Raw genomic sequence first — 71,640 nt, 5'->3', positions numbered from 1 at the left:
TGTTGACACTTCCAGCAAGTTTTGGTTCAGGGCTCCTGAGCCTGCCAGCAGCATCCAGAGCTGATGCTTCTACCTGCGTGCTGTGACGGACACCCTTTCAGGTCCACAGCTGATGCCACCACATCACAGGCTGTTGCTGCTGGGCAGAAGCAGTTCCACCTACCTGCCCGGCACCACGTGATAGCTGTCCATCCACGGACTGGATCGAATCTGCTGGCGGGCCATATTTTGCCCATGCCTCTTGGAGGCAAGGTGAGAGGAAGATGTTGACAACGGCTGCCCTTTCTGTTTTCTCAGGTACTACAGAGAAGTGAGAAGATGCCAAACAAAAATGTACTTATTTGCACAACTGTGCTTCTAGCACTCAGCTATTTATTCAGCTACTGCTCTCCATGTCTTCAGACTGGATTCCTGAATACCCTCAAAATCTGCCAAGACTGATCATTGACATGGAGACTTCCAATACTGGTACCTTCAGTGTCACCGTTCCAGTACCAATAACTTCCATTTGTGTACTAGCAGACATGGTACCAAAATTTTACCTAACATACATCAACCTTATGGTCTCCTCCTTACTGGGCTTGTCTTCTTTAATCAAATACTAATGGCCTGACCAGCTGGAAGAGTACTTATTCTTAGATTCTGACAGAGGTGAGGTGCCAGCCCTTAGAACTGTCACTAGCTCATTCCTTGAGGATGTGAGTACGCACTATATTGTACTGATAGAGTTAATGGGTCCACATTTAAGACTCCAGTTACATGCTCCTTCTTCCTTAAAAACATTTTTTCTAATAGCATTTAGTTATGCAAGGAGAGTAAAGATACAAGCTCTGATGACAGGACTGTCACACATTCTTAAAGACAGTAACTGTGAGATCTTACCTAAAGTTCTGGCTGAAGATAATCTCTGACATTCATCTCAGCCAGGTAATGTGTTTGACTCCTTTCCACGCCACATTTCAACAAAGGGGAGGTGAACCTTCACACCCTAGATGTTCTTAGAATACCCTCCTTCTGCCTGAATAGGACCAAACCATTCAGGTTATCCCCTATTATTTGAAATTTATGGCATAGAATGAAATATCAAGCTTATAAACATAGAGGTTTATCATGGCTACATTAATATGTGATTTGAAGTACTCAGCAGTCTGAACTGGGTATATCTGTTCAAGCAGTTTCTGTACCTCATCTGATAAATGTTTTAATACCAGAGAGATGCAGGACAGTGCTTGTGTTCATACACTGATATGCCATAATAAATTCAAGAGGCTCATCTTTATTGAGATAAAACCCTAGCATCCACCTTCTGTGATCTAGGTCACTGACTGTGAGTCCCCAGCAGTGGAATATATATGGACAAGTACTCAGAGAGAAGAAGCAGTTATTTATCCTGGGGAGGAAGAACCAACACCATACCTACAGGCTGGGGAACTCCTTTCTCATCAGTACAGAGGCAGAAAAGGATCTTGGAGTCATCATTGATGCTGAAATGAACATGGGCCAGCAGTGTGGGGATGCAGTCAGGAAGGCCAACCACACCTTGTTATGCATCCAGAGATGCATCTCGAGCAGGTCCAAGGAGGTGATCCTCCCCCTCTATGCGGCACTGGTTTGGCCGCAGCTGGAGTACTGCGTCCAGTTTTGGGCACCGCACTTCAGGAGGGATGTGGACAGCATCAAGAGGGTCCAGAGGAGGGCCACTCGCATGATCAGGGGACAGCAGGCCAGGCCCTATGAGGAGAGGCTATGGGACCTGAACCTGTTCAGCCTCCATAAGAGAAGGTTGAGCGGGGATCTTGTGGCCTGTTACAAACTAATCAGAGGGGACCAGCAGGCATTGGGGGAGTCCCTGTTCCCCTGAGCACTACCAGGAGTGACTAGGAATAACGGTCACAAGCTGGCAGAGGGTAGATTCAGGCTAGATATCAGGAGATGCTACTTCATGGTCAGGGTGGCTAGGATCTGGAACGAGCTTCCAAGAGAAGTGGTGCTGGCTCCTACCCTGGGGGTCTAAGAGGAGGCTAGATAAACACCTTGCTGGGGTTGTTTGACTCCAGTACTCTTTCCTGCCATGACTCGATGATCTGCTCAGGTCCCTTCCGACCCTACAAACTATGAAACTATCTTGCAGTAACCGGTTCTTCAAAATATGCATAACGTGTCCTCCTTCCCCACTACAGCAGAGTCCTTTAACATCTGAACCTTTAACACGAGAACAAAGAGCAATGGTCTCAAGTTGCAGCAAGGGAAGTTTAGGTTAGATATTAGGAAGAACTTTCTCACTAGGAGGGTAGTTAGGCACTGGAACAGGTTACCCAGAGAGGCCGTGGACTCTCCATCCTTGGAGGTTAAGACCCAGCTGGACAAAGCCTTGGCTGGGATAATATAGTTGGGGACAGTCCTACTTTGGACTAGTTGACTTCATGAGGTCCCTTCCTACTTTGATTTTCTCTGATTGTATGGATTCTGTAGGGGCAAAGGAATTAAGGGACAGTTTAGTTTTGTCCCATCCTATACTGTCTCAGGTGGAGGCACAAGGACGTTCAAGGCACAGGCATGGTCCCAGGTGCATATGACTGGCCTATTGAATCAACTTGTGGACAGGGTGTTTATAAACTGACAGCTGAATTGTGACAGTTGAATATTCATGGGGGACACATCTCAAAGAAGGCCAGTTAGTGTAAAGTAACTGCTTCTTTGCATCTGAGAGAAACAAAACTGAGATCCATTTGTGCTGTAATCCCTTATCTGTTCACACTTTGAAATGACTGCCCAAGATACAGAGCAAATGAAACCAACCAGATGCAGCAAAATCTCTCAAGCTTAAGAAAGCAAAAATATAATGTTGCAAATGTAAATGCTGGCATTGCAGCTTAATACACATATAAGCCAAGCAATCTATATTGTGGGATCATCATTTTTTAGGAAAGGCTGGAGCCCAGAGACTAGCAAATGTTCTCATCTGCAGTGTATCAGCAGTTCTCAGTCTTCAGCTGCTGTATAGATAATAATTCTAATTGAAGAATCATTACATGAATCCATATGTGAATGATAGATGGGTTATAGCCTTTTGTTCACAATGCTCTGAGTTGCTGTTTTCGCTTTTTAAAGGGGTCTCTAGATTTCCTCTTAACGCAATATTTTAATGGCCCTAGCTTGAGGGGCTTTGGAATTTGAAGTAAAAACAGATAACATAGCAGGCTATTGTTTGTTGTTTTTTTTTAAACAATGCTCATTAAAGACTTGAATTGATAACAAATTGGGTGTGGAATGCACGCTGTCCAAATTCGCTGACAACACCAAGTTCTGGGGTGAGGTGGGCACACTGGAGGGGATGGGAGGGAGAAAATCCAGCTAGATCTAGACAAATTACATAGGTGGGTAGATGAGAATCAGATGAAATTCAATGCAGAGAAGTGCAGGGTGCTGCATCTAGGGAGAAAGAACCTGCAACTCACCTATAGGCTGGGGAACTCCCTTCTCAACAACAGTGGCAGAAAGGGATCTTGGAGTCATTGTTGACTCCAGGATGAACATGATCTGCCAATGCGAGGATGCAGTCAGTAAGGCTAACTGCACCTTGTCGTGCATCAACAGATCCATCGCTAGCAGGTCCAGGGAGGTGATCCTTCTGCTCTATAAGGCGTTGATCAGGCTACAGTCGGAGTACTGCATCCTGTTCTGGGTGCTGCACTTCAAGAGGGATGTGGCTAACCTTGAGAGGGTTCAGAGGAGGGCTACTCGCGTGGTCAAAGGGCAGTAGGACAGGCCCTACAAAGAGAGGCTAAAGGACCTGAATCTATTCAGTCTCCACAAGACAAGGCTGAGATGGGATCTGGTGGCCATTTACAAACTCAACAGGGGGGACCAGCGGGAATTGGGGGAGGCTGTATTCCCCCAGGCACCACCCGAGGTTACTAGGAATAATGGCCACAAATTGTTAGAGAGAAGGTTCAGGCTGGAGATATTACTTTACAGCTAGGGCTGCCAGGCTGTGGAACAGGCTCCCAAGTGAGGTGCTACTCTCTTCTACCTTGTGGGTCTTCAAGAGGAGGCTGGACAGATATTTGGCTGAGGTGACATGACCCTGCACTCGTTCCTGCCCAGGGTAGGGGGCTGGACCTGATGATCTGTTTAGGTCCCTTCTGACCCTAAGCACTATGATACTATGAAAAAGATTGTCCTCTGGGATGGCCTTTTGTTCGGATGTTGGTAAATGTCGCACCAGTCTTTGAAAAACTGTTCTTTGTAAAAAATACTGCTTTTCATAGCTGTAGAAAATTTTCCTTGCAGATGATACTGAGAACATATAAGAGGTACTTAAAGAATTTAAAAATCACTCTATCTCACCCTCAACTTCCTAGCCAATGGTTGTCATGTCAACATAGTAATATACATACAACCATAGAAAGTTAGAGTTGGAAAGGACCTCAGGAGGTCATCTAATCCAACCTCCTGCTCAGAGCAGGACCACCCCAACTAGATCATCCTAGCCAAAAATTTGTCTAGCCAGGTCTTAAAAACCTCCAAAAATGGAGCTTCCACCACCTCTCTGGGTAACCCATTCAAGTGTTTTACTACCCTCCTAGATAGAAAATTCTTCCTAATTTCCAACTTAAAGTTCCCTTGCTGCAACTTGAGATGGTTGCTCCTTGTTCTGTCATCTGCCACCACTGAGAACAGTTTAGCTGCATCCTCTTTTGAACCACCTTCAGGTAGTTGAAGATTCCTGTTAAATCCTCTCTCAGTCTTATCTTCTCCAGACTAAATAAGCCCAGTTCCCTCAGCCTCTTACAAGACATGTGCCCCAGACCCTGAACCATTTTTGTTGCCTTCCACTGGACTTCCAATTTGCCCACAACCTTTTTGTAGTGGGGGGCTCAAAACAGGACATAGTACTCCAGATGTGGCCTCACCAGTGCTGAATAGAGGGGAATAATGACTTCCCTTGATCTGCTGGCAATACACTTTCCACTGCATCCCAGTATGCCATTAGCCTTATTGGCAACAAGGGCACTATTGGCTCATATTCAGCTTATTGTCCACTGTAACCCCCAAGTCCTTTTCTATAGTGCTGCTGCCCAGCCAATCCACCCCCAGCCTGTATTGGTGCATGGGATTGGTCCGTCCCAAGTGCAGGACTTTGCACTTGTCCTTGTTGAACCTCATGAGATTCCTTTTGGCCCAATCCTCCAATTTATCTAGGTCAGAGATTTTTAAACTGTGGTCCGCAGACTACCACTGGTCCACGAGCTCTATTCAGGTGGTCCGCAGAAAGGTGACCTATTACACCTGACTTCCCAGAACTTTGTTAAAAAAAACAGGCACATCCATTGCATTAAAAAGGTAAGACTGCTGATATTGAAATATGAGTTGTGTGCTTTGATTTGTAGAACAAAACAAAGTTTATGAAGTGTCCCACTGAGACCCTTAGCAATGTTCAAGTGGTCCGTGAAGAAAAAAGTTTGAGAACCACTGATTTAGGTCCCTCTGAATTCTAGCTCTACCCTCTAGTGGATCTACTAGTCTCTACAACATGGTATCATCTGCAAACTTGCTCCGGGGCACTCTATGCCATATTGTATATGTATCATATTGTATATAGATAGTGATACATTTCCAATATATCTGCATCTATATTGTAAGTGCATCAATTCTGATGGTATACTGGGCCAAGTTTTCAATGTTTGTTTTTTTGGACCTAAGATTGAAGTCAACGATCTAGTTATAGCTTTGTAGTTACGTTTTAGATCCATTTTTACTAGTACCTTATCACTGTGCTGTGATGTGGTTAAGTTTAATTAAGTTCCTGAGCACGGTATTAAGGCTGATCCGGTATAGAAATTGTACCTTTGTCTGAGAGGGCTAGTAATAACATATAGGTTTCCCTCACTTTATGCGGGTTCTGTATGAGCAAATTTCCTCTTATGCAATGACCCTTTTTATAACAAAAAGTTGTTATATGTGAGGTAAGTTCATTCTTATGATATTGGTGCGGTGGAAGCTCTCAGTCAGCAGCTTTGTGTGGTGCATTGTGGGAGTGATACACACCAAAACATAGTCTCTTGTGTGGATCTGTGCTCCTCACTTGCTGTCTGCAACATGTGTTTCTGTAGCTGCCATCCTCATTATGAGAGTACCCTGTGCTCATGTGTACTGTCTGCTGTTGGTGAGTACCAAAATTGTTTTGTAAAAGTGGTAGAAATGGGTCTGCGAGGCAGTACAGTCAAGGTCTTGGAACGTATCCCTATTTGTTACATTGTAAAGTGAGTCCCGTTTATGCAAATTCAAGTTATGTGCCATTTTCCAGGAGTACATGTACAGCTTAAAGTGAGGAAAACCTGTATGAAATTTGACTTTTAGAGTTTAGGCCCAAACCTAGGAAGTCATGAGCAGAAAAGTTATGTGGGGGGTTTTTTATACTTACTATTTGTGATGTAAATATAATGGCCCTGATCTATTTCCTAGAAGGCTGGTGTCTACATCATAATTGACAGTGATTGGTATCTTTACTAGTATTCTTCCCTGAAGATCCAAAAATGTACCCTCTATACTTAATGGTGGTTTTCCTCAAAGAGGACAATGTCACATTGTTGGAGCCTGGGGGCAGAAGTTTGCAGTGTTGCTACTGACTGTCTTACCAAGTGTTGTCCCTCAGGCCCATTTTACGTTAATCTAGGGTTTGTAGGGGGATGGGGGGTGGGTCTCAGCCCCAAAAGAAAACAAATAATGCCTTAGAAGTGGCAGATATGAAGTGATAGACCCATACAGTATGAAAAAGTTTCTACTATACTTGCCAGACTGTATGAGTGAAAGAAACTCATGGCTGAAAGAAAGAAAGCATGGGTTTTCGTTGTGGCCAGCTGCTTAAATCATTTCTCCATTAGACTCCAATCATTTCTTCTGGTTGCTATTCTAAAAGTGCCCACTCTCTTTTTGCCATGAATAAACATTACACATTCTTAGGGCCCCATTTTTCCCTCTTAACCCTCTAAGCTGCAGTAAATCAGTCACCAGATTAAAGTCACAGGCAGAGCTGTCCCTAGGAGTGTGCATATCAGCCTGTGGAGGGGGTGGCGAGGTGTGGGGTGAGCAGCCAGAACTGGTGGCACTTGGCAGCACATGGTGACTGTGGCAGAACCTGTCCACTCCCGCCTGGGAGAGCCATGGTTGCAGGATTACACTAATGTAGAAGAGCCTAATTTGAATTTTTCACTTGAGTGCCTATAACTTACGGTAATTTCACCTTGATTCACTTGCAAAATCTGCTGAGAAGATGAGAAGCCCATGACTGAGCAAGTGAAATAGTTAATACTGGGCTAACAATCAAGTAGTTACAGCTAAAACAAGCAAACTTACATTAGGGAGCAGGTGAGCCCACAAGCAGTGCATGGAACTCCTGACGGGAAAAAAGGGGCTCATCAAGGGTGGCAGGGGTTCTCAGTTTGGCCTGAAAGAGAAGGAATGCAGATTCCTCTGTGGCAGGGTCCTCTTCCTGGGCTCTCTTCCTGGAATCTCTTGGTCATACGTTGATGGCCTTCACGGAGGCAGGATGTTGGCCACCATGGCCCTCTTGCTTTACCAGTGGCAGGTCAGAGTGTCTTTTGTTGCATCAGGGTCGACTGTGTAGTTTTGCTAAGAGGCTAGATAACAGATTTGTATAGGATGGTTTGGATAGGGATGATCCTGCCTCAGGCAGGGGTTGGACTAGATGACCTCTGGAGAGCCCTTCTAGCCCTATTTCTCAATGGATGCCTGGAGACAAGCATGAATATTGCTCCAATGCTCTGTAATTACAGTGCGTTGGAGCAGACTCAATTAATCTAGTCTGCTACAGTGTGCTAACAAGCAGGCTCCAGCAGCCTCCATATTTCATGTGTTCAGCATGCCCACACTTTAAAACGGTGGCAGGGGCACTTTAACTAAAGCTTGTTGAATGAGCTTTCGTTAAATGCCCCTGCCACCATTTTAAAGTGTGGGATGCTGAATACACAAGATGCTGTGTGCGCTTTAGTTAGAGCAGCTCTCGCAGCTGTTCTAATTGCAGACCCACCCCGCACCCCCGGAGCATGTGTAAAGACGCCCAACGATTCTAAGGGAAAGAGAGCTTTCCTGCATACATTTAGGTAGATCTGCTTTCTGAGTTTTTGTTATATGCTGTATTAACTCTTGCTTAAGTACAAATCTCTAATGCTTTCACAGTTCCCCTTTCCTTCTAGATCCTCCTGCGCTGTGAAGTTACAATGTCTTATCAGGCTTTTGGCTTCATGTCTCTAAAATGTCAGAAGAAGCATTACAATTAGTGAGTTGAGAGCAGGACAGGTCATTAAAGGCACATTTATAGAAGTGTAAGTAAGAAAAGTTCATGTGGCTATAAAGCACACATGCCAGAATTGAAGTACTTCTTGTGCAGTTCTAGAAGCAGTCAGTCATTTGGCAGAATGTGAATGGCTACCTGTAAAAAGGACTTGACCTTCCACACAGTAATAAACCCCAGTTTCTTATAGTGTCAGTCTGAAGACATGCTTGCTTTTACCAAAATGAGTGTCTACCTTTTAATATTAGGATATGTTTCAAGTTATTTCCAATAACAATGGATTTTCCTTAATGGCTGTTGTTTTTTTTTCCTCCATGCATTTTTGAGCCAACTTTGCTGTGCTACTGCACAGGAAAAAAAACTGCTTACCAGGATATTACCATCCCCGTTGATGCAGAACTTCATAGGCATGAAATTGACTGACGCACACAAAGGCAGCAGGTGCATGTACACATGCTGCTCGCTTTTTTCTTTTTTTTAGAGTTTATAATCAGTAAATGGATTTGAATACAAAAATGGTTTTTAATAATGATATAACTGATGTTGTTATAGCCTGGGCTCATATTCCACACAGATGGTGCAAACTGTCAGATGCAGCTTTTTGTTTTCATTTTTAAAAATTTCAGCTGAGTGCCAAGTCTATGAGCTGTGTCAGTGCTGCACCTCAGATTTCAGAAAAAGACTGCACCATGTTCGTTGCCTACTCAGATTGCCCTACCCAGCCCTGGTCAGTGCCTCACCTCTCTGAGAGAGTGATGTAGGAGTCCCAGCCTTGTTACCAAGGAACACAAGCCTGATCCCAGTCCTTTTGAAGTTAATAGGAATCTTTGGATTGGCTTCTGTAGTAATATGATAAGACTGCCTATACTTTTCACTCATTCCTTAACATTCAGATGTACTTTGAAAACTAATTGTAAAAATGACCATAACGACTGTATGTCAGCGACTCTTAGGTTAGACTTCACTTTTCCCAGCAAATTATTTTTTTTTTACTTTAGCTTGCAATTGTCTGGACAAACTGATCTATATTGCTTTTTCCTCATCAGCAGAAATAAGGATTTGTTAACCGGGGGTGCTCGCCGGGCCTTTAGTTCTCCCTAAATCTCTCACAGTTTAGCCAATGGGGCGCACCCAGAGAGTAGTGGTGGGCGGGTTGTACTCAACCTGGCAAGATGTGAGCAGTGGGGTACCCCAGGGCTCGGTCCTCGGGCCCGCACTGTTTAACATCTTCATCAGCAACTTGGATGAGGGGTGGAAAGCACGCTGTCCAAGTTTGCTGATGACACTAAGATGTGGGGCGAAGTGGACACACTTGAAGGGAGAGAGAGGCTGCAACTAGATTTAGACAGACTACAAAAGCGGGCAGATGAGAATAGGATGGGGTTCAATGTAGACAAATTGCAGGATGCTGCACCTTGGGAGAAGGAATCCACAGCATACATACAGGCTGGGGAGTTCCCCTCTTGAAAGCACCGAGGTGGAACGGGATCTTGGAGTTATTATTGACTCCAAGATGAACATGAGCCGCCAATGCCAGCCCGCAGCCAGCAAGGCCAGCCATACCTTGTCATGCATCCAAAGGTGCATCTCAAGCTGGTCCAGACAGGTGATACTCCCCCTCTATGCAACTTTGCAGTTGGAGTACTGCATCCAGTACTGGGCGCTGCACTTCAGAAGGGATGTGGCCAGCCTGGAGAGGGTTCAGAGGAGGGCCACCCGCTTGGTGAGAGGGCAGCAGGACAGACCTTATGAGGAGAGACTGAGGGACCTGAACCTGTTCAGCCTCAGCAAGAGGAGGCTGAGGGGGGACCTGGTGGCCGCTTACAAACTCATCAGGGGAGATGAACAGCAAACAGGTAGAGCCCTTTTCTCCCCAGCACCACCTGGGGTGACAAGGAACAATGGTAATAAGATGATGGAGATTAGGTTTAGGTTAGAGATCAGAAGGCAATATGTTACAGTTAGGGTGGCCAAAATGTGGAACCAACTTCCCAGGGAAGTGGTCCTTGCCCCTACCTTGGGCAAATTCAAGAAGAGGTTGGATGATCACCTGTCTGGGGTCTTGTGAACCCAGCATTCATTCCTGCCTGTGGCAAGGGGTCAGGCTAGATGATCTGTTCAGGTCCCTCCTGACCCTAGCTACTATGAAACTATGAAAGTCCCTAAACTGAAAATCGGTTTTTAATTAGTCAGTTTTTAATTGTGTCGATTAAAAATGAATCATTTCAATTTAGGGACTTCTGTCACTGTGAGGAACAGTCAGTTCATACCTCCCATCATCGAAGGCAGGCTCCATCGAAGGCATAAAAAAATGGCAGGGGGCCCAATCCTTTTTTCCCTGGGGCCTGCCTGCCTCTTCCACAGTTGGGGGCAAGCTGCCAGTGGCCCCCGAGCTGCAGGGGGCTCTGATCCAGCAGCACCTGCCCACTAGCAGCCCACCCCGGGTAGTCCTGGGGAATGCCACCACCAATGTTCCCTCGAAGGTGTGCCTGTATGCGTGTGCGGCTGGGCACAAGTAAAAGTCTTGCTGCACACAAACTTTTTAAGGCCACACGCCCTCCAGCAGAGGAGCTGGGCTACGGTGTGGGACGCTTACCAAAGGTAAGATCCCCCCCGAATGGGAATGGGGGCTGGGGCAGGCTCCGCCAGCTCCAGGGAACTGCTCTGCTCCCCCACATCACCTCAGGAAGCGAGGAGGCGCGTGGTGTCAGGGCTGGGGAGTGGAGCACTTCCCTGGAGCTGGCGGAGCCCATGGAGCAGTTCCCCAGAGCCAGTGGAGCCCGCACCAGCCCCCAGCCCGGCCTTCATCCCTGCTGTGCCTCACCCCAGGGACGAGCTGCTGCCTGTCCCGAGTGAGGATCTGGGGAACTGCTCCGTGGGCTCTGCCGGGTCTGGGGAACTGCTCTACTCCCCAGCCCTGATGCCACATGCCTCCTCACTCCCCGAGGCAATGTGGGGGAGCGGAGCAATTCCCCGGAATTGGCAGAGCCCATCCCAGGCCCAGCCCCCAAGGCCCCAGGCCCTGGTGCCAGGCCCCAGCCTCCGGCCCCTGCTGCCTCCCCTGTGTGAGGAGAGAGGAGCTTACCTTCAGTAAGTGTCCCACACCACACCTAAGGGGGGAGGCAGGACTGAAGTGGCATGCTCACGGACCACTGCTCCGTGGATGAAACATTGGCCACCACTGCAAAGGGAAAGACTGGGCCCCTCCACCTGCAGCTCAGGGGCTGCACCACCCAACAGCAGCTCGTGCGGGCAGGCTCCACTGAGAAAAAATAAGAAAAAAGCAGTGAGGGTCCTGATTTTTTTTTTCCTCCAGGAGCCTGCCCACATCTCTAGCTTGCAGTGGGTGATGCCCCAGCTTGCTGGCAGCACCTGCTGGATCCAGTGGTGCACGGGGCACTGGAAGCTCAGGCATGCTCAGGGAAGCTTGGGCTTGGTGGACTTACAGCACTCCGTGAACTAAATCTATTGCCTTCCCGCTGCCTGAGACCACTTGGGAGTGGGCTGTCTTGTCCCTGGGGCAGTGCAGAAAGGTGGTAGGAGGGCAGCTGGGTGTGTTGGCAGCTGGAGAAGGTGGCAGGGACAGTGCACAGGGCACTGGAAGCCTGCCAAGCCCGAGCTTCCCCAATCATGCCTGGGCTTCCAGCGCCCCATGCACCATCCCCACTGCCATCTCTGGATGTATCGCTGTACTTTGTAACATAGCAAATGAAAATACATCAAATGTGTTTTACTTTGCTACATAAAAATGTCAGTTAAATTGAAATGCGCTGCCACAGGTGTACACTTATGAAATTTAATTGCAATATGCTGCTGCAGGTGTACACTGTGATGCAATTAAATTGTTAAAAAGGGCAATTAAATCGTGCCAGGTTGATCCTGCCTGACTAACCTGGTCTCTTTCTATAACCAGGTAACAAAGAGCTTAGATGGGAAGGAGGAAGTCGATGTCATCTTCTTGGACTTTCAGAAGGCCTTTGACACAGTGTCCCACCCAATTCTGGTGGGCAAGCTGAGGGACTGGGGCATTGACGAATGCACAGTCACATGGGTGGCAAACTGGCTCCAGGGGTGCACCCAGAGGGTGGTGGACAGGTTGATGTTGACCTGGGAGGGTGTGGGCAGCAGAGTCCCCCAGGGCTCGGTCCTTGGGCCGGTGCTGTTCAACATCTTCATTAGCGACCTGGATGAGGGTGTGGAGAGCACCCTGTTCAAGTTCGCTGATGACACCAAGCTGTGGGGTAAAGTGAATACACCGGCAGGCAGGGACCGCATCCAGGCAGACCTGGATAGGTTAAGAAGTGGGCAGATCTGAACAGGATGCGGTTCAACAAGGACAAGTGCAGGGTGCTGCACCTGGGGAGAGGGAACCAGCATTATGGTTATAGGTTAGGGGCCGACCCTCTCAGCAGCACAGAGGCAGAGAGGGAACTTGGAGTCAGGATTGACTCCAGGATGAATATGAGTCTCCAATGCGATGAAGCAATAGGCAGAGCCAACTGCACTCTGTCATGCATCAACAGGGGCATCACTAACAGGTCCAGAGAGGTCTTGCTCCCCCTCTATGCGGTGCTGGTCAGGCCACAGCTGGAGTACTGTGTCCAGTTCTGGGTGCCGCACTTCAAGAGGGACATGGAGAACCTGGAGAGGGTCCAGAGGAGGGCCACTTGTATGGTTGGGGGCCTCCACGGCCAGCCCTATGAGGAGAGGCTGAGGGACCTGAATTTCTTCAGTCTCTGCAAAAGGAGACTGAGAGGGGATCTTGTGGCTGCCTACAACTTCATTGGGGCCACCAGCAGGGCCTCGGGGAAAGTCTGTTCACCAGGGCCCCTCTTGGAGTCACCAGGAACAAGGGCCACAAGCTGAGGGAGGATAGGTTTAGGGTAGATATTAGGAAGAAGTACTTCACTGTAAGGGTGGCCAGAGGCTGGAACAGACTTCCCAGAGAGGTGGTGCTCTCACCTGCCCTGGAAATCTTCAAGAGGAGACTGGATAGGCACCTGGCTGGGGTCTTATGACCCCTGCCACCCCCAGTGCTCCTTCCTACCCATGGCGGGGGATCGGACTAGATGATCTCTCTAGGTCCCTTCCGACTTATTGATTCTATGATTCTATGAAACCGCTAAAAGGGAAAATTTTGTCATGTATACAAGGGCCCTTCATCATGTGTACAAAGGCTCTGGTATTCTGTCTTGGGCAACACTCCTCCCCTCATCCAAAAAGATTGTACAGGCATAGAAGAGGGCAGAATTGAGCCTTGCAGCAGGAGCTTAGCACTCCTGTTGATGATGTCTGAGCCCAGAAACTAGTCAATTAACCCTCCTGCAGATGTGAAGGCCCTTTAGTGCTAGCAGGAATAAAAGGTAATAAAATGTATTTTTGTCATGGAACCAAGGAGTTGTGACTCACACTGCACTGAGGAAGCTGTTTGGCTGAGTAAAAAGGTGCCATTTTTCCCTTGTCAGTGTAACCACAATGCAAAGTCTATGGCAGTTTTTCTTCCATTGCCCCACTTGACTTCATCTTGATTGCTCTCTGCCCTGCACCTTGCACAGTCACTTACCCCTGTGCAACATGGCTGCCTAATTCCTCTCTTCTGATCTGACAGGCTGCACTCATTTATCACAGGTGTAAGAGGCCACACAAGGGGCAAGACAGCAGGGAATTAGGCCAGTTGTTTTCATCTTCCCCCAAAGAACCATAGGTCAAATATCCTTCTCACAGTCCTCTATGTTGTGCCATTAACAGCTGTTAGAGAGTGTAAAACACATCAGATTCCTTACCCCAAGAGACAAAGTGCCTTATCTTTATCATACTCCAGGACTTTGCTGGGAACATGCCACTATTAAGTTTCCAATTTTTTTTTTTTTAATGCTCATGACCTTGATGATGTGACCACAACACCTGCTTTATCTGATAAGATCATTAATTTTTCTCCTCTGCAGCCTTTGTGTTGAGCATAAGCAAATTTTCATTTCTACCTGGAGAATATTATCTGGACATCAGCTTGCTGGAACGCTGACCCATATTTCCTGATTTTTTTTTTTAAAAGCATTAAACAGCCAATAAGAACTAAGGACTTGAATAAAAGTGGAATGAACTGTATTATTATGAGCGTGCCGCCTCTCATTAACTGAAACGGAGCAAGACACTATTGGAATCAGTTGTCATGCAGCTTTTCAGCTGTCACTCTGCTGCAGCAGCATCTGTCTGTCAGTCAAAATGACAGCAAAGCCCAGATCTATACGCTTCTCTGAGCAGCAGAGATAACAGTTGCACATGCACAATAAACGTGCTCCCAGAAAAAAACACATAGGGAAGTACAGCTTATTTCTTGAAGGTAAATTTTCATATCCTCCTTGCTCCCTACTTTTTGTTAGTGTACTAGCTTTCTGGCATTTGCTACAGTTTATTTTGGAACTAGTTTTTGTATCATGCTGCTTGCCATCATTTTTTTTCTCTACATACTACAGCTCTACTTTCCTAAGTGTCTGCTGGAGGAATCTGTCATTTTGTGTTTATATCAAAAGTGGCCTTTCAGAAGAAATGCATACTATCATTGTTCATGAGGCAGCCACACCACAGTTAGCAGAGATGGTTGCCTCAGTGCAGCAAAGCTCCCAGGATTGCACCTGTTTTCAGTACTGTATTGATTTGACTTGCTCTGTGAAAGTTTCAATGATACACTCATTGAAGTGTAGCACTATGGTGGGATTTTCTTTTGTCAAAAGTCCTAACATAAATAACCCTCTGAAATCCTTGCCTGTGGTTTGCTTGCTTTACTGTTTTCCCTTAATCTATGGTAATGGCTATGAACACTTAAAAATATGTAGTGGCATATCAGATTATTTGTGGAGGATGTAGCTCAAAGGTTAGGAAATGGAATGGTATCTTCAGTGGGGATGAAGAAGACTTCAGTGTCTTGGACTAAGTACAGACAGTCAAAAGCCCAAGGCTGAATTGATTCAGTCTTTGCAGATTAGTCTAAAATGCAGAGATTAAACTGAGAAATAACTGGACATTCACTTTTGATTCAGGAAATGCAGCTACATGCCTGAACTGGCTCAGGCCAGAAGCCAGAGGGCAATAGAGCATGATTTTTCTAGCGCACAGTCAGCATGGGCTGTGTGCTCATTTCCTCTTCCTGCTGCTCCCTAAGTCTCTGGGATTTGCAGTCCAGAATGACAGCAGCAGGACTCTGCAGGGTTGCTCATCAATTTCTCTTTCTGCTTCCAGCTTCCTCTGGGATTTGTAGTCCACAGGGACAGCCAGCAGTAAGTTTTTAGCAGGGCAGGGCAGCTCTGTACTTTGGGCAGGAGGGTGAAGTTTAACCCCCCTCCCTGGTGCCAGACCCCAGCTGGGTTTTGCCTGGGGTGGGAGCAGTCCCTACCCCTGCCCTAACCCTTCTCTACTGGAGCAGACAGCACAGCTCAGCCCAGGCTGGAAAGCATGCTGGGATGCTAGGGGACTCTGGTTTAATTTAAACAAGGAAGGGGTCTAGGACAGAAGTATCATAAGTCAGTCTGAGCCAAATAAATAAATTCTGATACTACATTCAACCAGGTTTATTGTAAACCAACTTCAGCCATTTTGAAACTGGTTTACATGCACTGAACATTTGTAACTGATTTAAACCAATTTCTGACAGATTAAACTGATTTAAACTGGTGCAACTTCTGTCCCTAGCTCTGGTGTTCAAATTCAGATCAAGTTGCTAATAGTTTTCTCAGAGGCCTTCCTAAAAGATCAACATGAAGCACCATGTTTAGCAACAAAAGGTTTGAGATGAAAAGATGCAAGCCCAGTGGTGACACGTAGGGGGTGCACAGGTGTGCATGTGCTGTACCCCCTGGGAGCACCAGTGCACCCCCTAACTGGCCATGCTTGCTGCTTAGGTGATGGGTAGGGGAGGCAGGCGGGAGCGCCTGTGCCCCCCTGCAAGCACTGGCCGATTGCTGCAGCCACTCCCAGAAGTGACCTGCCACTCTCAGAAATGGCTGCAGCAATTAACCGCAGGAGAACTTCCCCCGGGCATCGAGATCTGCTGCGGGGGAACTCCCCCGGGGCAGTGAGATCAGCTGTGAGGAACCACCCCCTCTTCCCCCCCCAGCAGCAAGACTGGTCTCAGGGGGGGCCACATGCCCCTCCTGATTAAGGTGGCACCAGTCACCCATGTGCAAAACTGATCTCAAACAAACAAAAAATGGGGATGTTCTGCTAGTGTCATCTTGAAGCCTCTTAATCTATCTGGCTTTACAGCATTTCAGGAAAGTGAATATTTTTTCCCCTGAAGCATTCTGAAGACCACAAAGCAATATTTTTTTCAGTATGTATATTTGCAAATATCTAATCTTATGTGAGAGAAATGTATTTCTGTCTCCACAGCCTCCTCTCAGACAAACTGCAGATTGGTCTAGTGTGGTAGTTCCTAAATTTTGGACTATTGTTAGTACAGAGAACACTGTCTAGTGGTCTACAGGCCACTGACTAAAAACATTAAAATACCTTTGTGGGGTAGTTAGCTCTTTTCTTCCCAATCTACATGTAAGGATCTGAGGAACAGTGGGCTGTATCTTCAGATGATGTAAATTGGGAGTCTGGTACAAAGTGTAGATACCATTTCAGTCTAATGGGGTAGGTATGAGCATAGGAATTAGGATATTTGCATACTAATCCTAGTGCTGATGACACTTCTTTGCTGTCTGACCCGGGGCAAATTACTTGGCTTCTCCATTTCCTAGTTTTTCCATCTCTAGAATTAGGGAGGTATCTCATGATTGTTGGGAAGCATAATTACACCACATTTGTGGTAGAATTTGTAAGTACAAAGAGAAAGAATATAGTGGGGCAGAAAGGGGAGAATAATTCAGGAGTTCCTGGCTCCCAGGGCTCCTAAACACATGCAGGGAGGCTGCTCTTATGTGCTGTAAATCCAGCATGTTGGAGCAAACTCGATTAATCAAGTCTGCTGGAGTGCAGAAATTAACACACTCCAGCAGCCTCTGGTGTCACGTGCATCAACATACCCACACAGAAAAATGGCCATGGGGTGGTTTGAACTAAAGCTTGTCAAATGAGCTTCAGTTCAAAGTGCTTTGCTTCCATTTTTTCAGTGTGGGGAGTCTGATACACATAATGCTTGGCACTTTAAATTAGTGCAGCTCACTAATAAACGTGTTCCCCCACCCCCATACACCTCCCATGCACATATATAAATGCCCCCAGTCTTGTGCATCAAGCTAACTAGCCCCTTAGGCCAATTTCACCAGAGGAATAAGATACAAGGGACATGAAGAATGCATAAACTTCATCCCTTCCAGATCTGGATAAAGACATATAGTGCAGTGTAGGTAACATCGAACTACCACTACCTCTGCCTACTACCTGCTTTCTGGATAGGCAGTACCTGAGGATATCAGTTTCCAGAACTACCAGTTAAACACCTTTTCATGAGAACCCCAGTTCAGCAAAGTTGTCTGATCAATCACTTCACAGACACCCCTTTAAATTCTTTAGTGACTTTTACATGTTCATGGGATAGAGGGGTTGGTGCTTTAATTAGAACAGCTCTGAGAGCTGCTCTATATTAATGTGCCTCCATGTTTCATGTAACAGCGTCCCTGCACTTAAAAATGGTGGCAGCAGCGCTTGAACTAAAGCTCATTTGATAAGCTTTAGACAAAGTGCGCTCACTGCCATTTTTAAGTGTGGAGATGTTGATATGCAAGAGGCTGCAGGAGCACAGCAATTGCCACACTCCAGGAGACTTGATTAACTGAGTCTGCTCCAATGCTTTGGGATTCCAGTGCATTGGAGCAGTCTCCGTGCTTCTGTATAAGCACCCTTTGGTCCCAGCAAAAGTAATACCGCTCCCATTAAGTCAAGCAAACAACTCATCCATACGGAATGAGGTGTTGTCAAATTATTAAAGTTCTTAATACTCCTTTTTTAAAAAATCTGTAACTGTAGGTGAATAAAAAGCAACCTATATAAAATAATACTTTGACAGTGAAATTTTCTATTATTATCACTTGACCAGAAACCAAATCATTCATTTTCTCTCTGGCTGTATCTAACAGTAGATCTTTGTTTTCTAGGTACAGAGTACAGAATGGCAATACACTTTCAGTCTATCTGCCCAAATGGAGATTTAATCTGTTTTCTAATGTTGTGATGGCGATTTCTTTTTAAATTTAGAGCACCAGTGAATTCAACTTCCAAATTCACTGCAAGGACTTAGGCAACATTACAGAAAGCAAAAAACTTGAAACAACAACAAAAGACATTGCCGAGTATATGTTTCCGTAGAAATAAAATAGACAGTTCCAAGTAATTTCTGCTTGATTAGTTTTCCTAGCAAACCAGTACCATAGAACCAGAATATTTAAACCATATTCGTTCCCTACTCACCCAGAAATTTTCTCTAGGATTTCAGTCTTGAATTGTTAATGTCCTGCCAAAAGGAACCCTTAAACTCTCTTCGTGCAGGCTCTGACATTTTCTAAGGCATATGAAAATAACAAAAAACAGCACTAAAAGACATCAAACATGAAGAAAACTCCAATTAAGGCCAACCTTGTTCCCAAGCCTTCTAAATAATATACATGTGTACTAGGGAGAACAAGACATAAAAAGTGTGCTCTGCATTTCAGGCAAACCTGCATTCACAAATGGAGGGGAACATAAGTAGAATATTGATCACTTCCAGTGGCAGGCCAGGAACAAGCAAGTCCCAAGAGAACTGTTCCTCGTTGCTTGTGCCCTTTATTTAACCGACTTCAATGAAAAGAAGACAAGAAAGGATGAGATAAAGCATGGCTGGTTGTGAACTCCTTTGAACAAATCCAATTATGTATTAATGGGACTTACAGAAATAAGGCCTGATCTTGAGAACTGTGGAGAATCCACAAGTTAACTTCCATTCAAGCTAATGGGAGCTGCAGCTATCCAGCACCTTCCTTAATGAGGACTATAGTTTCTTACAGCTATCAATCAAACTCTCTCTGCATAAACTCTTTATCCTTCAATACCTGTCTGAGAAGGGGATCAGACTGAGCATTCAGAGTGTAATTATTTCAAGTCAAGAGGGGTTGTTCAGTACGGGTGAACATATATACACACAATATACAAGAGTAAGACTTTTTTTTGGAGTTATTATGGAATCACCTCTATATGGTATGCAAACACAGATCAGGGCAAAAATATTTTTTGTAATAAAATTAAAATATGTTATAGTAGGTTTTTGACTTTTAGCATACGATTTCATTTTTTGTGGTTCCAAAATGGCAACTCTCCCCTCCCAAAAGGAGTGCTTACAGGGGACAAGGGGAGGGACTTCCAGTGGCAAAGATCAGGGATCCTGGTAGCATTTCTAGTCCCAAGATGGCCACCAGAGTGTGGGGCACCCCTTGCAGCCCACAACAGCTCACCAAAACTCATTAAGCGGCCCTCCAGCCAAAACAATTGCCCACCCCTGACATAGGGCAACAGGTCCAAGAAAATCCTAACTTTGTTCTAAATGACTCCCAAGGGCCCTAGTCCTGTAATGTATAGACCTTAAAAACCTAAAAAGTTATCAAAAGTGCTAGGCACCTGCATTCCTAGGTTTTTCCCGAAGTGTTTTATTATAAATAAAGAATAGGCTCATAGGCTAAGAAGTGTATCTATGGGCAAATAGAAAAGGCAATGTATATTCTGATTGCTTGATTTAACTTTGTGAAGGATACATTAAGTATCCTTGAGTTTGGGCTTCCCCTTATAGATACTAGATCTTAATTTCCTGCATAATAACGTGTGGTAGAGTGTGCATGGTGTCATGCAAATGGTAACAAAAGCAAAGAAGAGGAATAAGATTCTTGTCTCATTGAGCACGTTTACATAAGATGCTACTGGCTTGTTGCTATGGCAATGTAGCATTGGCAGGCATGAACCGTGATGCCGATGCTACTGTGCAGTAGCAATAAGCTACTGTGCAGTTGCTCATTGCTATTGCACTGTAGGATTGGAAACGACCCATGCACCGCCTGTATTGCGCAGTAATGGTGGTTACTGCACAGTCGTTTAGTACTTGCTCTAGTACTTGTTTTCCTCATTGTACTCCCCATCGTACTCCATGTTTTCCAAGTCCTTTGTGTGTTGTTATAATTCAATTCAAATTATGCCACAAATACAAGTGCAAACCAAAAATTCTAACTTTATAAATATCATACCTTGTTGTTATTAACACAAGCATCAGAGTAACAGTTGTTTTGCCATTTATAGACATTACATTTTTCTAGGTTTAATCCAGACTACAGCTACTGTGGAGCTGGATATGTGGAGTCTGTGGTCCAAATTAAAATTGGCTCCAGTCTGAATTAACTAATCCTCATTCAATGAGGATTAATGTTAATGCAGACTAGGGCAGTCCAAATTAGGCAATTTAAACTGTATTAATTAACATGTATATATAGTTGGTTTTAGAAAAAACAGTCCTTAGGAACTCAGATAAGCAGATAAGCGTTGCAAATATCAATCCACCTCTCCCCCTAAGGGAAACTCAGTTGAGTTTTTGCAAAACAATAGAGACTATCAGGCACAAAGTAACACCTTTAAAAAGTCAAATGTGCCAAAAACACCTCACCTTGCTAAGCATCAGGTCAATTACAGTTTCTGGAACAGCACTTCAGATGACTGCAAAAATGTAGCAGCAGGCTTATTATCACTTCCTAATTACTTCTGTTAAGGGGCAAGTATATAGTGCCTCCTGCCATGATAGTCAATGATCATCTTTTAATACTTAATTCAAATTGAAATTTGATTTAAACTATGTGATGCAAATCAGTTAACATGCTTTAAAATACTGGGCATGTCTACAAATGGTCCTTGTGATAATCAGCCAAATCAATGCAAAGACAGGGTTTTTTGGCTACTATTTAGTTGGTTTAATAAAAGATATTGCCTTTGACCCAAGAGCTTTGTGTAGCTCTTTTTCTGGGATCAACACAGCTACATAATAGATTTCTGAAACATAGATGATACTGTATTTTAGTTGTTTGGAAAAGTAAACTTCATTGCTAACAAGGAGTAAGGATTTTTTCACCTCCCTGGCTGCCTCTGACATCGGATACCTCCAAGAATCTAAGTCCTTGCCTACGCTGGAAAAAAGCATGCATTTAGTCACACCAATTAGTTAAAACTAATGTCAACTACTTTTTACTTTAAGTCATCACTAGAGAAATGACTTTCCTACCACCTTTGTCATGGGTAAATCAGGTGATCAACAATTAGTGCTCAATGGGCATTAATGAATTACAAAGTAAAAAGTGTCTGAGAGATTACAGTTTTAAGACGTTAAAGGGCCAACTGCAATATTTTGTGTTGTTTTTCCAAATATGAAATTTTTCTAGTAAAATTGTGTTGCAGTTAATGGTGAAATCCACTCTTATTGGGATTCTTTCACTCCTTATTGTTTTCCCTGTATTCTCAAAGCAAAACCATTTTGTGGGGAGCAAACTGCTGTTTTAGCTCAGGGCTCAGAGCAGTCAAAAAATAAGTGGTGGTCTCTCTGCACCTTTACCTACTCCATGGATGTTTATTACATAATCTTCTCACGTTTGCTCATGTTTTGATCACCAGTGGAATAATTGGTAGTGGTGTTTATGCCCTTGTCTTATAAATATTCTTGCCAGTGCTTATTATTATTCCTATGAATAGTCCTGATGAAGTCTATGGAATGGCTGGGGTGAGTTAGGTCAAGGATGTGCATATTAAGACGAGAGGTTTAGATCATTAGACTTCAGCATTAGCAACCCATATTAGTAAGACAGTTTGCTGTTTCTACCAACCTGTAAAAGAAATCTCTAGAGCTAAATTGTAACTTGCTCTGTGCCCTTACAGAGTTGCCCTTTTCATGTACACATATGTAAGGACAGCCAAGCTCTTGTCTGATCCTGGCACGGGGTGCACAAGGCCAGCATCAGAGTTAGACACTGTAATAGGGGCTGGAGTTTTGGCCTCACTTGTTTCCCCTGACCTGTGTAGCAAGTCTGGCTCAAAGGGATGCCAACATCTAATCTTTTTAAAAGGGGTCAGTTTCTGCTCTGACACACACTTCCCCAGTGCTGCAGAGGCATTCTAGCTAAGGTGGCCAGAATCCACTCAGAATACTGGCAATTGCAGCTGGAGCACGGCGTATGCATGTGCAAACAGTGGCACTACATGTTACAGTCCAGACTAGGGCTCACAACTGGTACAATTCCTTTTCCAGGTATGTGAGGGAACCTGTGACAATGTGGGTTTCTAATAAATAAGCCCTTCCATAGCTTTTTCCATAAATTAGCTAATTATACTAGGGTCAGAGGTTTTCAACCTTTTTTAATCTAAAGTACCCCTGGCAGCTGGACACTGAGCAGGGGTGAGGGCAGTAGTGCGCAGTCAGATGCAAAGCTGGGGGGGGGGTGCAGATGGATGCTGAACAGGGAGGCAGGGATAGCATGTGGATGGGCAGGCAGGGAGCAGTGCAGCCTCCCAGGACCAGGGCTGGGGCAGGGAAGCTCACTGGGCTGAGGTGAGGGCAGTGGCGCCCCTCTGTGGGCAGAGAAGCTCACCGGTCTAGTGCTCTGTCCCCACCCGCCCATGTGTACCCCCTAGGACCAGTCCAAGTACCCCCAGGGCTACGCGTACCCCCGGTTGACAACCCCTGCACTAAGTGACTCTCACACTAAACTAATTCTTCCGTCCTATGAAGGCTTTGGATCTGAGTTGCTAACAGGGAGGCCACAGAGAGAAACCAGCAGGAATTTCACCTTATTTATTTACTAAAACAACATTTTTAGGACAAAGACCTGTTAGAAGTAAAAATATGACAGAATATATTGTATGTTGCCATTGATCTTTAATTTGCAGTGACCTGAAGGTTTTCTACATAGTCAATGGTTTCTGGCCAAAACGGGTGACTACAGGGAAATGTATAAATAGGGGCCATTGCTGCTCTTTTTTTCCCTATGAAAAGACTGAAATTGCTTTGTGTAAATGTGTGGAAAATGCTGATATTTTGTTTCTATAAATATCTCGCCTCCTGCATGCCATATTTCATTTGTGCTGTTTCCTAGGAGTATTTGGCTTCTTATCACTTTTACACAGGGTGCAGAATACAAATGAGCTCCTGTTACAGTTTACCCAGCAACCAATATTTGGAACATTTGTGACTGTTGTGCATTTTGTGAGGGAGAATAACTACTGAATGAAACAGATTGTACTGAAGCATTGCAAAACACTCCAGATTATAACACATATACTTGGTGTATAAATATTAGAGAACATGCACAGACACTATCTTTCTCTGTTTACGTGTCTGTGTGGGAGGATATAAGTGTGTGGTGTAAAAAATGTCCCACTGAAACAATTCAACATTTTTATGAGAATTTAAACAGATGGAAGGCAAGAAAGTTATGGATCCTCTTTTCAAAACCTCTCTCCACAACTTAGTCCTCTGTCTGTGATTAATTTGGTATTACTTTTTATACTATATACTTTTTTTTCTATACTTATACATCACCATACAGGAATGAAACAGACCCTCCCTCCCATGTTAACAAGAGTTAAGGTTGAAAATGTATGTTATTAACTTGTGAATACAAATGCTACATGATTGTGGTAAGTGTTCCAAAATCAAGCATTATAAATTCAGGAAATTCAGAGTTAAGGTTATACTTAAAGAATATCGAAAATACCTTTTGGTGTTTACTCAAATACCAGTATTTACCCAAAGCAGTGTACAGAATGGTGTTGATTATTAAATACCAAACATTATAATTTTTATTATCATTTTGAAGGATGCATTGTGTTTTATACTTGGCTAGAACATATCTCTTTAATGAGCAGCAAAATTCAGTAATACTAAGAAATGCAAAAACTTCATCTGCATAAAGAACTGAAGGTGGCAAGGATCAGTCAAGGATTCCCTTTTTCTTGCAATGGGTCACTTACAATATTGGGAAAAAACCTAACTTAGGTGCTATGGAAACTCTGTTGGTTTAGCAAGTGAAAGAGCAGCCAGACTCTGCAACACCTGACTAATTGCAGTAATGAGGTGAGATAGTGGACAGCATTTCATGGCTGGATGGCAAGTAGATAGGCCAGTAGAATTAGTCAAAAAAAATCAAATTTCAACATTTTTTTTAATGAAAAAGAAACAGGACAACAACTTTAAACCACTATTGGAGATTCTTTTAGGATTCTGTTGGCTGGGGTTTACAGTTCAGTCCACCAAAGGTTTTGTTAAAAAGAGGGCTTCTAGAGAAATCAGATTTGTTGGCTCATTTCAGACTGTTCCTAACTGAGGGCTTTGTAGTGACCTCAGTGAGAGCTAGATAAGAGCCTTCACACTTTGGTCAATCAAGTAATTTATTTATGCCTCAATATTTATGCCTGAATGTTTATTACAGAAAACTCATGTTGGTTTACCTAGTATACACCTAGCTAAGCAAAACCAATACCATAATACAGATGTGCATAGATCTGTTGAATATTTTCTTAAGTTAGCTTAGTTCATTGCTGTTACTAACCAAATTAAGGCAGGTCAATTTAAGGTTGCTGTAAACCAAGTTTTTACACACAGTTTTTACATGTTGCTGTATGGTGATGTTGCTACAGCACTATTCTTCAGTACTTCCTTTTGGTCCTGTGCCAGGCCAGGGGAGTGGGCTCCCCCCACCCCTTCAGCTGGCTGGAGGAGTGATAGTGCTCTGTCTAGGGAGCAGGGGGGAAGCAAACCCTGTTCTGCTGGAGCAGACAGCACAACCCAGGGCTGCAAAACAATCTGGGATGCTGGGGGACTTTGAGTTAATGTGAACCAGGAGGGGATCTGGGACAGAAATTTCATAAACCAGTTTGACCTAAATGAGTTAAATCTGATACTACATCCAGCCAGGTTTATCTTAATCTAACTTTGGAAGCAATTTAAGTACACTGAACTTCTGTTCTGTTACAGGTTTAAAGCAGTTTCTGATTACTGAAACTTGATTATGTGTAACTTCTGTCCCTAGCTTTGAGGAGGAGCAATTCTTAATAACCAAGACTTTTGAACTGAGAAGAAAGACTGAAGAGCTGAACACAGGACACAAACATTTACAAACGTGAGTTGTAATAGGGTAAAGACCAAGGCTAGAGAAGGACTGTTTAGGAGGGTAGCTGAGTAATGAAAGGAAACTAAGGGAAAATTGAGATGGATATCAGAAAATCTAGCAATGATAGTTCCCAGTATCATTTTGCTAAAATAAACACGATGCTCCTGGTTTAATAGTGGCCTCAGAACTCTTCCACCTAAGTCCCACTTACAATAAATAATTGTGTAATTACATTCCTGAACTTTAGAATACACCACTGTGCATTTAAAATTAAATAAAGTTTGCAGTATGTTGATGCCAACTAGTTTAAATAATATTTGACTATATAAAGAGCATTTTTGATCATTAACCAACTAATCCTCATAACACCCTTGTGCAGTAGGTATTAATAGCTCCAGCTTACAGGTAGGGCAACTGAAAATAATTGAATAATTTATCTTAGGCTGCACAGCATAGTGGTTAAGTTATTTGGCTGTTACTAAGGAAATCTAATTTCAAATCCTGGCTCTGCTGTGGACCCCCTGGAATCCTGAATAAGTTAAGGGTTATGTGGACCAGAGCACCTCTGCTGCAGTGGCTATATCAGTAAGTCCCCTAGTCTAGGTACAGTGAATGCTGGTCCAAGGGCACTTCCTTCCAGCACAACAACATGACTTTCCGAGTGGTGCTTGCAAAACCAGTGAAAGAATGTGTCTGCTAGTGTAAAAGCATCCCCTCAAGGCTTTTCCTGACATAGCTGTGCCAGCAAAGCTCTGTGCGGTAAACCTGGCCTTACTTGTAGCTTGAACCAAAGCCAATGCAAAGACATCAGTGACTTAATCTCTCTGTACCACTATTACTTGTCTCTAAAATGGACAGAATAATACCTCCTTTCTTCTGCCCTTTTTTTGGTCTTGTCAATTTAACCTGGACTCTGCTTGAAGCAGACATTATCTTATGTTTATACAGTGCTTACTACAGTGAGCCCCAGGCTTGGTTGGGGTTTGAGCATGCTACTGAGATTCAAATAATTGACTATAAAAAGAATCAATAAATTCCAATATAGCATTCAGCCAAAGAGAAAACAAAGAAACACTGAAATAAGTACTAGGAGAAGAACTAAATCTGAAAACAAATATCCCTTCTTGAAAACTAAGATGCCAGTTTTAGCATCCATGAAGTCCTATAGCTTCTCTGTTCGTAGATTCATAGATGTTAAGGCTACAGGGAGCCACTATGATCTAATCTAATTAACTGTATACATGGCCAAAGAACTCCACTGAGTACCTCCTGCATAAAACACACATCTTCTGGCTGAGCTGAAGCATATATTTGAACAGATATCCAGTCTAGATTTAAAGACTTCCAGTGATGGAGAATCTACCATGTCCCTTGGAACATTGTTCTTGTAAATTAAGCTTACTGTTGAAAATGTGCACCTTTTCTGTAGCCTGAATTTATGTAGCTATAGTTTACAGACTTTGGAACATGAACGGCGCGTGGCTCCAGTGGCAGCTGGTGAGGCCCAGCTGCGTCGGCGGCAGTGAGCGGGGAGCTCCTGCAGATGCCACCAACACTCTTGGCAGTAGGGGGGGTGGAGGTGGGGAGCACCGGCCATGGGTTGGCAACCACCTGCAGGCGCCACTGGCTGTGACAGCAGCTGGGGTGATCAGGGACTGCCTGCAGACGCTGTCGGCAGTGCTGGCAATGGGGTGGCAAGCAGCTGACAGTGTTGGCAGCGCCTTTTTGCAGGGGGTGCACGGCAACAGTTGGTAGGCTGGTGTCCAACAGCACAGACCATAGCCAGCATGTGGCATGCTAGCTAGTGCTGAGAGGTGTCTGTGTAAGGCAGAGGGGAGTGGGGAATCGAGTGGTGAGAGGGAAGTGGGGGGAGCAGGGGGAAGCCAGGAAGCGGAGGGGCCAGCTCTGCTGTGGAGCAGAGAGCCCAGCCCAGAGAGCATGTAGGGATGCCTGGGGAGTCTGGTTTAACTTAAACCAGAAAAGGGTCTGGGACAGACATTGCATAAACTGGTTTGACCCAAATCAGTTAAGTCTGATACTACATTTAACCAGGTTTATCTCAAACCAGTTTCAGCCATTTTCAAACTGGTTTATGTCCACTGAACATCTGTTACACGTTTAAACCAGTTTCTGATAACTTAAACTGGTTTATGTGCAATGTCTGTCCCTAGCCTAGGAGGGTAGTAAAACACTGGAACAGGTTACCCAGAGAGGCTGTGGACTCTCCATCCTTGGAGGTTTTTAAGACCAGGCTAGATAAAACCTTGGCTGGGATGATCTAGTTGGGGATGGTCCTGCTTTGAGCAGGGGGTTGGACTAGATGACTTCCTGAGGGCCCTTCCAACCCTAATTTTCTATGATTCAATGAAAAGGAGCTCATCATTCGTTTCAGTGGTGAAATTGATGAGTAATTTAGTCTCATTGATTTTTAAAGGATATAAGCCTCTTAGGAGTGCTTCACCTTTCAGTGGTTACTGCTATCATTAAGTACATAGAATTGGATTCTGCCTTCATGTACAAACATAAATTAAGAGTAATTTTCTCAACCTTGAATTAAGTGGCTGAAGAAAAAATTATATTTCTTAAGTAGATATAACCCTGTGTTGGTTGTATTCACAAGTCTCAGGGAAATTTCACAAGACTCAGGGAAATATAGACAGTCAAAAAGTCTAGAAACCATTTTTCTTGAAGATAGATATTGGAGCTATACTTTGTGCATTTACATCACTTCTGTGAAATTTTTAAATACAGAAGTATCTACGGTACTCATCAGTTAAGAACAAAAAAAGAGTTTGGACAGCACCTTTCATAAACTTACTTTGTTTTTCCATTTTAAAGGTGTCTCTGATATTATATTATTGTGGTTTGTAAAAAAGAACTGAGTCATTGGGCAGTAACATAGGAAAGAACAATTAAGTTTAACAGTCAGGAGAAGATTTCCCAGAAATAAGACCATTATTACCATACATTAAAATGGCCCTGATTTACGGTGTCAATAACTTCATTTTCGTGCAGATAAAAGTTGTTATTCTCTTTTGTTCTCCCGTTCTCACTGTCTCTCTCTTTTTTTCTTTAAGCAGAAGGAAGCTAAGTACAGAACCTAGATTCATAATATCCTGTAATCTTCAGAGGATCTAAATGTATATGGATGTTCCTACTTTCTGCTCTCTCAGTCCCACCGGCTTCTGTGTTTCGAGGGCAAGATACTACCCCAAAACAGACTGCCACTTGGTTGAGGTTGCAGTGTCAGGGATTCAGTTGGCAGCCAGCTCCTCCCAACTCTTAATGTTGGTATGTGCCTTCTTGAGGTATGCCTTCAAAGTGTCCTTGTCATGTTTCCCCTGGTCACCGTGAGATCTTAGGCTGTTACTAAGTCGGGAGAAGAGCACTTGTTTTAGAAGATGAGAGTCAGGCAACCTTGCACGATGTCAGGTTCAGTGAACTTGGTGCTTGAGGATCACTGCCGCAATGCTAGTAACATTGACTTCAGCAAGGACACTGGCATTTGTGCTGTGATCTTCCCATTTGATGTAGAGGATCTTCCAGAGTCACCATTGGTGATTCCTGTCCAAGCTCTTGAGATGATGATGGTAGTTATTCACGTTTCACATCCCTCCCTCTCTCCCTGTAGGGTCCTCAATCCTCCCCCCCTCCCCTCCCCAACTTACTTGAGGGAGCTGCTTTCCAGGCTGCCTGGGAGCCAAGTGCCTGTGTGAGTGTGCATGTACACATGGCATCCCCTGTCTGACTGCCCTTCTCCCGCTCCCCCCCGCCCCTTGTAGGCTGGAACTCTGACAGCCTGCAGAGAGCTCTCTACAGAAGTGGAAATCCACATGTTTCTCTGTTCAAATGAAAAATCCATGTTTCTCAGTTAAAGGGAAAATCCATTTTTTTTTTCTGTTTTTCCGCAGGAAACAGAAAACCCAGATCCCTCGTCATGACTTAGGAAGATAGACCTGTGAGTGTACATAAAGTATCACCTCAGCACTTACACAAAGAGTTCAGAAGGGTAAGATACCAAATGCACATTACAATGTTCTTTTCAAATCATTAGAACTTTACTTCAATTTTTTTCCCAAGAAAAAGGAGACACTAGTGCTGATGCAAAGTTACCACATAGCCAAGATCGGTTTTTATAGTAGGCAACTGTTGATTCTCTGGATCACAGTGTACACATAAGAGATCTAGACAAATGCACGGTGAATCCATTTGTAGCTAATAGCCCTAATTCAAGAACAACACATCTTATTACAATTTTCACAGATCCATGTGTTGTCTGAGTTAGATTCCAAGTTTAAAGTGTACTGCTTTCTTCTTTTTCACTTTTCTTTCATTCTCTGGATCAAAGCTGCTTCATGTTGAGCTGCACCTAGTGCCAGATGTTCCCTCCAGAATGGATGGGATTCTGTGCACTTCTCCTAGCTTTCTATGTTGATACTGAACAACTTCATATTATTTTTGCTTCATATTATTTTTGCACACATAGTGGTACTACCATAGAGGGTGACCCTGCTTTCTAGATACATCTTAAAACTCACTATACAAAATATTCTTTGGGATACAGTCTTCTCCCATTATCCTGACATGGCCGATCCATCTCAACCTCCTCTTCTTGAGAGTGGTTTTTAAGTGTGTCTGTCCTGCATGCTCCAGTACCTCTATGTTCAGTGTTCTGTCTTCCCACTTTATTTTCAGAATCTTACACAGACATCTCGTGTGGAAGCTGGTCAGTCTCTTGATGTGCCTAGCATATGTAGTCCATGTTTCTCAACCATAAAGCAGGGATGACAGCACACAAGCCTCGTAGATTTGCATCTTCACCTAGTGCTGTTATTTCATGCACGTTTCCATAATAGCCCAACATTCTTAGCTGCTTTTCTGATTCTGTTAGTCAATTCAGTCTGAAGGTCAAGATTCCTGCTGATCGTAGAACCTAAGTAACAAAAATTGTCATCAACACCAAGAGATTTATCCTCCAGAGTGATGCCAGGTATTGGTTCTTTCATCCTTTGGTACATGATTGCAGTCTTCTTGAGACTAATTGCTATCTTGGACCTCTTGCATGGTTCATAAAATCTACCCAAGAGACTTTGCAGACAGAATTCATTGTGGGCAAACAAAGCTGCATCATCTGATAACAGGAAATCCCTCAGAACCAGCTCTTTCATCTTGGTTTCAGTCTAAATCTTGCAATGTTGAGCAAGCCTCCATCTAGTCTGGTTCAAAGATAAATGCCATCATTGCTGTCCTTGAATGCATGAAGCAGCAGAAATGAAAAATAGATGCTAAAAAGCATGGGGGCTAAGACACACCCCTGTTTAACCCTGTTGTTGGTGTCAAAGGCATTTGATTCTTTGTTTTTGTTGTGTCTTACTGTGTTTTCCTTGCACTTTTCCTGTAAGGCCAAAGCCCTTACGTTCACCACTGCAGGGTTTAGCTTGCTTTGTGGCAGTTTTGCAGCACTGGAGACTTCATGTTCTCTGCCACGAGGAGCTAAAGGCACTCTTGTTGTCTCTCCCTCCACAGGACTGGACTGGGTCAAGTCATAGGCAGAGCAAGTATAAGTTATGCATATATATACTGAGTGCAACTGTTAAGATCCACCCTGGATATGATTCCAGAGAATTGTAATAATAAATAACTGTTAGTTCAACATGGTGTCCAGAGAGTTGTTGCTGAACTCACAACATCATCTAGTGATGAGGATGGGATACTTTGCTGAAAAGACACCCCTAGATTGTGGGACACCATTCTGAGACCAGGCTGTGTTTTGTGATCAAAGGGAAGTTTTTTTCTTCTTTTTCTTCTTTTTTTCTCTCTATTATGGCTAATGTTAGTTAAGATGGCTGCATTGGGTCACATGGAAGAATTTGATGCGAGCCAGCCGGCTTCTTGGGACTCTTATGAGGAAAGGCTATCCTATTACCTGGAAGCCAACGAAGTGGAAAACCCAGCACAGAAGCACGTGATCCTTCTGACAGTCCGTGGTGCCAAAACATTGCCATTTTTTGTTCCCTTACAGCACCTGCCTTACCAAACACTAAGTCTTATGCTGAACTAATTGCCCTGCTAAAAGCACATTTTTGCCCAAGGCCATCTGTTACCGTACAGAGATTTCATTTTTTTAAACAGATCCAAAAGGCCAATGAAGGCATAGCAGACTACCTGGCTGTGCTTCATTGCCTTGCTGAATTCTGTGAGTTTGGGGATCTCCTGGATGGCCTGTTTCACAACTGTCTTATCTGTGGGGTTGAAGATGAAGCCACCCAACATTGCCTGCTCTGAACCAAATTTGACCTTGGCTACTGCACAAGAAAAAGCCTTGGCAACTGAAGCAGCATACCATAATGTGAGAGAAATTCACCACGCGTTCTCTAGCAATGTCCACTTACTCCGAAAAGATCAAGAACCAGATCATCACCAACAAATTCAGCAGATTATACCCTCACCAACTGCACCACGTAAGCCAATTAATCCACAGACATATCTGAGTTGGTGGCCAACAGAGACAAAGGGAGTGCAGGTTTAGGAAGGCAGAGTGTCATGCCTGCAAGAAGAAGGGCCACATAGACAGGGTTTGCCACTCGAAGGCCAGTTCCAGGAGACAAAAAGACTGTAGCAAATGTATTCACTCCCAATCCACTCACAGATTGGAGTCCTCCCCAAAACGTGAGGTATAAAAATCACATTCAATTCAAAATGTTGGTGTTGTTGAAACTCAAGGTTCTGGGATGATTGCAACTATAGTATAATAAATGGAAAGAAGTGCAAAATGGCAGAAGACACAGATTTAGGAGTTTCTCTCATAGATGAAAACACATTCTGCCAGTTGTTATGGCATCCTCTCTCCAAGTTATTGAAACCTGAGTGTCACCTGCATGACTACAATGGACAGAGTATGGAAACTTTGGGTAGCTGCAGTGTAGATGTCCAGTATGGATCTGTTAGACAGTGTCTACCCCTCATTGTCATTAAGGGTTCCCACAAAAGCCTTCTGGGGAGAAACTGATTCTCACCATTGGGAATCAGTATTCAAGGCGTACACAGTCTTTGCACAGAAAGTCTGGAAAGGCTTGCAAGGGAGTTCCCCCATGTATTCTCCAATGTATTAGAAACTTACTGTGGTCCATCTGTGATGTTCCAAATGGATCTTGCAATAGGCCCTATCTATGAAGAGTCGAAATGTACTTTTCGCACGGCAGCCAAAAATTGGTGCAGAATTAGGTCTGCTTATCATGCAAGGGGGCTTTGAGCCAATCATACATACAAGATGGGCCACACCAATTGTTCCTGCTTTAAAACCTAATAGTAGTGATCACATCTGTGGGGATTACAAGTGCACTGTTAATAAAGTCCTTAAGCAGGACCCACACCCAGTACCTGCCATTAACCAGTTACTGTCTGTTTTTGCAGGAGGGAAGGTTTTTGCCAAACTTGACCTTGCTCAAGCCTATCAGCAATTGATAGTGGATGACAAGGCTGCTGTGGCCCAAACAATAATTACACACCGGGGAGAGTTCCATGTCAGGCGCCTCCAGTTTGGGATTTCTGCGGCACCAGGAATTTTCCAGCAGTTTATAGAAAAAATGCTAGCAGGGATTCCTGGGATTGTTCCATACTTTGATACTGTGTTGATCATGGGGCTGTCTAGAGAGAAACTCACTGAGAGACTTAGGGAAGTTTTACAGAGATTTGATAAAGCAGGTATCAAAGTAAAAAGAGAAAAATGTCAACTGGGAGTTTCCAGTATCAACTTGCTGGGCCATCAAATTGATGCTTCTGGAATTCACCCAGTTGAAGACAAGGTAAAAGCAATACATGATGCCCCTATACCAAAATGCAATCAGGATCTTCAAGCATTCTTAGGACTTATCAATTTTTATCACATCTTCTTGAAAGACAAAGCCACTATAGCAGAGACTCTTCATCACGTACTGGATAAAGGAGCTCAGTGGAAGTGGACTTGCCAGCACAACAAAGCCTTCCAGGGCTTCAAGAAGTTGCTGACATCAGACTCTGTCCTTGTTCACTATGATAAGCAGAAGCCACTGTCCATTACTTGTGATGCCTTGCCGTTTGGTGTTGGCACTGTCCTCAGTCACACATTGCTTGACGGCACGGACACACCTATTGCTTTTAACTCTAGAACAATGACTTCAACCTTGTTCCTGGGAATCAATTTACTGGCTTTCTGCAAATCTTCTAATGTAGTCTCATTCATCATAACTCCAAACTTTGGTAATCCTTTGAGCACTTCATGTTTGATTTCAGGCTCACTGGATCATATAATTCCATAGCGTTCAATCCAACACTCAAGTTTTTTTGTTTATAAGTAAGGACATTTCCATTTAAATCTTTCAGTGGAGCTGTTTTCTTCTTGACTGGACCAATTGAGCAACCTTTTGAATGATCTGATTTTCAATTTTAAAAAAAAGTAAATATGTAGCTTTAACAACAATTCTACATGTACGTCATTGTTTTTTGTGCTCAGATAATTTTAAAAATAGATAAATTATTTGAGAACTTGAACCCAAAAGATTTTTAGGCCTGAGACAAAATCTGAGTAAAGGTCAGCCCTCCCTCCGCATTCCCCCACTGCACGCCATGTCATGCTGGGGGGAAATGAAATTCTGACTAAGAACAGTTGGCTTAAATGAAATTTCTCCCTTTGGTTTGGTGGCAGGTGTGTGGCCTGAATTATTAACATGCATGGGCTGACCCTGGAGTATTACTTATTATTTTATTGTAACAGTGTCTAAAAGCTCCAGCCAGTGGTCAGGGCTTCATTGTGCTGGGCACTGGACAAGCATGTAAGAAAAAAGATGATCCCCTCCCTACAGAGTATATGGTTTTCCCAAACTTTCTCTCCCCACTATGTCCCCAGCTACCTCATAATGTACCAGATGGGAACATATACAAGACTGCTGGAAGTTGCTCATACAGCAGCCCCATCACATATAGAACAGGGGCAGAATTGTCCCCTGTAATTCATTTTTCCTACCACTGGAGGAGCAGTATTGAGGGCCCACTCCCCATGCTCCCCTACTAGTTCTTCCTCAGCTTGGTATGACCAGGAAGTATGGAGAAGAAGAGGGCTGCAGCCATTGGATGCACTGGTGCCTTAGTAATGAGGGAAGCAAGCAGCTTCAGGGAGGCAGCCGGATGATAGGAGAAAAACCTGAGCAAATGATAGGCTAATACGGGACGGACAAGACAGAGAAGTCTGTTCCAGCTTCCCTACAACTGCCCAAGACTCCTGACACCTGCTGTCCTTAAACCTTTATACTGAAAGAAGTGGAGCAACTTGCAAAGTCGGAGACTGCTCAGTATGAGAAAAAGTGTTGGGACTGAGTCCTTGGATTGTCAAGTCTCTGGGGCAGAATATGTTTCAGTCTGCCAATGAAATTTAGTCGTGGTACATAAGGGAGCATCACCCACTGACTTGACATTGCATTCCAAGATAAAATATGTACACATTTAAGAACTTGTAGCAGTATTCAATCCTGGTTTGCCAGTACTGGCAGACTATGTGCTATTAATTAAAGACTTGAACAGGATCATCCCAATAAACATCATTTAGAAACAGTGACTTTGTTTCACAGGGACATTTTCTGTTTGTTCTGATTCGTAAGAACATTGCAGCTTTTCTGCTATTTTGGTAAATCAGTGTTGTAGCTGTTTATTTTTGTACCTTTCTTATGAAATTATTCCTTGTTTTACTCTGAGCTCAAGGTAAAACAACCATGACCCAGTTGACAGGAAATCAAACAAAGTTCACGTTCTGTAATGGGTTTCATCATAAGGGCAATGTCTTTATCAATAAAATAAATATCTTGAGGTAAATGTGGTTCTTGAATTAAGTGCAGGATGCCTTTTATATAGCTCTTGTACATTTGGTGTGATGTGTGGCTGATTAAAATGCAAGGAATGATACTGCACCTGTTCAGAGCACAGAGGCGCTGACATGTCAGTCAGTTTATGCACATATGTGCTTTAAATGTTGCCTTCTATTGGGGCCAAACTCTGAATAGCTTTTTCAAATGTCCACTAATTTATTGATTTTTGTGGAAATGACTAAGACAAATTTTGCTTAGAAGATGTAAAAGACTTCAGAGCTGAATGATGTTTAGTGTAAGATTTTGTTGAAGAGCTAATCAGAATTACTGTATACTCATAGTTAAGTTTAGATTAAATGCAAGTATATTATTTAATTTACTATTTACTATTAATGACAATGAACTATTTGCATGAGATTTCAACAAACGAAGAAGGAAATCCACATGTCTAGTTGACTTTGAAAGATTTTTGTCACTCAGTAGTAGAAATTTAATGAGTAGAGTAGTAGAGATTTAAGCCTTTTGTAGCTACAGCCACGTTAAAAAAAAAAGTTTTTAACTGACACTTTTCTAAACATTTTCGAAAATTCAAAAGACTTCATTCTGATATTTTCAAAACAAGTATTTCAGTTTTTCTATTTGGAATTAGTTTTGATTTAGAAATGTTACTCAATTTTATTTCAAGAAATTAAAAGATACTCCTTATCAATACTCAAATCCAAAATAAACTATTTAATTTTTTGTCAAACAAAATATTCTATTTGAACTGAAATGTGCCTTTTAAACTCATTGGTTCAATTTATGTTTTAAAAACATTTCCTGTCTTGCCAAGACAAGGTGATTTTGGGGGATATTTTAGAATTGCCAGCAAGCCAAAAAATCTGTTATCTGCAGAGCTCTAACCCTTAACATAAAAAATTGACCTCTTTCAATTTTGAATGCTCACTAGCCCTAAATTTCTACATCAAGATTACAATTCAGGATTTGAATTCAAATACATGAAATTCAAAATGGGTTAAACTTCAAGTTTTGTCCTCTTTACTACTTCAGCAGTAAAGAAGCAGTTGTCAGTAACAATGACCAATTAATAGTGTTACATTCAACAGTAAGCTGTTTGATCTTTTCTGTTTAATCAGGCATAATCTTCAGACATAAGTATAGCATCAAAGAATACCAAGATTCATATTACATCCCGTACAAAACCGGTTCCTATTGCTGGCAAAGAGCAGGTGAGAAGGGGAATCTTCCATTTTTCCCTTCATGGTAAGGATATGGGCAGGGGCACAGAGCGGTACATGTGGTAGCATTAGAGGAAAGTACTTTCTTTAGTAATAACGCCAGAATGACAGTCAGCACCATTGCCGGATTGAGTGAGATCTGTTGTATTAACTCTTTAAGCACCTTGGGGCATGCAAGTAAGCTACATTAATTAGCCTCCATTTGAAACTATCTAGACAGCATTGCTCTTGGATTGAGACCACATTACTGGTTTTGGAGGGAAAAATAATGGATGTAGGCAGCTAAAGTGCTCTAGAGACTGGAAAAGGGGCAAAGTACAGTAGTAAAGTATCAACCATTACAAAGAAACTCCTGTTCTTTCAAATGTTTCAACTTTATTGACTACATTCTGCTGTGCCTGCATGTGTGGGGCTGGCCTTCATGGAGTTGTATTGTCCTTTAAGCCTCTAGCCCAGGGGTAGGCAACCCCTGGCATGGGTGCCAGATAGTGGCATGTGAAGGCATTTTGCTTGGCACATGCACCTCAGGGAGGACAGTGAGGAAGGAGCCAGGGCTGTACTGCCACAACAAGGGCCCCCATTGTCTGCCCCTGGTACGCCAACATCTTACAAGTTGAGGTTGTGGGTGTTTTTGGCACTCTGTCCAACAATGTTGCTGACCCCTACCCTAGTCTTACTTCTAAGGGCAAGGATGCTGTTACTTGCATGGCTAAAACATCTAGCAGATCTGTAACATCAGTAAGAGAGTGACTTCTTTTTCTCACCTTAGAGGTCATAGTGTGTCTGCCTGAACTTTTAGTTCAGACCTTTTTTCCCATCATATTCCTGAGTGGAGCTCTGCTTCACAAGTGGTGTCCCATTTGTTTTCTTTGTCCTCCACTTTCTCCATGCAGTTCCCCACACAGCCAGTCCTTGGGCACCAAGTTCTCCCACCATTGCTTTTTCACTCCTCCTGTTACTGTAAATTCACTTCTTTTGCTGTGCCCCACTGGCTGTGAAACTGGAATAAGGCTGAAGTGTAAAATGATAATCCCCTAGGTTATTTTCCCACTGCCAAGTATCCTAGTGTACATTGTCTTTTGTCTGTCAGTCATTTAGACGGCTTGGGGTGGGGCTGCTGTCATGCCCGGGTATTGCACAGCATGGAGCATTTTGTCAGCATTAAGGCTGTTATGAAGAAAAAGAATTGAGGGAATCACTGAAAAGTGTCTAAGGTTTGCCAGTGGCATTAGTGCTGTTTCCGTTAAGGCTGGGATTTGGTGGGTCATTTTCATGATTAAGTAGATCACTTCATCCTATCCTTGCACACAGGAGCTAACATGCTGCTTGAAAACATGTCTGTTTGTACAGCCTGGAGTCCCCCTCTTGTCCCAAGTCAGTGGGAGCAGCAGGGGGATGCACTGCACCGCTGTAGCATACAGAACAAACATTTGGTCCTAGTTGCGTGTATGGCATATATATCCCCCAAGGTCACCTAGTCTCCTCCTCCCCCAGCTCCAGCATTCAAGGAGAAGTCAAGGGATGGAGGATGGGAAAGTGAAACAGAGTCCTTTGAGCCCCGGTTACTTGGGGGATTATTTTTAAACTCTCCCTCGCAATGGAGCCTTTGATAAATTATTCATTGGACAGAAAAGGCTGCAGCTGAAGTGCTGATGTCAGGAGGAAGGAGCTTAGTGCAGCAGCCCCGGTGCTGCTGCTGCTGCTGCTTCTGCTGCAGAGAGACATTCAGCCTGAGCATAAGAGTGCAGCATGCTGCCTGGCTCCTGCTCCTGTTCCACAGTAGCAGCAGTAGCAGTGCGTGGGCCAAGGGTGCAGGGCCAAAAAGGGACCACGAGGAAGAGGAGGAGGGAACAGTATGGCTCTCCTACGAGGCAGTGGCTGCAGTGGTGGTTCCCTCTGGCTCCTGGTTCTGGCGGCAGCATGCCTACTGCAGCGTGCCCAGGTGAAGAAACCAGTCCGATGCCCTGGCACATGCAGCTGCACCAAAGAATCCATTATTTGTGTGGGATCCCCTGGTGTGCCACGAATCGTTCCCAGCGACATCAGCTCCTTGTAAGTTAAATCTTAATACACCAGAGCTCTCTTGAGCAGCAGGCTTGCAGGGGGTCCCCACCTTCCTTCTTTGTGCTTTGTGTTTCTTTTGCTTAAGTTGGGGGTTTAGCTTCCCAGCTGGCTCCGTGACAGATGTCCATACCCCAGTAATGGGCAGTGTAATTAGTGTGTGGCAGTGTTTTCCATTGCTGAAGTATTGCACTGCCAGGCAGCTGCAAAGGAGTTTGATTTTTTTTTTAAATCTGAAAGAGCTTTTAAAATGAGAATCCTTGATTATCCTGTTTTACAGCAGTTAGGCAAAGGAATGAAAATGTATGTGTGTCTGTCCGTACATACCATGGTGTCAATCTGAAATACCTAGGGAGATGGCAAGTGGCCATATTAAAGTGCTGTAGAATTAGAGAAAGATTTACTCCCTGGTAATTAGTTTATCTGGCATTCCTACATTGGGAGAAAAGGCTGCACAGACTTCTGGAACTTGACTGAGAGTTCGTTGCATTTCTAATGTGAGTGAAACTGGAAATGGAGTTTTTAACTCATGCTACTTTTAAATCTCATGAGTCTTTAAGTTCCAGTCTCGGTTAATCCTTTTTAACACATATACTCATTTTCTTTTCTCATGTGCTTTCCTCATCCTCCTTTTTTCTCCTTTCATTCTTGTCTGTAAAAATCCAAAAACATAAGTGGCAGATAAAGCAACCCTCCCCTTCCCCCCAGTCTTTTTCTGGAGGGAGGTTGCCAAGGGGCAGAAAGTACATGTTATTAAAGATTGATGGAGGATACGGTGAGAAGGGCTACAGTGTCAAAGTGTAGCATAGGAAAGCAGGAGCAGGAACAGGATTAGACATGCTTTAAACATGACAATTGGTTAATTTTATTGGACTTTCATAAAAAGAGGGTGGGCCAACCAATGGGAGAGAGTACTGGATATTGGCTAACAGAAGAGATGATGAGAATTAGTTTTGTTTAATTGTTGGATTTTCCTACTTTTTTCTTTTAGGAGCCTGGTGAATGGAACCTTTTCTGAAATCAAGGACAGAATGTTTTCTCATCTGCCTTCTCTGCAGCTCCTGTAAGTATTGCACTTTTGAACAAAACACATCTCTAGCTAACATGGTAACCTATATCCTCTCCATTAACTTCAGGGATGTTACAGTGCACCAGGGCTGAATTTGCCATAGGTGTTAATTTACTGATGTTTTAAATTCTTTGTAGTTAAAAATCCATAGTGAAAAGGTCAGCCTCTTGAAAGCTCTGATCAAGCATAGTGGCCTCTTAACCTGGCAGGGGAAATACCATGTATCTGTGTCCAAGAAGGCAGTTTTCCTGAACTGCTTCGTAGAAGAACTGCTCTTCTAGTGTGGTTCAGTACCCGCCAAGGTGTAGTGGCTTTGAGCCCACTTTATGGAAATGACAGTCTCCTCCCTTGCTTGCAACCTCCAAAGGCCTTAGGGCCTTAGGCAAGCAAAACTCAGGGGCATCCGAATCCCAGGGCTTGGGCCTGCAAGTAGGATGCCTGCCGAAGGTTTTGGAAACATCTGAAGCCCCAGGTGCAGGTGAAGGATGTTTGCCGGTATTAGGGCCACTTATGGTCCTGGAATCTTGGCTTTGGAATTAGTTTTGGCTAATTTGGCCTTGGACACAAATTATATTTTTAAAAAAAATAGTAAAAAGGTTTAGGGCATCAGCCCCTCTTGGAGTCACATGATCAATGGGACTCCAGCACTGTGTTCCTCCTATGCTAACGAATCTGTCATTAACATGGTGAGATTTATTGGTATCAGGGGGTGACTTAAGTGCACATGGAAGGAGAACAGATCATTGGAGTCCAGATCATCTATATGCATTGGAGAGGGGAATTTGTAGGTCCAAATTCCACCGAAGTGCTGACTGTTTTGTGGGAAGGGTGGTCTCCCTAAGGGCTGGGAAGTGTAGCTTCCTGTGTTACCTCATGCAAGTCACTCAGGGAATGTCTCCACTGGGATTGGGAGTCCGTTTGTAGTACAACTAGACATACCCCAGCTATCTTCAGTGTAGCTGGCTTGAATGGTGATAGAAGTGAAGTGGACAAGCCCAGTGGGGACCTGTAGTGCTCACTCAGTTGGCTAGTCAACACTGACATGCAGGCCACCGTGCTTTTCACCTGGTTCACTCCGGTATGCCTGTGCTGTAGCCACACTTCCTGCCAGCAGTGCAGATATGCTCTCTGTACCTCAGTGCCCCATCTCAGTGAAAATAAACAAACAAATAAATAAATTCTTTATCCCAGTCACAGAGAGGTATAATAGGGTAAATACGTTAGGACAGGGGTTTTCAACCTTTTTGGGTCAGTGTACCCTCGGCTGCTGGTTGAGAAGGAAGGAGTCCCTCAGCAATCAGTGACCTGGGAGGGAGGAGAGGGGAGGTGTCCCCAGTGCATACCCCTGGTTGAAATGCATACCCCTGCTTGAAAACCCCTATGTTAGGAGACTGTAAGTCACTATAGGAATGGAAGCAAAAAACCCACCATAAATAGATCAGTTGAAACTGTAGTTACCTGTGGGTATATGCTCACCAACTAGTTACCTCTTGATAAATTGTGTAGGATGGGGACTATTAGGTGCTCTGTGGTATTTGCCACAGGCATGCTTTTATAGTTTCACAGTTTCATAGTCGATAGGGTTGGAAGGGACCCGAGCAGATCATCAAGTCTGACCCCCTGTCATGACAGGAAAGAGTACTGGGGTCAAACGACCCCAGCAAGGTGTTCATCTAACCTTCTCTTAAAGACCCCCAGGGTAGGGGCCAGCACCACTTCTCTTGGAAGTTGGTTCCAGATCCTAGCTGCCCTGACCGTGAAGTAGCGTTTCCTGGTGTCTAGTCCGAATCTCCCCTCTGCCAGCTTGTGACCGTTATTTCTAGTCACTCCTGGTAGTGCTCAGGGGAACGGGGACTCCCCCAGTGCCTGCTGGTCCCCTCTGACTAGTTTGTAACAGGCCACTAGATCCTCCCTCAGCCTTCTCTTGTGGAGGCTGAACAGGTTCAGGTCCCATAGCCTCTCCTCATAGGGCCTGGCCTGCTGTCCCCTGATCATGCGAGTGGCCTCCTCTGGACCTTCTCCATGCTGTCGACATCCCTCTTGAAGTGCGGTGCCCAGAACTGGATGCAGTACTCCAGCTGCGGCCTGACCAGTGCCGCATAGAGGGGGAGGATCACCTCCTTGGACCTGCTCGAGATGCATCTGTGGATGCATGACAAGGTGTGGTTGGCCTTCCTGACTGCATCCCCACACTGCCGGCCCATGTTCATTTTGGCATCAATGATGACTCCAAGATCCTTTTCTGCCTCTGTACTGATGAGAAAGGAGTTCCCCAGCCTGTAGGTATGGTGTTGGTTCTTCCTCCCCAGGATAAATAACTGCTTCTTCTCTCTGAGTACTTGTCCATATATATTCCACTGCTGGGGACTCACAGTCAGTGACCTAGATCACAGAAGGTGGATGCTAGGGTTTTATCTCAATAAAGATGAGCCTCTTGAATTTATTTTGGCATATCAGTATATGAACACAAGCACTGCCCTGCATCTCTCTGGTATTAAAACATTTATCAGATGAGGTACAGAAACTGCTGCCCCCTGATCAAGCGATGGTATCTTATTGTGGAGCAGCTACCCTTCTGCCTTGTGGTAACTAGTCTGTGTGCCCATGCTTTCCAGTGGCACCATGTAAAGAGGAGGTAACAGGTCTCTGTTAAGTCTCCTTTCTTTTTTGGATAAACACAACTGTGTCAGATGCCTTTATGCCCCCCAATGCTTCTGCCTTCTTTCTAGCAGCGCAATAGAGAGAGCTCTAGAGAGTGGAAGAAAGAAATGAGGAATGAGGACCATGGTACCATGGAGTAAAGTCCATGTGGTACCATGCAGTACAGTCAGGAAAGGGAGAATATGGAGCAGTTTGACAGGAACTTTGACTTATATTAATGGCTTCTAAATGCCTTGAATTAGAAAACATGGTAACTAACCAGTTACTACCCTCTAAAATAGCACTGGTTTTGTCTGTGCTGAGAGAAGTGGTGCAGGCAAGTGTAAACAAGTTTAACATTGTATAAGGTGACATGTTTTCTAACATACAGCATTTTTCTGCTATAGACAGGTCGAAGGCAGGAGAAGGCAAAGCTGGTGGCTTCCTCCCTTTATTAAGAGTGTAGAGCAGAGCTAAGGTCAGTGCATGCTCACCAGGTGCCTTATCAGACATCTTGGGGCAAAGAAAATTTGATCATAAGCTCAGCACAGTGCCTAGTTCCTTACACTTCAAGAGCAACCTGAGGAGCTCACACATGGAAAGATGAGACAAGGGGAGGGAGGACCTGGTCTGCCTGTCATTTCGAGGAGCTGGCAAGTTATGGGTCTGTACCCTGTTGAAGGCCAACATGTGAAAGGAAGAGATGTCTATGACCCAGGGTCCAAAGTGGAGGGAAAATAGGAGCTTTGACAGCTGGAACAGCTGCTTCTTATTAGGAGGGAGAGAAGAGGCAGGGAGTCAGAGTAGAGAGGGGAACCCATTTATTTTCAGTGCTGGGATTGCCAGCAGCAATCGGGTAGGTATGACAGACTATCTACATGGGGAGAAGGAAGTGCTGTGGCTTGGTTAGCTGGCTGATTTTACTGGGGAGATGAGAATTGGCAAGGGCATTTCACTGCAATCCCCAGCCACTTTTCTTGGCCTTGTGACAATTTTTTTCTGACTGTATACTGTAATTGTGAGAAACTAAGTAATACAGGAGACATAGCTTAAATTATTAACTGAATATTTGTAGTCTTTGGTATTGTATCTCATGTGGTGGGAATCAAGCTAAAATAGAAATAGAAGGATTTATTTTTAATTGCAATTTGAATGTTTCTCAGATTTCTCTGGGATAATTTAAAGAGTATTTGTCTAGAATTAGCATAATAGCCCAGGATCATAGGGAAAGTTTGCATTTCATGTTCATTAGCTTTCCAAATTAATTTTAGTAAAATGCCCAAAACAGTACAAAGGGAAGATTAATAAGTGGTTATAATAAGTGATTAATGCAGACATATTCACTTAGAGCTGAGAGCCCTGGTGAGCTTTTGGAATTGTTATTTCCTTTGAGTGGGGTTTCCTGTTCATTCGATCAATGGAATAAAAAAGAGAATATTTTTGATTGGATACTTCCTTGCGTGTGATCTGTAAGCATAACAGGGCAGATTCTTCATCCCAAAGCTCAGACACATTGGAAAAGGGATTTTGCTGGCAACTGGTTTTACCTTTCTGCTCCCCAACTTCTCACAGCACAAGTTAGAAGGGCTCCCATGCATCACTAACTCAACCTAAGGTTCCTGAGGGAGCCTGCGTAGTGTGTGATAGAGCCAACACCATCAGATTTGTGCTGGGAGTCTCTCTCTCTCCACACAGTTGGAAATCTCCACTGATTATCTCTGGCCCCTTCAGAACAACTTTGCATAACTATATGGCATGAAGTAGCTTTATAAAACCAGAAGATCTAGGTCTAGGTTCATTCAACCAAGGCGGATGATACATGTAGCATCTTTTTGAAAGAGTAGGAAACATTAAATGGGGTCATTATATTTCTTTTTTTTTTACAGGACACTCCATAATATTTTATGCGTGCTTCACTGACGGGACAATCTGGATCTGAGTCAGTAAGATTAGTCTGGTCATGGTCAATAAACAGAACTGGCATTATCCTGTGTGCCAGGTTTTAATAGCTTTCCTAATATCTCTCTCCATTTTCAGCTTGCTGAACTCTAACTCCTTTACCGTCATACGAGATGATGCCTTTGCTGGTCTTTTCCATCTAGAATACCTGTGAGTTCTATATTTTATGTATTCACTAGTGTTTTATGAATCAAATGGTTCAATGAGTTGCCAAGACTCTCCTGCCTTGGAGAAACAGTCTTTACTGTGATTATTAGGGGCAAGGAGAATGGAGGGATTTATGTCCCATTTCCTGGGCAAAAGTCTTGTACAGCTGCCTACAATTTTTTTCCAGTGGTTTCAGAGTATATGTGAAATGTATTTGAATGTGGCGAGACTCTGAAAAAACACAGTGCACTGAAATGGTGCTGCTGAGCAAGAACTGGTGCTAGATTTGCAGGCCAGCTCAGTTTGTGTTGAGTTTTGGAGACTCAATAAATGCTTCATTATTTGCTGATAACACCTAGCAGGTGAAGCACAGCATGCCAGGGTGACTGCCCACACTGGCCACAGTATCCTCTGTCATCCAGAGCTGGGTTTTTTTCATTCATTCTTCATTACTTTCTGTTTAGTACCCCTGTACTTTATCCATTCATAGCATCTGACAAAGTAGGGTGCTGTTACCTAAGAAAGTGTATACCTTTCTGAATGAGTTAGTCACTAAGGTGGCACCCTGCCCTGCCCTCTTAACATAGTTTACTTCTTCCCTTTATTTCTGACTTATTTGTCCTTGCTTATCTCCAATGTACCCATATGCCCTTCTTTCTCTTTATATTAATGCTGTTACCAAATTCTTCTCAATTCATATTCAAAGGAATTTTTCAAGTTTCATCGGCTTTCTTATCGGAAATCAGCAGACCACATTCTGGATAAAATATATACCTCTTCAGTTATTTTTAAGAGCTGAATGACAACCTTTCTCTGGTATAGATTCTTACCATTATATTCCTGCCTAAAGAAAGAAGTAGTGTTACAAGCACTAAACCTTGCTAGTATCTTTGCAACTCTGAAGGCAATTGATGATACCAGTTTGGAAAGAACTAATACTTTGTCATAGAGAACCAGTCAGCCTTAAAATTAACAGAGTAGGAATTTAGTACATTATATAGTAAACAGCATATGCTACAATCCATGATTGTGCTGCCCTGGACTTTTCAGTGATGACAAGGGCTGTCTGCACATTCATCAGTGCTGCAGGTAAAATGTAAAATACTTGGGAAAGGAAAGAGCTTGAAAAGCTTCACATCTTAGCATGGTGCAGATTGCTTTAAATATGCAAAAGGTGCTCATGAGGAATCCAAGGTACAGCTCATGTTTTTAGTGATAGACACAGAGATATGCAGGGATAACTGTAGTCAGGTCTACTTTTAAAAGAAAAAGACTTGGTCTCTTAATCCAGTGGTTTTCATCCTGTGGGCTGCAGACCCCCGGGGGTCTACAAGCTCTGCCTAATGGGTCCACATAGGATGACTATAATCAATGAAAAGTATGTGAATACCCACACACACAATGCAAAGGGGTCCACATATCCATTTGAAATTTCCAAAGGGGTCTGTACCTCCATTTGAATTTTTTTTAGGGGTCTGCAAATCAAAAAGGCTGAAAACCACTGTCTTAGTCCATTGATAAAAGGCAGCATTTTGGTCCACAGTTGATTACTAGAAACCAAGAAACAGAGATAAGTTCTGTAAGACCCCAAATCTGCCCCAGCGAGCAACTGCCAGGCAGCTGAGGCTGTGGTCATTGTCTCTGCCAATTCCTCAGAATGTTTCTTCCTACCAAGAAACCTCACCTCCACCTTATGTGAATTGAATCTACACACCTATATGTCCTCCATTAAGCATAATTATTACTACAGTAATTTAGTTTCTCTCAGATATCAATAACCAAGCCACAATACAGAATAAGGAAACCCTGTGACAAATGGGAAAGAAATAGTTTCTCTGTGTACAAAAGAAGAGATTAAGGAGGAGGACAACAAAAGCAGATGGCCAAAATAGCTCTAGAGCGCCTCTGGTACAAACAGTGTGCACATAAATATTTCTAAAATAACTGAAATATTAATCTATGGATTAATATTTAGTGTTTATAATATTAATGTGCTCCAAAAAAAGACTAGATTACATATTTTCAGTCATTACTGAGTAGCATTGATAGGTGCATCCCTACTGAAAAATTACTTCAAGACAGGATTCAGTGATTAGGTTTCTCCCTTAAGTAGGCAGCAGGCACAGCAGGTACCATCTGGCCACATAGAGAAGGGCAGGAAGTAGGCACTAGGCAGGCCCCATCATAGCTTCTCAAGGGATAGAGCTTGTCCTGGTCCCATGGAGAGGGAAGGGGATGTGACCTTGCTCCAGCAGAGGGGAGGGTGTGGGGGGTCAGGTCTCAACCTGGGCCCACAGGGAGGAAAGGGGGCATAGCCCAGCCCCAGTGGGTGGGAAGGAGTATGGACAAGCTCATTGGGGGATGGAGGCATGGCCAGAATCCAGCCAGCCCAAAGAGAGGGAGGGAGGCATGACCCAGCCCTGCAGACAGGGGGGCATGGCCAGGCCCCAAACTGGCCCCCCAGAGAGGGAAGGAGGTGTGTCCCAGCCTCAACCCAGAAGTGAGGGAAGTGTGGCCCAGCCCCACAGGGGAAAGGGTTGCAGCCTGGCCCAGCCCAGCCCAGCTCACACTGCTTGGGGCTTGGGGTCTGGGAATTTGGCAGTGGGGAGAGGGGAAATAATAATGGTCACTGCTTCTCCACTGCCAGATTTCCTGATCCATGCATGGGGAGCTCCAGTGGCCAGATATGATAGGTTTATGAGCCTCATTTGGCCCGTGAACTGGAGGTTGAGCACCCCTGAACTAGTTGACTCAAAGAGATGTTAGATAAGCTTTTGGGCACAACTAAACGTGCTGCTTGAGGTCAAACTTGAGGAAGGGCATTTTGTACCTGAAAATCTGTTTAACATCTCTCCCAAACGCAATATAACCTCATTATAATAAGCCCTGTCTATAATAAACTCCTACTTCTAGCAATTTCAAGAGCAATTCAGTACTATGATGCAGAAAATTGGCTAACCCTATTATAGAAAATACCCATTTTTAATGAACTTCTCTCCTAGTATCATGGGGATTTGTTATAATGACATGCTGTATCTAGTTGATCCAGTAAAATATATTACCATGCAAATCCTGCTGTTTTCACGTGGGCAGAATGTTTTCCTGTGCCCTGGCTATATAATGGGTTTCCCATCATTAAGACACAGACTACTACAGTGATGGGCACCGTATGAGAACCTAAACAGATGATGAAAAGGCAAGAACAATTAGATTAATTCCAGGCAAGTGAGTTTGGTGTGTAAGCTCAAACCCAACATTATTTCTATAACACTTCTTTTACTCCAATTGTGTGGTCTTAGGGGAACAGGGTGCAATTTCCCAGGTTACTGTTAGTAATGACCACATCACTAATTTTAAGGACCTTGGATCAGATGTTAAAATGTTGTAGGTTGGTTAATCTTAATTGTTCTCACTGTTTTTGTATCCCTTTCCAATTCCTTACCTGCGCTGCTGTTTCCTCTGTTCGTCTTGTTCTTAAGTCTCTCTTACCCAGGGGAATTTACTTGACATTAAGTTAAGTTGCTGACTGTTGAAAATACCTGCACTAAGACAGCAGAATTGTTAGTACGTATTTAAATAGTAAGATAGTGCATATTCTGTATTTTGCATCTTGAAAGTTGATTAAGCTAACAGATACTCATGCCATGTGGGAGCATTTTACTATGCAATACCTTGACTGACCTCCATTTGCCATCCTGCACTGCTCTGCACCCCATCAGGGTTGACTGGACTTTTTTCCTGTGTGCCCTCTTGGATCATGGTGAACAAATGTCACCTCCTTTTTTTAAATGCTGGTGTGCAACCAGCTGTACATTCCTGGATTCAGCACCTACCTAGCTGTATTACACTACAGTACTGTGCTATGGCTTGTGTACCTGCTGCATAGGGAATGGATCTCCTGGCCCTCTGGGGAGAATTGAAGTCCTTGAGATGAAATATTGTAATAAAAACTACTGGGATGGCAAGCAATGCTGAATAAAAGGCAAGGTTCTCAGATCTATCTGCTCATAAGAAAGCAAAGACTAATAACTGATGATATCTGGAGAAATACAGCAGGTACTACTGACATGGCTTCAGAGTAACATCTAATATATAGCTGTTAGTGTGTCTCAGGTTTGTGTGAACTTCTCTGGGTAGACAAGTCATTAGACCATAACTACTCTGGGCAGAAGATCTGCCTCCACATGTTCTGTGAAGCACCATATGCATTTAAAAAGCCATGAAAATAAAAATTACATGAACTTATGAGACAAAAACTGGACTTCATACTAATGTTCACTTCAGAAGATTCTAACACCCCTGCCTATCTTTCCTTACAATACTTGAGTTCCCAAATGGCACTGCAAAGGGCCATGGAGACCATTCTCTTCTTGGCTTTCTGTAGCCAACAGGCTCCAGAGGTGATGGTTAGCTATTTAGGAAATGCTGAATAAGTGTGTGCTTATTGCCTGTGATCTTTTTTTCTTCTTCTTCTTCCACTTCTTTCACTTGCATTCTCTCTCTCATTCTATCTAATACCTGTTTTCTTGCTTGCAGTTTGTTCATAAGGGGGGAAAAGGGGGAATGTGAGTAGCTAGCCTGAGATTTCTCCTGCTTCAGGCACAAAAGAATCCATGAAAGCACCTATGAGGTTAGGAAGCTCCAGGTTAAAACAATAGTAATATTGTTAATTTTAGGTATTCCAAAAAAATCTTTATTTTCTATATAGATTTATTGAAGGAAACAAAATAGAAACCATTTCAAGAAATGCATTCCGTGGCCTTCGTGATCTGACTCATCTGTAAGTCGTTTAACACTTATTACAAATCATTTATACTTGAATAAAGCTGGGTATTCCAAGACTTGTGCTTAAGGCACGTCTGTAATTGCTTTTACTGTTAATGTTGAGAGTCCAAATGTTTTTGAAGATAACTGGTTTTCATGCTGCGTAAGACATTTCCATCTTAATCTCTGTATGTCAACTAACTTGGACCATTAACAAATGTGAATAGCAATACATGTCCTTTACAAATGATCACTGTTCTGGTAGTGCTACAGAATTTTAACCTGTCTTACACACATGCTCAAATCACTTAGGACCTGACCATGCAATCTTTGCTCACTAAAAGAGTTCTCATTAACACATTAGATATTACGTATTAGAGAAGGATTAACATTCAATTTCTTCTCAGCAATTTACTACTTGTTTGCTTCATTGTTTCATTCCACCTTGGTGATGATGGAAATAGTTTGGCTTATTTCTCTTTTGTTTCTAGTAAGCTTCAATTTGTGTCCTTGGGCAATAACAAAGTTTCACAAACCACAGCATGCTGAGTACTTAACTCATTCTTGATTCTAGCAGTTACCATCAGTGCTCGGCTTGTCAAATCATTAGCTTTATTTATGTGATATTAGATTGGGTAGGAGTCAAGATGATAATTAGGTTGAGTTCTAACTTTCTTTTCTAGTTCTTTGGCTAACAACCAACTTAAAGCTCTGCCCAGGGATGTCTTCAGTGACTTAGATTCTCTGATTGAACTGTAAGTAATTAAAATCTTTATATTGGCTTTCTATTGTTATGAGACTTTTAATCTGGCTTTAAATTTCATTTTTTTAGTAGCTAAAATATTCATATTAAAAAGAAATGCATATTGTGTCACATTAGATTTTCACATTTTAATATTGTTGGCCCTACAGAATCTTATAAATTAGACTTTATGAATTATTTTGCACAATAATGCCGGGACCTGCATTATTGCATCTTATTTGCTGGTTCTGATGTAAATTTTAAAGTAAAAGGGGCACCATCAACTTTATAATTATACTTTGTCTGAACTTTTTTTTAATTAGTATTACCTAAGGCTCCCCTGAAATTATGATTGTTGAAAGAGATTAGAGAGAAACAGTTTTTCCCCTTCATGTATTTTGCTTAGTTAGGGTGCATCCAGATGAGCACACATGTGCAGGGGTCTGCATTTCCCATGGCACAAATAGCAGTGTCTCATATTTGTGCTGTTGCTTTCTGCCCCCAGTATGCCCTATACACACACTCTGGCATACAGCAAATTGTGCTAGGTGGGGTAGGGGAGGCTGGTGCTGACCCCAGCAGCCTTACCTGGGTCCTGGGGGCCTCCTGGGGCAGCAGCAGCACTAATCTGGCCACATGGAGCCTAGCCAGAAGTCAAAACATAGCTCCAGATGGCCAAGGTCCATTTCTGGTGGAGCACACTACTGCCATGTGTGCCATGCCACTTTTTTTGCAGGTTTTTTTTTTATACCAGGATTTCCTGGTGTCAAATTTTGGTGCTGCACTGCAAATTAGCAATGTGGCAAACAGGTGCATGTGTGCTGCATGTAGCTGGCGGCAACTCAAACAGTTGGGAGGAACTGCAAACTGCATGCTCGCACTCATCTGGACGTGACCTTAGTGTCAATATTTTTTTTCAGTATACTCAGTCAGTTCAGTTTCCCTTATTGTTTGCTTATATATTCATATAGTAACAAGGGAAAGCGAAATATGTTAAAGAACAGGAAAGTCTAGTTATAAAAATCATCAGCTGGCTCCAGGGCAGGAGACATACCTGAGACAGCAGAGATCTCATTTTTTGGAATGAAACAGACATTGCATGTATGGTGAAACTTTACCAATCTAAACATGCTGTTCTGCTTCAAATGCTTGTGGAATTAGTTTCTCTCTTTTCTGTATTAACCTACCCTAGAAGCTTTACTGATAAGACTACTACTGCCAACCAACTGTGCTCTGGAAGACTATAATAAAGTAAAGGAATTTACAAATTTCAGTAGGACTCAAAGGTAATGGACAGCAGCCTTGCAGTAGACAACCACATTGTGAGGATTTACTACATCGTAGTTCCAGTCCTCCTAACAGGGCGGGGGGCTGGAATTGATGATCTTCCGAGGTCCCTTCCAGCCCTACTGTCTATGTCTATGCCTGTGAGTGACTTTACACATGGATAGTCCATTTAATTAATACATAGGTCAGTTTTAGGATTGGCGCCCAAATTTGCTGTAAGCAACACTTGACAGAGGTGTGAAGAACAATACAATCAGAAAGATAGATGGAAGATCCTTCCCATTTTTTTCAGAATCAATTCAAAACAATTAAATATGTCAAGGTGCTAACAATTCTGCAGTTTTCCTATTACTACCAATCATTTCAAATATGTTTATTTCTGTGTGTCTTTTTAGAGATTTAAGGGGAAATAAATTTGAGTGTGACTGCAAAGCCAAGTGGTTGTTTTTGTGGTTAAAGATGACAAATTCCACTGTTTCTGATGTCCTGTGTATTGGTCCAGCAGACTATCAGGATAAGAAGTTAAATGATGTCACAAGTTTTGATTATGAATGCACCACTACAGGTATTCAGAATGTATATTTTTAAGCACACTACATGTGATTAAAGATTAGAAATTTAGATTAACCCCATATTACTGTGCAAGCATGATTTGGGGGAGGGAGGAAAGGGTTATATATAAAGCACTTCAAAATAAACGGACAAGCCTTAAAATTGAGAACGTTACATTTAAAGATCACCATAAGTCAATGAGGGTTTTTGTTTGGATTTAGCAATAAAAAGGACAAGAAATTTGAGTTTTCAAATTCTATATGGCTTTATTATGACTCACTTTGTGACTCAACGTTCATCACAGAATTTTTGCTATTGTCTGGAATAAGGCCATATATCTATGTCAGAAGAGCTTCCTGAAATCTATCTAATTTTCACAGAAAGCCAATGAACAGAAGACTAAAGTATCTGTTATCTTCATTCAATAGGCCATGGCTTAGTAGTATAACAAATATGTGTCAGCACTATTTCCAGTACTTAATTATTCAGCTCCATAAGAATGGAGAGAAATATTGGATAATACTAGTGCATGGCTTAGCATTTTGGCTTTTATTTTAGATAGCAAATGCCATCAATAGAAAGTGGAGAGAAACTTGCATGAAGTTTGTCTGAGTACTGCAGTCTAAACAAATTATCTATATATTATATTATTAAAATCATCTGCTACTAATGTTAGGTTATTCTTGTATGCAATGAAAACAGACTCCCAGTCTCTATGGTGCACTCTTATTAGCATTATTTGAGTTCTCATCTCCACAAAACCAAACTGTTATATGTGTGCTAGAGCGCTTAAATTTTTGTTTAAAAGACAATATACCTGTTTATTACCAGAATTGTAAAGGCTTGAAATATAAGCCAGGCACAACATATAAAAAAGAAAAAGAATGAACTCTAAATCAAAACTCCAAGATACAGCAGAAGCAGCATATGTGGAAAATGATAATCCCTTATATAGGCAAAACAATGTCAAAAACAGAAGAGATTTACATGGCCGTGAACTGTACAAAACCCATCAACCTGCAATGCTTCCTTATTAGGGATAAATATGACCTCATACACCCTGGAGTTTACATTAGAAACATGTTGTTCTGTCTCAGATGTTTGTGGAAGTAGCCTCTATATTTTCTGTATTAGCATACCCTAGAAACTTTACTGACAAGCTACTACTGTAATCAGAGAAACACTGGGACTATGTAGTACATAGACACTATATAGTCTATATATAGTATGGAGCACTGTCAGACCTCAAGCCATTTCATTGCTAGTTGATATGATCAAAGAACAAGCATATCATCTCACCAATGTGGGCTTCATAAACAATATGCTTGTCACAAACCCATCCATGGGGGATCCCCAGGGCCCTCAAATTCCTTCTTACTGAGCTGCCATTTGCTTCAAGGAAGAGACTGAGGTTGTCCTAATACATCTCCATATCCTTAATACCCCTGCACCTCAGTTCCTATACCTTTAACATGGGCTCTGCAGCTGCAATAAGGGACCTCTGCTGGCCTCAAGTGGCCCCAACTTTTAGGGTACGAGAGAAAAAAAATATAGGTCCCCCTCTCTATGGAGAAGGTTAGCCTGGAATATAACTTGCCCAGAAGTTACTCTTTCCACAGGCAAGAAAGTGTTTTATTATAAAACATGAAGCATAAGAAACCAGTAACCATATGTTACAAGCAGAAATTTATGAGTAAACAGAGAGATTTATGAGTAAACAAGTAAAAGAAAATACATTGACCTGTTCTTACCCTACACCTTAAATCCAAAGATGCAGTCCTTAGCCAGCTTTAAGAGTCTAATTGCAATCTGTGGCTTTGATCCTTTCCATCAGGGCCTCCTGCATTCCCCTCTCAGTTTGTCTTACCTAGCCTCCTGGGCTGGGGGACTCTGCCTCTCCTTTGTACCTGGCAAGACTAAAAACCAAGCCATATTTTTTAGCATGGATTAAGCACCTTTGCCAGTATGGTTATTAACATATATCACCCTGTCATTTCTAGGTGGCTCACACTATGCCAGAGGTATAGGTTTTAGCCATGTTGGTCTAAGGATATAGGCAGACAAGGTTTCATAGTTTCATAGTTGTTAGGGTCAGGAGAGACCTGAACAGATCATCTAGCCTGACCCCCTGCCACAGGCAGGTATGAATGCTGGGTTCACAAGACCCCAGACAGGTGATCATCCAATCTCCTCTTGAATTTGCCCAAGGTAGGGGCGAGGACTACTTTCCTGGGAAGTTGGTTCCAGATTTTGGCCACCCTAACTGTAAAATATTGCCTTCTGATCTCTAACCTAAACTGATCCAGCTAGGCGTTAGGCTTCTTAAAATGTAAATATATCATTGTCTGGCCAGACCCAGGCTTCTGGGCCTCTTAGCACCATATGACCAAAACACAAACCAGGTCAAATTCTAATTCTCAGCCACTGACTCTTCTAAGTGTGAACCATGAGGGGTTCAAAGTAATCACTGCCTTACTAACACAACCTAAGCTGAAATATAAAGATACATCAGAATTGCATTATAGAAAATCCTATAACACATAGAGATAGGAGAACACAGCTTCACACTAGCAACAAAACGAGATAAGTAAGTCTAATATAGGAGAATATCCATGGATGCCATACTGTGAACCACTTAATTTTGTCTTGGGTTAACTCCATGACAATGCTTTAATTTTTAATAACAGTACAAGTGCAAAATGCTGAAGAGGCAGAGCTGTGGTGGAGGGCCTTAACACGTGTTTGGCAAGGTACAGTTTTTATCCCAGTAATGGGAGATAAATCTGTTTCTTCAGGGAGTGTGCTGTCTCTGAGACAGCCTCCTGCTTTGAGTGCAGAGCCAAATGCTGGTACTTTTTTGAGTTTTCCTCCTGGCTCCACTATTTTCTGTGTGTGGCATCAGACAGGTCACTTCACAGATAGGGAATGTAATGATAGAAAAGTTAAGTTGGAATGAATGTACCCACACTTGTTCTTTGAGGATTAACTAATTTGCTAACTAATGTGAGTATGCTGTTTTGAAGGTGTAAAGCAGTATAAACCATAAGTATTTAGGGTATTATTCTCCCTTCCTACTTGCTGATGATGATTCTGCTGTTTGTTCCTTTCTTTATCCTGTCCACATCAGTTTCAGAATTGGTCACATTAATCTTCAACATCACTTTTCCCTCTTTATCATGCCTGGTTTATCAAAATCTTCAGTGATTCCTGCATTTCAATGATCTATGCTAAACATTACAGATATAATATGGGTAACTCACAAAACACCTTTGATAGCATTAAGAATTTGCTTGGTAGGATTTGCACCACAGTGGCTAACTTGCTATACTGATGCAATGAAAACAGTAGTGAGATGTTATACAATTCAATAACACACTTCCTACTATGTCAGATGATTAAAATAGTAAGAAATTTAATAAGTATTTTTTCTCTTGTTTGCGTTTTGTTTTTTTTGCATTTCTCACAGTGAGGACAATTAAAGCAGAAGAAACAGTTTCATTTTTGTTTTCAGTCAATGTTTGTTTCTTTTTAAAAAACTGCTTCCAGATTTTGTAAAAGTCTATTTTTATAGGGCCTGATTCTCATGGTTACTCAAACCATTTTACACTGCTCCAACAGCATAAATGAGTCTTAAAATAGGTGTAAGTCTGGCAATGTATATAGCTCTTAATGGCTAGGGACAGAAGTTATACATAAACTGGTTTAAATGATCAGAAACTGATTTAAACCTGTAACAGAACATAAATTCAGTGCAGATAAACCAGTTTCAAAATGGCTGAAACTGGTTTAAGATAAATCTGGTTGAAAATAGTATCAGACTTAACTGACTTGGGTCAAACTGGTTTATTCAATGTCTGTCCCAGACCTTTTCCAGGTTTAAGTTGAACCAGAGTCCCCCAGCATCTCGGATGCTTTGCAGCCCTTGGTTGGGCTGGGCTGTCTGCTGCAGAGACCGTGGCTGGCTCTGCCCCTCTGCTCCCTACCCAGAGCACCGGCGGAGACTGTAGGCATAGCAGGGTCTGTTTGGCTTCCCTCTGCCTCACCCCCTCACCACTTGCTGCTCAAGCAGGGATTCCTTCCCCTTCCCCTGCCCCCATCTTCCACAGCATGGACCCCAGCCCCATGGACCATAGCCAGCCTGTGGTATGCTAGCTAAAGCTGAAAGGTGTCTCCAATTTCACTGGGACAGGACAAAGGCAGACAGGACAGTGTCCCCTTAGGGCTTTTCGGAGCTAATCAACAGGTCAGCTGGTAACGTCCCTCTGTTCCTTCCTTGGAAAAAGCTGTTTAAGAAGAGCTTGAACCAATGAGAGAGGCTTTTCTTTTCTTAAGGGGTTGCTAAATGCTGTGTTATCAGCTCCCTGATGGCTCCCTTGTGTGCTAGGTTTGCTGCAGACTGTATAAGGAAGCAGGGAGAGAGAGATTGAAAAGCTCAGTATCATCAACAGATGTATGCATTCCACACCCCAACTTTGCCTCAGAGTGCTAGCTGGGGGCCGGGGTATGGCAACACGCCCACCCCTTAAGCAGTGAGCAGGGAAAAGCCTGGGACTGTGCAGGCAGGTTGGGGTTTAAACCTCTCCCTAATCAGAGCATCCTGCCAGGGCCTGGCCATGCCCCCCGCCTCAACTCAGCAGTGTGGGAAGGAAGGGAGGGCTGCTCTACAGTCCCCCAGCTTCTAGCCTGAGCCACTGCAGGCATGTGCCTGCATTTCCTCAGTTCCGAGAGAATGTCTGTACACCTGCAAACTGGTTTAACCTAGGCAAGCTAGACCTAGGCAAGTATGCAAAGATTGAATCAATTCAGGCTCAGGCTTTTTGAACATCTGTCCCAGGTAAATATGGCTATATACCTAGGACTAACTATTGCAAATTAGAGAAGATGTGAAATTAAAATGCAGCACCCATTCCAAACTAATCCTGTGTGAACATACTTGTTTCACACTGAGTAAATTGTGTTTAGTCCACTTCCAAATTGTATGGAAAAGGTACTCTTAGGGCATGTCTTCATGGGGAAGTTACTGCCAAGTATGTTAGGGTATGATTTTTCACAAAATAGCTAATCTGCACTGCATCCCTGTGTAAACACTCTTCAAGTATAGTAAAGATAAGACAGCTTATTCCAAAGCATTGCCACTCCAGAATACCACTCAGGAGTAATTTAAATTATATTTACTGCAAGTATTCACATGGGGAGTCAGTGCTGAATAGTTACAGCACCATGAAGTCATGCACAAACTTACCTTGCAGTAAATTCCCCATGTAGATAAACCTTTAGCAAAGCGTAGCAGAACAGCTTTTACATCTGCTTTTCTGTGCAATTCTTAAAGGCTTGCCTACACAGGGCCACTCAGGAAAGTTAATCCAAATTAATTAAACATGTGAATCTAAGGCTAACGCAAATTAAGGCTATTTTAATTGTGATTGAGCGTGTCCATACAGAAGTTTAATGTGATTTAATTAAGGTGATTTAATTTAGTGCATTTTCAGGAGTGTGTTCTTGTTCTTCCACTTTATGGCTCTCTTAAACCAGTGGTTTTCAAACTTCTTAGAGTTGCATAAACCTTTCAAATCACTTCTTCTGCCACACAATCCCTACCCTTATCCTGTGAGCTGATGCAGGGCTTGGCAGCCCAGCCCAACAATGGCAATACATTGCCTCAAAGCCCACTTCACCATTACCATCAATCTCTTTAAGGAACCCCTGATAACCTGTTGGGAAACTGCAATGTTCTGCAGAACACAGTTTGGAAACCACTGTACAGTGCTAGAGCAGTCAATGTAAAACAGGCCCATCTTGTGTAAATTTAGGGATATACTTGACTTGTTGGCATTTATTTACAGTTTAACTCTATATGAAGTACAGTGTCCCATAGTCTAATATTTTCAATATGCAGTAAAAGTATTATGTCAACTCATTTTATCTTTTAATGCTATTTATCTACTGATTTCAATGAAAATATGATTGGTAGGATTTTCACTATTACTGATCCAGTAACAAAGGGAACTTTGTGTCAGCTGTGAATCAAAATACCTTGGTTAGCTCTGTATAATTGCTGAATAAGCTGGGGACCATGTTATCTGACTTAATTTACCAGCTTCAGATACTTGACTTGATGCTGTTTCAATATGGTTCTGAGGTCAAGACAGACCTCAGAACCTTTCATTGTCAGTGATAGATTTTTGATAAATTCTCTTTCACATTTTCAATTATACATTTTTCATATATTTTGATAATTGGTAAGCCTATTTTGAAAATTGATAAGACTAGAGTTACTGTTCCATCCTGAACTGAATTTTTATGATTTATGTATTTGTTTATCTCCATGTACTTTGCTACAATTTTCTCCAGTCTTCATTTTTCCAGTGGAGTTGAAGATAATTCACTCTGTTTGAAACAGGATCTGCTACTTAAATAATGCAGGAGAGCTTTCCAAAAAGCTCCATGCTTTAGTTCTGGTAGTCCCCAGAAAAAAGGAGGCTCTTTTTTCCTTTTTTAGCTGTGGGATGGTGGACTTTTTGTTTATTTAATTTTAGCCATCTGGTTTACCCTCCAAGTGATCCTTGTATGCAAGCATGGGTATAAACACCTCAAAAATTTGAAAACAGTTAAGGGTCGCTCTGAAGAGGTCATGCTTTTACCTAGCTTTGAACTGCACAGAACGGGTGTTGAGGGGAGTGGTCAGGGTGAGGGCCTGATTTAAAAATTAACCAAAGTTCATTAGCAGCGGCCTTTCCTGACTAAGCAAATTAGTATGTACAATATAGAATAGGTAGTCTAGTACATAGTGGTATCTCTGTGTCTATATGAATCTTCAGCCTTCTGGAGGAGTCTACATATAACTGTCCTGCTCCTTGTCTGTAGGTCTTATAACTTACCACCACAGTTTCCTTCAAAGCTCTGTTCACACTTCTCTTTATCAGCCAGCAGCTGTCACTAAGGTGTTCCTCCATACAAATTGCACTCTATGACTCTCCAAACTATTACTGAATCATAATAGGTATCAAATTCAGACCTGAGCCCTTTCAGCTTTGCCACAGATACAGTCAGTTCCAAGCTACTCACCTGGCCTGTTTTAGAATAAAATGTTTATGTAGGCAGAGTTTTCAGAGGAAATTTAGAGAGCCTATGGGGACGTGGTCCCCTAACTCCCTTAGGCTGATTTGAACACCTTAGGCTTAGAATCTAGAATAAGTTTTCCACCATATAACAATGTCAAGGTAGGTCAAATATTAAGCTACACTACTTAAAAGTGCCCCTTTAAAATGTTATTTGTATTCTATTGATTAAAATCTCGCCTTCACAGGTATGGACTAGATGAGATGGGTTTAACCTCACATAGACTTAAGAAGAATTTCACTTTCTGTCTGCTTCCATTGCAGAGATGAGTAGGCTGAATAAATAACAGGTTGCAAATGCAGACAAAGGGCTCAACTCCTGCTTCAGATTTACATAATAACAAGATGCTACACAGAGCAAATAAGTATCCGTGTATCTAAAGTTACAGCTGAGCACAAAGTCTTGTTTCTTTGTGTGAAATCTTAACTCCATTGGAACCAGTGGTAAAATTTCTTCTGACTTAATGGAATGAATATTTCACACACTCTTTTAATCATCTAGCGCATGGTATCCATCTTTCTTTCTAAGCAAGACAGTAATCTGATTTCACAGGTATCAGGAAAAAGAGTTTGCAGAATTTGCAGCGAACAACAATGGCCTGTCTTGGTCTCCTTGGTCCATCTACACATGCAGTGAATGTGACATGATAAACTCTGAAGCAGTTTGCACCAGAGTACATGGCTCCTGGGCACAGCATCTACATGTGTGCCTGGGACAGGAGCACTTTGAGCCAGGGTGGAGCAGACCTGAGCTGGCAGGAGCCTTGTGGGGTCAGCCTGGGCTCCAGGCAGTGGCAATGCCTGGGCTCTAGGAAGTGGCAATGGGTAACATAGGGACTCGCTGGGGCATGAGTGCCAAAACTGTGGACCTGTGTGGCTGAATCTCGGAGCCTGCTGTCAGCCCATGGCTGCTCTGCCACAGCTCATGTCACCATCCACATGTGCACTGCAGTGCAGTAAATGATTCTGTTGTAAGATAGTGCTGTCCCTGACAGTACAATCTTATGGTAGAGTTAATTGATTTACTGCACCCTAATACAGTTGCATGTGTAAAAAGTGACACTTCACTGTGGAGCTAATTAGTGACCTCAGTAGTAAAGTACATGTGTAGATGCACCCCTTGTGTACTGTATTTCTCAAGAGCAATTTATGCTGCATAGAGCAGAAGCTCTGTCTCCTGTTGCTGCATGCCTATTTGTCACTGATATGCCCTACATGACTCTTGATTAGAAAGAGCCAGAGGATTTCAAAATAAAGCCATTTTCAGTGTTACCAATTTAAAATCAGCAATATCAACAGTGGGGCATTATGCAGAGGACTCATCATAATGCTTTTTTAACATATGTTTCTAGATTTTGTTGTTCATCAGATTTTGCCCTACCAGTCGGTTTCAGTGGATACGTTCAACTCTAAGAATGATGTCTATGTAGCTATTGCCCAACCTAACATGGAGAACTGCATGGTACTGGAATGGGACCACATTGAAATGAATTTCAGGAGTTATGATAACATCACAGGTATACACATGTCTGATTTATTAGTTAACTTGTGGGACTGTCAGTGTGTAATGGGAGAAGGAAAAATCTCACCTGGGAAGTTCAGTGTTACGTAATGAAATGGCCACCTGATGCTGTTCTCAGCTCTTACCTCATTATTATTGAGTCTTCATTGAAGTCAATGATGGTTATATCTGTACTGTGTCTCTGGCATGTCTCAGGAAGGGTGTCCCATCCACCCACTTCCATTCACATGCATAACAGCTAGAAAGAAATGTGGCAGTGGAGCTGCTCTGGGGATGTTCTCAGTGGCTGCCTTCCAGCAAGGATCCTGAGACCAAGTGCAAGAGGGCACCCCCAGAGCAGTTGCACTGTTGTATTTCTGGGTTTGGTGCACATGAGTGGTCATGGGTGGATAGGGGCAAACCTGAGAGTGTCCCTTCAGGTTCAGGCAAAGGGTGCAATACAGTCACATCAATAATGCAATTAGAATGACTGCTCAGTGTAGTATCGTCCTAGAAATGCATGCTCTTTCAGTAAAAACCCAAAGAAGGCTAGCTGTTGTCTCTAATAATAGTCTAGTGGGTAAGCTGACAATAAGGAAATCTGGGACATCTGGGACACAGTCCCATTTCCTTCCCCCTACCCACCCCACTCTCCTAAGTCAGTGGTGCTGCTACATGCAGAGGTGGGGTGGTGTGGCCTGATGCCTGCCTGCCCACCTACCTGGTGCACCATGCCACTCTATGCCATACCACTCTCCCTCCCTGCCGGACTGTACCTCATACCCCTGTATTTCTGGGATGCTCATTTTAACCAGCTGGCCTGGCCTGGCCTCCAAAGTCTGGGACTGTCCTGGCTAAACTGGGACATATGGTCACCCTACTACTGGGGGAGACTTGTGTGGATTCTGATCCTCTCAATTACTGTGCAAGAGCTGAACCTGGCATTCCCAGTGGTGTTCCTCTGAAGTGGGGCACTAGGACTGTCCATGCACAGGAGTGTGTAGGATCAGAGCCTTGTGTTCAGGACCACACTGGAGATCAGGTCCAAGGTTCATTTAGTTCAGTATTCTGTCTCCAGTAGCAGTCAGTACTAGATGCTACAGAGTGCTGAGGCTGCACAGCAGGCAGACTATCAGGGTTAACATTAACTCATTAAAGTACTACTATTCTGGAAGCCTTCCCTCCTAGTATTAATTTTACCTAGAGACTAAACTGACCTCCTTCATGTTCCATGTGGCTTTTCCTTTGTACACTCATCTAGAAACCTTAGGGTTAAGTCAGCATCACATGCTTGTTAAATCTCTCAGGCCTTCAAATATACAAATTACTACATATGCAAAATAAACACAGAGCACCAGACTCTACTCTCTGTTATCCCTGTGCAACCTCATTAAAACTGATGGGGTAAAGAGAGCAGCATTTTGCCAAATTTGAATGAGTTTTCCTTATGTAAGGATAGCAAATATCTGTGCTTTAGGGAGGACTTTTCAAAGCTATCTTGTAGCTTTATGCAGCATGCTGTGGAAGATACCAGGGTTGAACCTAAGTGATTTTGCTGACCTTACATTTTTAGGGGACAGCATGGTCTTTTGCAAAAAGAAATGGCATTAGAAGCAGAGGCACAAGGAGTCTAAAGAGTCTAAAGGGGTATCAGTCTAAAGAATATTTTAACCCTTCACAAAGCAGGATTTCTATATCAAATTCACAATGTTAAAAATGAGAGAATACCTCAGAGGGAGAATACCTTAGAGGCTTTCTTGATCACTGGGTCAACTGCCTTCATTTAATGAATTTATGTGCCTGGAGGCAGCATCTCTTTTTCAGGAATGGCTGTTTGGCACACTCCAGTGCCTAGTAATCCACCAAGACTGGGAAGCTGGTATGAAAACCTAAAAGGCTGCTGCGTTTGCCTGAGTATTTAGTCAAAATTCAGGCCCTTTCAGGGTTGTTTCCACAAGTCAGGTATACTCATGGCTTAATCTTCTTTACTTACAAAAATGTGCCTAACTTTCTGTTTCTTAACACACAATGGAAACAAACAACAGCAGTCTGCCATTCCAGCGAGTTCTGTGCCAAGAAGCTCCATCCTTTTGCTTCCTCTCAAGATAACATTCACAATTGCCTCTGCTGGCTTATTCCTTCAGCATAACCAGCTTTCAACCCGTATTTGAGCCCATGTACTGGCACCAGGAAAATTCCTGGATTGGCCATATATCTCATCTAGCACCTCTGGTGACTGCCTCCATGTCTGTGGCTGTTTTTATAGCATTCTGAGTATAGACACATGTACCCTTGTTTCAAAATGGGAACATTTCAAGCCAGGGAATGATACAAAGGTAGCAAAATTACTCCAATTTCAGTACAGCTTCATCTAGTGTTAAAATTGGAACAGTCTTGCTACTTTTGTACCATACCTGAAATGTCCACAAGTGACTATTAGAATGAAACAGCTATAGCTTTTTTGAAACAGGTCCAAATGTACATATGTCTGCACTCAAAGGTACTTGATAACTCCTTTTCTTGAGCCTGAAGTAAACTGTTTTAGACACTGTTTGGCTTTCATGAGCACTATAAATGTTTTTGGATGCAGGACCTCCCATTAGTAGCTATTAGCACTTTTAAAGATCACTTTTGAAAAAAACATATTTACTTACTATTAAATATTGCACAGTCTGTGGAAGTGGGGATGCCAGGGAGAAGTAGGATCCTCAGACAAAGCTATCTATCTACTTGGAGAAGAAGGAAAAGCCGAAGACCTGCCATGGGCAAATATGAATAGCATGCTCAGTTATACGTGTTTCAATATCACACTGCCAGAAGAATAATGAAATGTTGTCAGACCTCTGGGGCTAAGGACAGAAATTACACATAAACTGGTGTAAGTGATCAGAAACCAATTAAAATCTGTAAAATAACAGACGCTCAGTCACATAAACCTCTTTCAAAATGGCCAAAACCAATTGAAAATAAACCTGGATAGATGTATAATCAGACTTAACTGATTTAGGTTAAATTGGTTTATTGAATTTCTGTCCCAGATCTCTAGATTCAAGTTAACTCGTAGTCCCCTAGCATCCCAGGATGCTTTGCACCTCTCCCATAACACCCTCCCCCTCCCCAATGGTGGACAGGCTAGCTTTGGCCCAAGCTGTCTGCTTCAGCTGAGCAGGGAGGTAGGCTCTAGTGCTCCGCCCCTCCCCAGCTTCTGGTCTGAGTCACTGCAGGTGTGTGGCTGCATTTCCAGAATCAAAAGTGAATGTCTGTTCACTTGCTTATCAGTTAAATCTATGCAGCTTAAACTAACCTGCAAAGATTGAATCAGCCTTGGGACTTTTAACTGTCTGTACTTAGCCAGAGAGCCATGAGAAGGATATCATGTGGGGTGTCAGTGGAAGGGTTTATTACAGTTCAAGGGTTTTGTGAGCAAGTGTCCACAAAGCCATTGCTGGAGTCCATGTGGATGTGGTTTATTTGACTCTCATTCTAGAGCAGGGGCGGGCAAAGTTGGGCCCATGGGCTGGAGATAGCTGACAGTAGACTCCATTTACCAGCAGTCCCTGCCCACATGGCTGGGGCCAGTCTCCATAGAGACCGCAGTCACAGCTGCTGTGTGATTAGCTGTGTTGGGGTTGTCATGGAGACTGGCCCCAGCTGTGCTGGCAGAGTGTGTGGCAGGGCAGGGGGGCTGCTTCAGAGCCACGGGGATCTTGCAGATTTTTTCTGGTTAGAATCTTGCGCCCCACAGCATGCAGGCTGCAGATCATGGCTCTGCCCTGGCCCTGACCAAGCTGTCCCCACCGCACGATCCTAGCAGCTCCAGAGCAGCCCCTGCCCTGCCACCTGCCCTGCCAGCATGGCTGGGACTAGTCTCCATGGCAACCCCAGCCTTGCTATCACAGGCAGCTGTGGCTAGGGTCTCCATGGAGACCAGCCCCAGCCATGCAGGCAGGGGCTGCTGGGAAATGGAGTCTAGCTGCTGGCTGGATCCGCCATTTTGCCCACCCCTGTGATAGACAAAATTCTTTTTTCCCCCCTAGGTATAGCATTTCCACAAATCAGTTTGGTGGTCTCCACCTTAATGTTATGTATTACACCTTAGCATTTATTAGTATGGCCCAGTCTGGCAATTACTGTATTCCTAAATATTTTGACTTTAATTTAACTATTTAAGATATTTGGACTCTTTAGAAGTTTATACTCAGTATTGCCTCTGCTGTACTCTCTACTGTTTCTATGCTTGTCATTATAGGTGAGGATATCCTATAACACAGGATGTGTCTAGGTCCTTAAAATTTGGATTCACGGAAAATGACTGAAACATTTTAATGAAAGGAACAGAAACAGAGTCAAGTTCAGCATTTAGAGATCATTTTGCCTTTCTCTTCTTGTTTGCGAATATTTTGTATATATTTCCATTGGCATTAATGGAAGTAACACTCAGACTTGCCTGGAACAAGAAGAGAGAGGCTATACTCCACTTGGTTCAGTTTGAATAGGTCCCCACAATATTTCCAAAGGAAATAACGTAGCATCACTTGAGTGGATGATTTTTCTGTTGCACCATAAATTGACTGGTTTAGATCATTTATATTTTAGGGCTATAAGATCTGGCTTAATAAATTTGTTAGACACTGTGGGGAAGAGCGTATTAGAAAGGTGTTTGGACAGAGGAAGGAGTAGAGTTTGGGATAAAAATAAATGGGCATTTTAGGAAAACATCACTTGCATTTCTTCAGAACCCTGCTGTTGCTTAATATCCAAAGCAGATTTTCCTTTCCTGTTGCTGCTGCAAAAATGTAGTATGCCTGATGCAGTCTGAAAAGAAAGCACTGCTGCATGTTGCCATGTAATAGAACAGGAAGATAAATGAGTAGCAGAAAGATAATAAAATGAGAGATGAGGAAGGAAGGGCACTTGGTAAATCTCTCTCTCTGTTTGAATGGTTGAACTGTATTGTACTAACATTTTTGCTTTTTCTTTGAGCAACAGGGCAATCCATAGTGGGATGCAAAGCCATCCTGATTGATGACCAGGTCTTTGTGGTGGTGGCACAGCTTTTTGGTGGCTCACACATTTACAAGTATGACGAAAGCTGGACAAAGTTTGTCAAATTCCAAGACATTGAAGTCTCTCGCATTTCCAAGCCAAATGATATTGAGCTGTTTCAGATAGACAGCGAAAGGTTTTTTGTCATAGCAGATAGCTCTAAAGCTGGCTTGTCTACTGTTTATAAATGGAACAACAAAGGATTCTACTCTTACCAGTCTCTGCATGAGTGGTTCAGGGACACAGATGCTGAATTTGTTGATATAGATGGAAAATCTCATTTAATCCTATCTAGCCGCTCACAGGTTCCCATTATACTACAGTGGAACAAAAGTACAAAGAAGTTTGTCCCACATGGTGAAATACCCAACATGGAAGATGTCTTGGCTGTGAAGAGCTTTAAGATGGAAAATACCCTGTATATTACACTCACAAGGTTTATTGGTGATTCCAGAGTCATGAAATGGAATAGCAAGCAGTTTGTGGAGATACAGGCTCTGCCATCTCGAGGAGCCATGACACTGCAGCCTTTCTCCTTTAAAAATAATCACTACCTAGCTCTGGGAAGCGACTACACATTTTCCCAAATATATCAGTGGGATAATGAGAAGAAGCTCTTTAGATTATTTAAAGAAATTTATGTGCAGGCACCTCGTTCTTTCACAGCTGTGTCAACAGATCGGCGAGATTTTTTCTTTGCTTCCAGTTTTAAAGGAAACACACAGATATTTGAACATATAATTGTTGACTTGAGTTTATGAAGGCTGCTGGAAGAATTTTTGCATACAATGACATTGCAAACAGAAAAAGACCAATTACTCATCTCCTCAAATAGGGTGCATCTGTGGAATTAGTAGGAAGTTTTCTGAATCTTAGAACTTGCATATTAATCAGGGATTGCATTTACTTGGTTAACTGCATGACATGTTCATTTTATCATTTTAAAGACATTTTAAAATCTGTAATTACTCAGAGGAGAGTGTAGTGCTTTAGGATCAACTCTGACATCCAAAAAAACTATGTGGCTTTTACCCAGGAAACTGGATTAGACAAGACATCTCAGAGTTGAGAGAGAAGAGAAAAATAATAATGTCAAACCCAGAAACAATTATTTCCTCTTAAAATAGAATCTCAGTAACCTGGAGTTACTTCAGTCTTAAATACTGTATTCATTGAGGAATTTTGTAAGTTACCATCACATTCAGAAATGTTTGGTTTCTTGAGATTGGTGTCCAGCATCTCTGTTTGTGCTTTATAATAAAATCAAGGACCTGGTTTATGGCCTATTGATGATAAGTAAAATCATTAAAATTATTTGACATTTTTCTGTTTATTTTAAAGAGCACATGTGGATTTTAAAAAAATGCTCCTGCAGGTAATGGATGGACATTCACCTCTAGAACACAACTTTGGGACAAAAGTGACTGAAAATGGCTGTTAGCAGTTTCGTGGATGAGCTGAACTGAGTTGGTCTTAGTCTAGATATAATTTTTTAAACAAGTACGCACAACTGGCACTAGTTCACACCCTTACTGACAATCTCTGTCCAGTGGCCAGTATTTTAATGAGTACAGAAATTGAACTGTTCTCACCCTTAGTGGGGGTCCTGTTTAAATGAGATTGAAACATACTCTGGGTCACCAGGCACAGGAAAGTCTGCCTTGGTGCTGCAGCTCTTCTGTGCAAACACAGAGAACTTCGTTCCACAGAATTCTCCTTCCAGCACATCTCACAGATTCTTCAGTGGGCTAAATTCTCCATTGCTCTAACAAACCCCATTGACATGAAAGGAGCTGTGACTGCTTCAGGTCAGCACTGATGCTTTGCAGCTGACAAAAGGCTTTAAGGATGCCAAACTATACGAACTTTAGTGGATTAAGCATTTACTCATGAGACTAAAACATGTTCAGCAGTCTTTTCAAAGTGTTTAAGCAGAAGGCACACTATAGCATTCATTCATCACAAATGGGTCAGTTCCATCATGCACAGAAACTCTTTCAGAATGAGGAAGAGGAACGGTGCACAGTCAGGTGAACAGAGTCTTTTGCTGGATGGCTGCTCTTAGCATGTGTATGAGACAAGTTTTATTATCACAGAGCCCTCCTCTGATTCCCCAGTAGAATCTGGTTCATTACATTTTCATACTGGATTACCATTTCATTATGAAACTGTTTCTGCTGCACTCTCTCCCTGTCTGATTTATAAAGCTTTGTAAAGTAAGCAGAACAAATTAAACTGTCAATATCTGTTCATAAGCAAGATTATCACGGTCTCTTTGCAGTGATGGAACCTAAATTTCAGTTATTACAACTCTACCTGTCTCTTCTTGGCATACAACACATGCCCAGCATGTGAACAAAACTCTTGGAGAGGATGATGCAAACACATGAAAACATCTCTCTTTGAAATAATAATCCACATTGGAACTTGCAAATAATTGTTTTAATCAAATATTTTCTAACCTAGTAAGAACAAGGACATTCCTGTCCTGCCAAAATATAGCTAATTGTATTTAATTGGTAAATTTCAGTTTAGAATATTTTTCCATGTATTCAATTATCCCTTGTTATATTTTAAATAAATACAAAACCTCTTGAGACTTTAAGGGAGCCAATCCTGAGCTCCCCTGAAGGGTGCTAAAACTCTCAATTCCCAGGGATTTCAATCAATGATTTAATTGAGGATGTTTGTCATCTTGTATGATGGGAACCTTAGATTCTGAAGGCTAGATTTTTTGTAGTTGGTTTTCTTAATAGCCCTCCTGGGATTAAGCTAATGAGTCCCATGTGACTAAGATATGATAACTACCTGGCTGACAGCCAACTGGATTTCAACCATTATTCTATTTTGCTTTATGAAGTCTGGGCTCTTAACGCACTATCTATATGGATACATCCAGCAGGGAGATGGTTCTTTAAACTCAGGATCTCTCAAAATAGATTTTTGTACTACTCCTGTCTCTGTATCCAGTGTGAACATGTAAATACACTTTTGTTTGTGGTCAAAGAGGATCCCCACTGTGCTAATTCTTTCAGGGATCTTGCCACTGTTGAAATATAAATAGCAAACTTCATTATTTGTAATCTCTATCACTCAGCAGAGAAGAGAATACAAAAACTGAAAACAATAAGAAAACCAGATCAGCAAATGATCTGAATGCAAAAGACAGGATAATGTGTGAGGGAGTTTGTCTGGATGGCATGTTTGGAGGGATCACAATTTGCCAGGAATGGAAATATTTGAGGCTTGGCTTTCAGGTTTGGTTAAAGTAAACTCTACAGCCTTGGGCACAATAAATAGGGCAAGGCTATCTACTGGGAGCTAGTTCATTTACATGGGCCCTGAGAAGTTAACAGATGGAAACAGATTCTGCAGGCGGACTGATGTTCTGCTGAATAGATTGGCTGGTCAGAGCGCTGAGATCAGCAGCCTTTCACAGCTTCTGCAGCAAGTGTATAGCTGGAAAGCAGCCTCACTTTTCTGCTGAGTAGTGCCCAACAACGTAATGAGATCAAAGCAACTAGGAGGGAGGTCAAAGAAAATCAGTTGCTGAAGAAAGGGGGTTACATTAAGCCTCCCCTTATTAAATGAAGGCAATGTCTGGAAAGGATCTTTATGATTCATAGCTCCATTACCCCTACCCAAAAGTACTGCTCTGTAGCACAATCATGACAACTGACATTAAAAAAGAATGGGCAGGGGGAAAAAGGGCATTAAATGTTATTGTGAAGTAATCAAGCATCTAAAACATAAAGAGCAAAACTTAGTTAAAATACAATGCAAGTTTTCTTCTTTCTAGCCAAATGCAGCTATTGTATTATCTGTAGCTGTGTTATCTTATTAGCCTGTACTCTTTAATGTAACTTTGTTTTGGAGTAGTAAATGAACTATGCACACCCCATAATTTCACTGCAATGATCAGAAATTGGGGAGGACAGTGACAAAAGATAACATGCCATTTGGTACAGTTTTTATGTATTAAAATGCATAAACTTATGTAAATGCAGTAATTTATATAAAAGGACATTTAATACAGAATGCAAGCTACAATGGAGGCATTTCGAGGCTGCATATATATATAACTCTTTTTCGTAAAGAGATAATGAAGTATCTATGCTACTAATACATATATGTACTCTTTAAGTATATTAATAAAAGTAGTTAATGAGATAAATAATGATGCACTCTGATTGTATGTTAAAATGGTGATTGTTCTTCTCAGAAAGATGAATAATCCACTAAAAGCTGTGGAAATAATGCTCTGAGGTAGATTTTACAGGAAAACTCCCAACCAAAAGTTGGGTTTCTGCAGATTTTAGTGGGAATAGAGCCTATGTGTGACTCTTCACATCAGCCAAAGAGTTCTTTGTTCCCTTCTACCATCATCTACTGTAGACCTTGAGACCAAACCCTCCATTGTGTCTCTGGGTACAACAGACCCCAAATAATGATGTTTGAATGGCTGAACTGAGCATGTGCCAGAAAAAACATGGACGGGAGACCTCCAAGCAACTGATGACAATCACTCTTGAAATAAAGATTTGTTTTGTGCTTTTGTTTGCATACACAGGGCTGAGAAGCATGCAACTGACTTTGCATAAGAGATGTCTTAAGGGAGGCTTGTTAGCCCCATCTACACTAGGACTGAAAATATGTAAAGCAAGAATGGAGAAACCAAGAGTTCATAGGGAACTATCTTCTATTGTCAAGGGGATGGACTAGATGATCTAATAGATTTTTTCCACCTCTAATTTCAGGTAGTTTGTTTATTTGTTTTTCTGAGGGGATGGTGTTTTGGTTTGGTAGGTTTTTTCTGCAGCTAAAGCAGAAAACACCAAGGGGTTATTTTGACTGATGTAATCAGTACAAGTAACCTGGATGCTACTTAAGTAAGATCTTCAAGTCTTTCTGTTCTGTTCCTTCTTTTTTCATTCTTTCCTCACACCCCCTCTAGTGTCATCATATGAACACTGCTGCTACTATTTTGGTTTATCCAGCTCACATTAAAAGAACTCATCCCCTTTTTTAAGTTTTTGATTTTTCAACCTGTAAAACCCATAGGCAGATGTCTTAAATTTTAAAATAATGGAGGTAAGTAGTAATTGATTCTAAAATTACCTGGATATTTAGATCTGAAATCTACTCCCCTCTGATACGTTGAATTTTATTTCATCTTCAAAATTTCTCAGAAATAACAAGAGAAAATGTTGGTATATCATCATTAAATAACTTTTATCAAAAAACCTTACTGTTATTCCTTGATAACTCTAGCTTTGCTTTCAGTGGTGTAGAATTGTTCCCTTTCCCCTGCTTTTTGGTTTCCAGTTATGATACTTTATGATCACAGGTTTCAAAATGTCACAAATGTCCTTTATGGTAACAGACTTAACTGATCTCCTGTTGCCTCATTTTTCCTTAGGGCATCATAATTTGTAACCAGCTCCTAAGAAGTCAAGCACTGCCATTTCTTAAGGTCTGATTATTTAAGCAACATCACAGATCAAACATCAGGTTAAATCAAACCAACTTTTTCTGTACAGCACAGTTGCTTTGGCTCCTTGCAAGCCTCAGCAGCTCTTTCCCAAAGACCCAGGTCCTGTTGGCTGGTGTTTCCTCAAGCCTTCCTCCAAAAGCATTTTCTCTTGTCCCTCATTGCCTTCTCATTTGACTGGTGCAGAGGGCCCCAGTCATACCAAGAAACCTAGCAAGAAGAGTTACCTTGAGAGGTACTTGATTAGTGGTTTCCAATGTTCCAAGGCTACAGCAGTCTGCCAAGGGTGAGGGTCAGAGTAGCTGATGAAATCGTTCCTTTGGACCTTCAGCCTAGCTGGTCACATGGTGCTAGAGCCTCTTTCTTGTTTGCAGCTGCACACCATGCTGAGGTACAAAAACTTTCCTAGTATTTTTGTTCGATGTGACTGTCATCTCCACAGGTATGCTATTCAATCACAATTGTAAAGGAAGGTGTCGTGTTCTGTGAGATCATGGATGGGAGGACAAATATCCAAAAAACAATCTTTAAGGCAGAGATTCATATTTGTTCTGCTTTAAAGGTTTTTTTAATTAATCTTTTCAATTTCTTTCTTTACTCACTGAGGAACAAGCCTTCAAAAAATATCTAAATGAAGAGCAGTGGGAGTGGGACACCTTGGAAGTGATGCTATGGGAAAATGGGCAAATTCAGAGTGATACAAGCAATCAAAGGAATTGTTGCCGGTAGCACCACTGCTTAGAGTAAAATGCCAAGGCACAACA

General features: G+C 42.6%; 1 protein-coding gene across 1 annotated transcript; it reads left to right on the top strand.

The window, feature by feature from the left end:
• The first annotated feature begins 38,056 nt into the window (after positions 1–38,056).
• Positions 38,057–66,146, top strand: LGI2 (leucine rich repeat LGI family member 2). Its single transcript, XM_090035712.1, has 8 exons — positions 38,057–38,551; positions 39,552–39,623; positions 44,307–44,378; positions 49,084–49,155; positions 49,823–49,894; positions 51,564–51,733; positions 60,191–60,355; positions 65,329–66,146. The coding sequence occupies exons 1-8, from the start codon at positions 38,355–38,357 to the stop codon at positions 66,144–66,146; spliced, it is 1,638 nt and encodes a 545-aa protein (XP_089891838.1). The 5' UTR covers positions 38,057–38,354.
• Positions 66,147–71,640: the final 5,494 nt, after the last annotated feature.

Source organism: Crocodylus siamensis, chromosome 2, assembly GCF_052110815.1.
Source record: "Crocodylus siamensis isolate JL-2025a chromosome 2, ASM5211081v1, whole genome shotgun sequence".
NCBI lineage: Eukaryota > Metazoa > Chordata > Crocodylia > Crocodylidae > Crocodylus > Crocodylus siamensis.
This window is presented reverse-complemented; position numbering and strand designations above follow the sequence as displayed.

What these genes read in the sequence shown, in the direction of transcription:
- LGI2 (XM_090035712.1), top strand. Translation starts at nt 38,355, where the DNA reads ATGGCTCTCCTACGAGGCAGTGGCTGCAGTGGTGGTTCCCTCTGGCTC. An exon ending in CTTTTCCATCTAGAATACCT is followed by an intron (nt 44,379 to 49,083) that starts GTGAGTTCTATA and finishes TTTTCTATATAG; the next exon opens with ATTTATTGAAGGAAACAAAA. An exon ending in GAGTTATGATAACATCACAG is followed by an intron (nt 60,356 to 65,328) that starts GTATACACATGT and finishes TTTGAGCAACAG; the next exon opens with GGCAATCCATAGTGGGATGC.